The following is a 60948-nucleotide window of genomic DNA, read 5'->3' as shown; positions in this document are numbered from 1 at the left end:
TGGCGATATAAACATGAACTATGAATGGAATGCAGCCTAACCAGACTGAAGAAGTGATACGTCCTCAGACCGGCCACTTTCTGTATTTGGGTTTCTAAGACGGTTTCTGTGTAATGTTTACAGAAGCTTCCTAAGAGTGCTCTTTCAAAGTCCCAGCTGAGCTAATTTATGAGACCAGCGGCGGGCCATTGTTAATGTTTAATATTTGCGCTGACGTAAAACAGTGTCACGTCTGTTGTGCTGCGTTCGGTAACAGCGGTTCCCAGACGTTTAACAAGGCTCCCAAGACGTGACTCACAGACCCACAGCTTGGCAGGCCAGCTGAGAGTCCCGTTAGGACCTCATTCCCCCCAAAACGGATGTTTTTCCAACATGTACATATATGATTTCCACTTATGCGATAATCTGATCACAAGGAGGTTCATGCTTGGTCTGAACTCGTAGGCTATCATCGCATCAGCCGTGCAGAGAATCTCATGCGCGGCACAACATTAGGGCTGTGGCAAAGCTTGCCGTTCATTAAAGTATTTTTCCGAGACGAAACAAGATATTCATGCTATGGGACGGGCCTTATTAAGTTTTCCGCGGCTTCATAAATCTCCCAACATGGAGCTCCTTGTGTCTGGGAATGTAATAAGGCTGACACAGTGGATCTAATGTGCTACATCCATCACAAGCATTACCGTGAGCGCGCAGCATGGAGAAGACATCCCCAAACGTCACTTCTTAAGTTCGCCGTGTTATACACAACGCTTGCTTGTTTACGGAGTTGCTGGGACACCAACAGGACTGTGAAACAAACCAGAGGCCCAAAGAAAGAACCCCAATTAAAAACAGAATTAAGTACCGTGACAATATGTGTATATTTAGTTGGTATCTGTGGCTTCCTGTCTGGGGCTTCTAGTGTCTCTGGCTCTTTTGATCCAACCCTATAACCCTACTCCAATAACATATCCTGTATCCTCATTTGGTAGCATGGTGACAGTTTCCCAGATACCAGACCGTATTGGTTTCCCTTCATCTCGTGGCACAGGCCCAACCTCGGTGTCTAACGGATCCCTGCTGGAAGCAGCCGTCTCGACTTTAACTGTGCTCAAGTTGAGCAACTGACTAGTTCAGAGAATGAAGAAAATCGCTCTTTTGCACTCTGCTCCCAAACTCAGGCGACTGCACATGACTTTTTTTTTTCCCACCTTTGTTTGTTTTCCACAAAGCCTGGGTGTCATTCACCCACAGAATAGAGTGACTAATTGCTGACACAAGGATTCCATAAGTCTGAGTAACTTCACTTGACTAGTGTATACTTATGAAGGGTTTTCTCTCACACTTTCAAAATGAAACAATTATATGGTTAAATGTAGTTAGTTTTTGCTTGGAAGGAAGATAATTGTAAGTTTATGCTTGCTTTGAGTAAAAGAAAAAGTCACATGCGATTGGATAATTCAATGAAAGACAGCACTTGTCTTCACCACAAAGGCAGAGTCAATTGGTTCGCCCTTTTATGTCGGAAATGTATGCTTATAAGGACAGCGGAAGGCCCAAAAGGCAACTTCTGTTCATGTGTAGTGTACCATGTAGCTCTGAGGAATTTTCAACTCGGGCCTATTACAACATAAAGCTGCAGAACCAGTTCCGTGCGCCCAATTACTTCAAGGCCACAAGCTCGAGTCTCAACATTTTCCCCCTCGGGGATATTAGCCATCAGTCAGTCATGACACGTTACATTTGTCAAGACACGAAATTTGGGTTCGTCGAGAGAACTTTATGTGTTTTTAATTGATTTGCTGACATGGGGGGGGATGTGCTGCCATTCACAATGCACTTTTGGTTTAGTAGCCTCAGTGTGGTTCAGCTTGACAGGGAGCTTAAGCTCGCCAAAGCCTCTGGGGGGGTAGAGATAAGGAAAGGCAGCATAAAGGCGAATAAAGCTGCTTTGCACTTGGAGTGAGACAAAGTTGCACGCACGCTAAATGTGCCTCGATAAAGTGATTATATCTGTCTGGAACTAATAACACTAAAAAGTGTCATTCAGAAAACATCCACAAAACTCAACGATTTTGTGAATGCCCCGTTTCAAAGATGAGATCCTAACATGAGACCACTCCATGGATGAAGTGCGTAACTGATGGCTAATCCAACACAGCAGCATTTCCAAAACCAGGTCTCGACATCAGAGCCCAGTCTGAGATCTACTGAAGTGCTGTGCCCCATGGCCACTAATTCAATTGCAAGTCAAAAGGGACCAAGCGTCTCATCTTTCCTATAATGACTTTCCCTGTATAGTCTGTCTGGAACTTCAATTATCGCATGAAAGATAAGAAGTTAGTGAGATGCAAAAAAAATGAAAATGATATAGCAGACAATCGAATGTTCTGCATTGCTGGCATTGCAGTTGTGTCTCACTTTTGATTGGTGTTATTCTCAAATGGTAGACTTTGGGACCAGCTCTCGTGGTAGAGCTGTTGGTAACAGTGGGAATCCCCGTAGTATATTTTTACACCAAGCAACCATTTTTCCAAATTTAGAAAGATTGCGTTTTATCAATGGAACGTGGCATAGAGCGACAAAGTGAATTAATTAGGGTAACTTTCCATGCCACATTACACAGGCAACCACAAAGCCCGACTTCATTACATGGAGATTATTTTTATCTTAATTCTACCATAAAAGGAAACCACCATAATGTTCCCCCCCCATCTGATTCAGATTCCATAGCGGGGTCAGTGACCTGTTTTTGTTTCTAAAAAAGTGAGAATTACACATTAATATGTGGGACTTAATTGTGTTGCATTAAAAGACAGACAATGTAAGCAGGAGAAAAGAAAAATCACAATATATTATTTCATTTCCAAAACAAAAATCAACAGCAATCAATAAAAACAGTTTTCTTTCAAAAACGCAGGCAGCGTAAAATACAAATGCAAAACAATTTAACGTCAAGTTTAAAGCTAAAACAACAAACAACAGAGAATTAAAATGTGCCCACAGAGCAAACATGTGTTTCCCATTATGTCCTGTCAACAAGTCTCCCATCGCGTGTTAACAGGGTTTCGCCTCGGGCCTAAATTATCTACAAGACAATCAAATCGCTTTGGTTTTCAGTCATCATCGATACTTTGAATGTGGTGCTAATCTCTCGAGTGTACATGGAAATTCTACTATTGCAGGGAGTGATCCAGCTAAGGAACTTCCATCAGTCATAAACATTCCAGCAGAAATAATTAAAAACTGAACATTTATAGTAGGCGCTGCTCAGAATTTGGCATGGAAGCAAATTGCACTTGCTTTAACACTTAAATTTAGCACTTTAAATAGTTTATCTAGCTGAATCAATCAGCATGAAATGTCCAATTTTCTAAATGGCTGCTAAATCCTAATCTACTCCTTCACTTAGATCAGCTGATTGTGATTGGCCTTACACAGAGTTGAGGTTGGATTTTCCACAGATGAACGTGGAAATGTGCTGTTCTGCTAATGTTGCTTGTATTCACCCCATCTTCTGTAATTTTAGGCAAAGAAGTACTCTTAATGTGAGAATAAACTGCTAACCGGATACCTCCACAAGAAATACAATCTTGCAATCACAAAATAGCACCCTTTGCATATAAGTGACCTGCGTGATAAAACATTAAGACAAACAAATGTGTTAAGATGATTTCACTTTGGTGTGACATCAAGTGGCAATGGCTTGTGAGGTGTGTTCAATCCCAACATAAGGAAGTAGGTATCAAGGTGAAAAGTAACAAGTCTTGCAAACACATTGACTGTCGCTATTATGAGAAAAATAGGAAGCATGTGGGGAAAAAATATTCTGACAGCTGTGTTAATTTGTCAAAGTGAAAAGCACACTTTAAAATATTTCTTCGCAGAGTGTCAGTAGTCTCTGTAACCACTGTGTTTAGCTTATCATTATCCAAAGCAGTAGTATTCATCGGATTCCACCCTGAGTTTCAGTGGCGATTTGCTGAAAGCATCCCCATCAATAACCGTTTTATCCACAAAAGAGTCCAGATCTGTAGGTGAGGGGTCGTCTGGGAGGTCCTCCGCCAGAGTGTCCAAGTAACTACCCACGGACAGGCTGTCTAGCCCATCGCTGTTGCCGTCATTCAAGCTGTTGAAGCTGCCTCCGAGCGAGGTACCGTCCTGGCTGTCGGACAGGCTGTACAAGCTGCCCGTCAGACTGCCCTCTTGGCTGGCCACGCCTTTGTCTTCTATCATCCAGCGGACGGACTCGATGCCCTCGTTGATTGACATTAGCTGCAGCATCAGTTTCACGTCGATGGCTCTTAGATGTGCCTATGTGTTGGAGAAAAACAGCCCAGTTAGGTCACGGTAGTATTGAGTAAGTATGGTTGATACTGAGCTTAGCTTAGCATAAAGATCGTAAACAACTAGCCTCGCTCTGTCCAAAGGATCACCTCTAAAACTCAGGAACTTGTGTGAACACGCACTGCACTATTTCTTGGCATGGAGTAGTACCTTCACTATGCCATTCCAGTAAATTGTTAAACTAAGAGAAACTACCCAATTGCTGGCTGTAGTCTTAAATTAACCTTGAACATGGCTACTGCATGACAGTATGCCCTCCTTAGTAATGGAAGTTGATATAATACAAAACCAGCACCGTAATCATTGCTAACTAATGTTAGCATTTAGGTTCAAAGCTCATTGTAAACCTTGGAAGCAGCACGTGGTCCATTTAGTAGGTATTCTGGAGCTTTCCATCATTTCACATGGAGCTGGAAGTGCCCCGAAAAGAATGAATATTTGAAAATCTACAATTCTGCAACAACAAGACAGTCACTAACCACCGATGACGATCATGTGATAGGAAGTAAAGCTCCAGATGAGCTACTAAATCAACCGAGGGGGTGAGGTTTTTTTCTTATGAACTGTTAGCATTCTTATATCCTCCCATGGGCAGAACGTGGTATGCTTTGTTTAGACTGTCAGGCTTTGTTGTGAACAAAGAGACCTAACAATGTGGCACTGAAAAGGGACTTTTATTATCATGTAACAGCACAGCCAGGAAATAGATTGCATCCAGGATTGATATGACTTCTTTACACAGTATGGCCATTGATTACGCTTCCTGCCATCACAAACCATGCCATTGACTGGGGGTGGGGAAGTGGGCAGCCTATGGGGTCAATGAAAGGGATTCCCTGTGTCGACTGGATGGTTAACACTCACTCAGAAGGGAAAAATGGTAAGCAAACAGCTGCAACAGCTGCATTCAACATGCATTAAAGCAGATGCAGGCTAACAGGGCTGCTACATTACTCCAGACAGATGGGCCTGATACAAGAGCCTCTCTTTTGAGTGGGTTTTACAACCAGCCTTCATCAAGCTCGTATTGCTGCTGGTGTATTTGTTTTGCTTTACGTGCACACAGAAGACGAGCAGATGGAGTCATATTGGTGCTGCACATTTCAGTTAATTTGTCTCTTGGTCATGCCCCTCAAATATTGTAAAAAAAAGAAAAATGTGTGTCTAGCAGACTTCTGCACACCAAAACAGAGCAGTGTGATTGGATTAGTGATTAAGCTGTGAAGGTAGTGCCACACAAAAGGAACTGTCCGACAATAAGAGGCCACAATTGTTGCTTTACCCCCCCCCCCCCCCCCCCCTCATGTTTGCATGATTAATGAATGGCATGGCTGTCAGGTTAAAACATGAATTAAATCAAGGTGCAAGAAGAGCAACAATATAATAAATAAAGTCAAATGCCTGTTATTATGTGTACCAATCCCTGGGCAATAACATTGATTCTGGAAGGGCTATTATATTTGGAAATACAAAATGTGCCTCTTCTAGATCTCTGTCACGTAAGCCTATCAACAGCTACTTTCAGGCTGATTGGTCAGTCTGCCGGCCATGACACAGCTCTACTGCAAGTCTGCAAAACCCGGTCAACTGGGCCATCTGCTCAGAAATCCTAATACCTTCAGTGATCTTACTGAAAAGGGGGTTTTGCTGTCACTCTGGATCGACAAAGCTTCTGTCTAACAAGCATGGCATTTGAAAAATAATGCCAGGTGTAACTATGAAATCATTAAAAATGGTATTTCACAGGTAGAGCCTTTTAGGAGAGGGAGGGGGAGGGATGTACTCCCTGAGGTGAGTGGGGTTAATCAACAAAGGTCTCTGAGGACGTTAGTGTGCAGGTGTGAATGGCTCTCTCGCTCTGACCGGCTTCACTGTGCTTTTATAAGACAATGAGGTAATACAGCCAACAGTAGAACTTTGCATGTACCAACCGCATGTTGGTTTATGGGCCTGTTTTGCATCTGGAAGAGAGCGTTCTTGTGAGCCCAGTCTTGGTTGCAATAAATGTGATACAGTGCTGTGTTTTACTTAACTTTACCTGGCATTAAACGCAACAAAGTAAGCTAGCTTGTGTATACAGTGGCATTTATTTATTTTTAGCAGATATTAGCAGAAAAATACACTGCTTGGACATAACACTGTCAAGTATTAGTGAGCTAGCCAGTAATTACACGTATGTAAACTGTAAACATACAAGCTAGCCTACACTGTAGCGGCTCTAAATCGTAGTTTTATCGCATATGCTATATGGTGCGTAGCATTTATGGCAATTTACTTAAACATAAGGCTACTGCAACAAGTCCTGAAAAGTTTCTTAAACAGGATACAGGTAGAAAAAAAGGCTCTTACCATTTCTTGTTTTAGGAATAGCATTTTGCTCTCCAGTCTTTTCAAGTCCTCATTGTCGGCGCACAGTTTGCGGCTCATTAAATGCGGTGTCGCCGACTCTTGATGCTTTCCTCCGGCGAGAGAACGGACGAGGCTCTCCGGAACCTTCAGACCCATTTTTGTCTCTATATCCTTCAAATCAGGCAACACGTTGCTCTCCTCGTCCATCGCAGACAGTCAGAAAGGCTACGGGTTCTCACTGACTGTGTGGTTGCTAGGGGAGACGCGCGCGCGAGCTACATCCAAAGAGGAGTTGATTCGAAGTTGCAACAAGCGGCTGCTCCCCCACAACTTTATTCGACCGGCTCGTGGAGCGAAGTGTTGAGCCAAAAACACTTCACGCTGACTCCACCTCACAACAGACCTCCCCTCGAAGCGGCTGACCAGTAGTGAGACAGTTTAACGACAACGTGCTCTCCGTAGACCCGCCCCCACGGGAGCGTCATCTGAAACCGGACACCGCACAGGTGTAGTGAAAAAAACGGATTGCTGTCATAGGGAAATACCTTTTTATTTGTCTCACATTGGGGAGGTGGGTGTCCGACCACAAGGCACGAGCTTTATCAGCTAATTCTCCATTTATGTGTCTGCAAAGACTTTCAAATGCAACATGAATGCAGGTAAAATGAAAAGATACTGACATACCCCTAACAATGAGTTAAATAAATGGTAATAGATTGCAAATTACTGTTAGCATTCAATTTAATCATTTAAAAAAATGGCATGCATTCATATCCAGCAACATTCTGGCAAAAGTAGCCCATACTGTAAAACATTATGGTGGAGTAAAAACAATTAAAAAAAAAAGATACCCTCCACATTATGCGAGCACACATTTCAGTTAAGTCACATGATTCCACTTTTAATCTGTTCGGTCGTTATTTACATATCAGCAGGTCATTTGGATATATTTATCCTCTCCCTCTCCCTTAACACGAACATGTAGAGATCCAGAAATTGAACTATTGCACCCCCTTGTGGGCGTTAAGGCGCCATTACACAAACAGTGTATTTTACAATTGCAAACACATTTTCTTATGTTTTCAAAACCTGAAGATGTCAAGGATGAGACCTTTGCAAAACCACGCACTTCAAAAGTACTCCATCTTAATCTTAAGCATCACATACTTTTTTGTAAAGAAAACTTAACTAAACCAGCTTTGTTGTCGGGACATGAATGCAGCCAAAAGATTATTTCCTATAACGTTGTAGCATTCATGCTCTCCGAAGAGAACAGATCCTTGCCAATCTGTATTTCTGTGTCACTGTGAAAGTAGAGAGATGAGAGGCTGGAGTTTGAATACCGATCTTAGACTACAGATTGGCTTTTCACATCGTCGTAGCGCTGGTACTGGTCTCCGAGCAGAGGCTGGTGGCCCTCCTTGTTCGACTTGGCACGCACGGCACACGTGGTGGCCGCGAAAACGACCGCCACGAGCACGAGGGCAGAGACGATCCCCACGGTGATCATTTCAGCCAGAGTGAAAGCTTGAGCTGGAGGGGAGAGAATGGGATGATCATTACCTTTATTGTCTGGGTTTATTCAAAAGGAAGGATTCAAAGCAGAAAAAATAAATACCTGGCCATTCAGCATCGTAAGAATAACCGAGATTCTCAGGGGCGGTCATGAACATCTCAACGTTAGTCACTGGAGGCCAGAAAGGCACCATGTTGTAGCCCCTGTTGTGACCGATGGGGGCATTTTCTTCAGGATACAGACTTGAATCTGTCAAGAAATACACACAGTTAGACTAAAAGCTCACCATGCTAACTATAAAGCAGTGAGATGCAAAGTCAAATAAAAAAAAAATAGAAAAACCTGGACTGTGTCTCCTCAACCATTCATCAAATATAGCGTCGGTGTAGGTGTGGAGCAGGACGAAGATGGGGTCATTGGGGGAGAGGTGAGTCTGTCCTCCGGTCCCGTTCAGGAACAGATGGGCCAGGTTGTGGAGGCTCCTCACCACGGGGTCGTAGTTCCCCTTGGGGGCGCTGTAGCCTGCCGAAACATGAAAAAGCTCAAAACGCTGTATGTCTATGTAGCGACGGCGTGTTACGGAAATCTATTTTGTACTCTTTCACCTTCAATCGTGTTTCTGAAGCTCTCGGAGGAGGTGGAGTAATAGGGCGGCGTGTCGAAAGCGTTCACCTGCAGACAGTCTGCCACATCCTGGGGCTCGGGGAGACGCTGGACCATCGGCCTGTTCACATTTCCTGCGGGGTTCCTTCTGATGGGGGAAGTCTCGGTGTCTGGAAGGAGGCGGCAACGAGATAAGATAAACCAGCACTACAAAAAGTGAAGAGGCTCACAAGATTATATGCCAGGGAGAAGAGAAAAAAAACACTCTTACTGTTGCAGATGGTTCCCAGTGTGTCATAGTCTTCTACGCTCTCACATATGACCCTCCACTGGGCGAAGATGGAGTTAGTGCTGATGGAATTGATGTCGAAGCTGCTCCTGGCTCCCATCAGGTCGTCTGTGCAGATGTCACATGTGCTCCCACCGATGGCGAAGTTCCAGTAGGGCAGGGCGAAGGAGGGGTCCTGCAGCATGTCCTGGTTGAAATCAATGAAAGGATGTGGAGATCAAGGCACGGCGTCTGCTCGAGGCTTGGTTTTTTATTATGCTGCTGATGACTTTATTACGTTACAATCCCCGTCCCCTTAGGTAGCGTGTCAAAGTCGATTTTAAGTCTCATTTGGCAAACGGAGCCAACGCGGTTATCATTGTCACACACACTGCGATTTGCTTTAAAGACAGTTGATGGCAATATCGGTTTACCATGCTCCAATAAATCAGAAAATTGGTTCTTTAAAAGCCTTTTGTGTCAACAATTTAGAGACTAATGGGGAAATATATAATATGTCTAGAGAGAAGAAAGAGAATGCACATACAACCAGGGGGCAACAAACAAATATAAAGTCGTGATGGGTTTGGAAGTGATTTTGAAACCTTTTTGGAAAATTGTGCGATGTTCACCCTTGCATTTCCTAACCCTATCGTATTACATGGTCATATATCAGTAATTTAGATATGTGATATGTTGACATGCCACCTCACCTGCATGTCTCTCTCCAGCTGCAACAGGTGGAACCGGTGCCAGGTGACAAAACCGGGCCCCTCGTGCGAGAAGTCCACTCCCCCGAAGCTGGACTGGCCGGCGCCCAGGAACGTCTTGCTGACGGAGAAGTAGTGGGTCCACACGAAGTAGTTGTAGATGGTGACGTTCTCGAACTGCACGCTGGTCCCGTCGGGCCCGAAGATCTCGGCGTAGCGCCGCGTGGCGATCACCAGGTCGGGGTGCACCGTGCGCTTTGCCCGGTCCAGCGCGTCCACGAACGCACGCTTCTCGGCCGCGCTGAGCTGCATCACGTTTCTTCTTACTGGCGGATTAGAGGAGAGAGGGGAAGTGGATTAAGTCGGGCAGTCATGCGTTCACTGGGGATCAGTTTTTGACTGACCGAGTACAGAAAAATGGGCTTTACATGCACTTTCAAAGGCAGTTGGATTAATTATTGTTTGTAATAAAATGCCTCTTTCTAACTCAGGGGCGTGGCCACCGGGGTGGCACCGGCTACCCCTGGAATCTGATTAGCCACCCTCCCTGGCCAACCCCACCAGATCTGTCCATCAGTTTGTTTGATTAAAGTTTCGAAACTTGCACTTCCTTGGACTATGACACCACAAAATTGCAAGAAGACCTGTCTATTTGTGTCCAGTGTCCACTACATAGTTCTTACATGCTACACTTTTAAATACATAGTTCTTACTGTTCATTACAATCTATGACTGTAGGGAATTTAAACAAAAAATAATAATAATTTCAGGGTGCCACCCTTTTACAGTCCTTACCCCTTCCTGGCCCCCCGAATAAAAAATTCTAGACACGCCCCTGCTACTTTTATAATACATTTCATCATTGTTACCATATTTGGTCAAATAATCAGTTATTCCCAATAAAATAGTTTTTTGACAACAAAAAATATTTTGCTCTGTTTAATGTCCTAAATAAGTGCTGTAGTGTTGCTTAGCAACGGCGCTGAATCCCTAAAACGACACATTTGATGTGAACACGCGCACACTTACCAACAGAGACGCGCTCGTCGCAGCTGGGCCCCGTCCATCCGTGTCTGCAGCGGCCGCAGTTATAGCCGCTGAAGTTCCCGTTGCACTGACAGGTCCGGTTGAAGTAGCGGACGGGCCACCGCTCCCGGTCGTCGCGTCCGTCGTGCGGGTACTGAGGCCCGTGAGGACGCGCGTCCACCGCGACCGACACGCACTCCCCGCGCCCGGTGCTGGAGCCGCACGGGTCGTTGTCGAGTCCGGAGGGCGACGGGCAACACTGCCCGCTCCGGAGTCCCTCGGGGGTCACGCACTCTCGGGGGAACTGGGCGCTCACGACCACCGCGCCCAGGAGCACCAAGCAACAGCGCTGCCACATTATCCAAATATTTACGCGCGGCTGATTTGGAGTCAGTTTTGTCGACTGATGGTTTACTCCCAAACAGACACTTCAACTAAACCTTTTTGTAAAGATAACTGAATGAGCGTCAGTTCAACTGTCTGTGTGTAGACCTGTAATCATCCTCTTCCATGTACCAGGCCGCTGCTTCTGCTTCCCCCCCGAACCGCTCAACTGTGGGCCTTAAATACCAGATTAGCGCATGACCGGATTTTGCTCCCCATGTGATGCCATCAGACAAACATCATATCTCCTGCTGGGGATGGAGGCAGGGAAGGTAGTGTGTGTGATTCCTCGAGTATAATTAGTCTAAAAAAAAAAACTCACAGGACTTCTAAAACATTACGAAATGTATCACAAAATCAGGTTAAAAACACAAATTATGATGAATAGGAAGCCCTGAAAGATTAATATGTGGACGTGGACTAACGTTTCATGCCTTCATGAGCACTATATGAAAATGAATTTGTTGTGAAGTTGTAGCCTTTAATAAAATGTAGATGTTTTCTGGAATTCAAATGTGCTGCGAGCACGTAAAGGAATAAACTACTTTTTTTCTTTAAATCATGGACCATTTCACTTGTAGACTGTCACCTTTGTGAATCATAAGCAATAAAAAATTATGGTATTTTGAATACCGACCCATTGTTGTATAAAATGCTAGATCTAAATCTTGATAAGCCTCAGACTCAGAGGTTCGTGTGTTTGTTGGAGTGATTATATTTCTGGTCATTTGACTTCTCAAGAAGGCCTCTCTCTTTCTCTGCACCAACTCCTTCACCCTCACCCCCCTCACCCCCACCCCCACCCCAAGGCATCCGTGTTGTCAAGAGCATGTGAGACACGCAGGCATGAGGCCATTTCTTCTACAAAAGGCCACTTCTAGGAATGTATGATTCTTTTTGCGATTACTGTGCCGAGGTTGCATGAATCCACCTCGTCGTATTAAAAAAAAAAAAACCCTTTTATAACAGTATTTGTGGAGGGACTATTTGTAAGATTTATAAAAGCAGACATGTTTAAAACTTAAAATTGGTACTTGACAGATTCATCATTAAACTTTAAAACAAGTGGAAAAAGAAGATAACTATTGATGCAACGGAGGCCGACAGATTGTGACGTACACTTCCCATGATGCAAATCAAAAGCGTTGCACTGTATGCTGCAGAAAAAAATACCCAGGGTGCATTTCATCTGACTGACAGGAGGCATCCTCGTTTGCTATCCAGGGACTTTCAGTTCACGTTCTAAGTGGAACACGTCAGCGTTTCTCACTCATAACTACGACTCGGACGGTGTTACCAAGATGGAAACCGCCGATGGCGATAACTCCCACGTGACCTGAACGCAGCATTACACCTGTCATGCCTGGTAAACGCCCATATCTTTCAAAACGCCACTCATGCAATTTGAAATGATGTTATGTAGAGTTTTGGCCTCCAACGCGACGCAGTGATGATGTCATCGGGGTTCTGGAGGACATTCTGGAAGCGTTTGGCCATGACGGTGACACGAGTGATCATTTCAGGTGAATAAAAAAAAAAGTGTTGCGTGTCTTACCTCTCTCTGCTTTCCGGCACGTTGCTCGTTTTCCTTGCTTACCTTCACAATCATTTGAATTCTCCCCCCGATCAGCCCTCCAGCGGGTGAACAGTTTGTTGATTTGCCTCAGTGTTCGGCAGGTGAAGGAGCCTCGCTGGAAACAAAGAAAAAAAACAACGTTTGATTAGTTTAAATGAGCTGATGATACCGGTGGCCAACGCTAATTTATTTTCGGTCGTCTGCGTCAAACAACCTCGGGCCATTTTTCTTTTTCTTTTTGGATGAGGAGGGAAAATGATTGGCGGTTATTGTTGACAAAACCTACAGCTAACCCGGAGGAATTAGAATCTAGGGCAAGATCAGCGAGGAAGGATCTTTCCTAAAACCTCCAAAGCCGTACGCTCTTCCCATAATTCACTGCAAGCTTTAGACGGGGGCGCGGAGAGGACACTGGCTAGTGTGAACAACAGTTGTTTGGTTGCATTAATTGTTCTAATATTATCAGATCTCCTCAAGGGGATCAACACCCGCTAATTAGTAAACCCTCACAATTTCTCTCATCACATGGTTACGGAGAGGACAACAACAACAACAACAACAAAACGGTCAAAGCTTTCACTTCAAACAGCAGGAACATCAGTGAAGCAGCAGATAAGCAGCTATGGTGCATTTGGTGCGTTTACTCATACAAGGTAGTACTTTGAGTATATCCATTTTACATTAAAGAACACAATAAGATCATCCTTGTTTTGGCTTGTTACCCCTTACAAAGTGTCTAAGTTTAAATAAATGTAAAAGTATCCTATATTTCATGAACACACGATGCAGAAGCGAATAGAAATGTATGAAGCAAAACCTCATTTTTTCCCCTGATTTTCTACTTTGTTCAGTAAAAGTTCTCCTTCCATCAAACGATAAAAAGAATATTCACAGCAACTTTTTGTTTCGGAAAGATGCGATGAACCCCGATGCTGTAAGTATTAATAACTTGACATCCATATAAGCCCATAAGTGGGGGGGGTCTTCCTCCAACGTGATCTTACACACCGAAAAGGCAAAGCGTCTGAACCCAGTCACATGTGTTTCACGTTGGCTATCATTATTCCAGCCTGCATGTATTGCTTCATAATTGGGGCGTGACGCTGAGGATTACACAAAGCTAGCGCTAAGCTCATTCTCATGAAAAAGAAATACAGTCACATTCCTTATGTATGTGCCGTTCCCATGTTCCCCTAGAGAAGTACAGGAGACCCCCACTCCTGTGTCTCAAGGATGTTAGAACTATTTCAAGATGATTCATCTGGAGACTTTTCTTTTAAAAAGGCCCTAAATTAATGTTCTATGATTTATCATCATCATCGCAGACTTATGCGTATTTAATAATTCAAAGTGCTTTTGACCTAAGATGCACTGCAGGTTTTTTTTTTTTTACAGTCACATCATTTAGCGATTAAGTCTGTTTGTCATCTCCGAGGAAACTTCTGCACACTTCACTTTCAGCCATCGACGTGTCAAACGAGTGTGTACGAGCCGGTGCAAACCTACCGCACCCACACGATCCGCAGCTGTATCCAAACTCATTTCCTTTGTTTCCACATGAGATTGTAGCAATTAATTCAGGCTGTAAAAGTTAATTTTCAATTATCTTTAAAAGCGGGCGTGTTAGATTAGTTAAAAAGAGAAAACACAACAGTAATTAAACAGGTCAGGGGTCACGGTACGTGGTAATGTAATGGTTGAAATAGAAGCGGAAACACAACAAACTGGACTACAAAGATGCAACTTGTTTTTTTTGCTTATTTTGCTTATTGTTTAGAAAAGTAGTGGATTAGTCTGCCCACACATCCCGCCCCCCCTCTCCACCCGTGACCACCCCCCCTCATCCGACCTCCATTCCAGCTCCGCTCAGCCCGCCGCCGCTCTGTGTGTGCTCACGTCAGTGCACGTGTGTGAATAAACCTGCAGGGTGGGAGATCATGTGAGAAGATGTGACTCGGACTTAATGGTTATCCTTGCCTTTGGTAAAAATGGCACAGTGGGAGTCATTAGGAGGTAGCTATACGAGCGGTTCATATGACTGTCAGCCTCCGTCTCCCCCCTCCCCCTCCCTCCCCTCGAAGGCAAAGCCTGAAACTGCTTTTCATTCTCTTTTACTTTCTCACCACAGGCCGTCTTCCAATCATTCATTTCACCTCATCCCCTGCATTCCCCCCACATGTTCATTCCTTCTCCATAAATGACGAATAATATCAAGAAATGATTAAAATATTGATATATAGGGAAGATATTTTTCACAATGTTAAGGAAGGAGTGTGAAAACGCGGTTCCAGTTTGAGGAATAAGAGTCCTCAGCCAGCAGCAGTTGATTACGACTGTCACATTTTTTTTTTTTTTAATAAACACAAACCAAGATAGATAAATATTAACAGAGGTAATGTTTTTCTCCATCAGCTATAGTTGTGGGTTAGATTGCTAGGTCTGCTTCCTGTCATTGTTCCATTTTTACTGCAACAAATTAGCCAACTAGGCATGTAAAAAAAAAAAAAAAAAAAAAAAAAATGTATTCAATTAATATCTACCACGGATGATTTTTTTTTTATCCAATACTGATCTTATACTATATCTAATACTGTAAAATATAATTACTTCATGAAGAATGGCTTATGGAAACGTTATCATGCTGCAAATACTGTATGACTTTTGCAGAAAGTTCACTTCCTAATTGAGCCGGGAGTGAATGGAGGTCCATCCTGCGGGACGTCTGCTGGCAGAATGAAGCAGGCTTGTGACTAATGCTCTGGGGCTGTATGTAGTGGTGGAGGAGCGTGTGTGTGTGTGTGTGTGTGTGTGTGTGTGTGTGTGTGTGTGTGTGTACTCTAAAATGAAAACCTTGGGCCAAATACCAAATACCAAGACTATAATGCCGACATGGTGACACACAATGCTCGACAGCTCTGTTAACCCACAGTGAAAACATTTCTTACATGCATTAGTGGTGGACCGATATTTGTGCTGAGGAGAAATCAATTTGATTCCTTGAATGGGGAAAAAAAAAAGAAAGAAAGACTGCTGCAGGAGTAAAAATAAGCCGGGGGGATAAGGGAATGTATTTCTATTGCAAAACAGTGTAAGCCTATGTGCTGGGGAAAGACAACAGAGACTTTTCAACAATAAAACAATTATTTCTAGCATTGTGATAAGCATATTAACGGTCACAATCTTGTATTCCAAAATGAGTTGTCCTCAGGAGCAGGGAGGCAGTCCTGTTAGATGTGGAGAATATAACTAGTTATACACATTCTCAACAGGTAGAAAAACAATGAGTAAAAGGCTTTTTTTTTTCTTTTTTAGAAACCAACTTTACTTACTTGCGTTGCTACACTGTGGGTGTAATACAGTCTAAATACCAGCAGAGGGCAGTGACATGTTATGTAAAGACTTTGACAAGCATCCAAACTGTGTTTAAAGCAGTTCTGGGTGGGGATCCACATTATAGAAACAAAATACACAATATTAAAGCTATAAATAACCTTTACTTTAACAACTTGTAAAAACTTACTCAGACCTTCTTAACTAATCTGTCCCAAGCCAAAGTTTACAGGCAATACAATGCAAGGAAAAAACATAATTACAATTTTATAGCTTTCATATTTTTCGATGAAAATGAGCAGTTTTTGGTTGAAGGAAGGAAGGAAGGAAGGAAGAGGCAGGCAGAGGTAAAGGAAGTGCTTCCACCACAAGCTAGCGCTGGATTTTTAGGCTTTGCTTCCCATCAGTTTTACAGAAATACAGAATAAGCATTTTGTGTGTGAGTCAGAGAGGACTTCATTTGTTCCGCCAGTGAACTTCTCAGAATGTAATGCCAACTCTAAGTAGACTGACACGCTGATGAATAGCAGGAGTTAGCCCCTCAAATGAAGGCCTCGGCCAATATCGGGTTACTGTCTACTTAGCACATGCACCGGCATCTTAAATCTGCTGCTTTCCAATACCAAAGCACTTCAGGTGATTTACATGGCAATAATTCAAACAGCAGAGGTGCCGTGACCGGGCATCGGCAATAAAATAGGGAGATCTACCGCCCAGCCCGCTGCTACCACTTGATTGCTTTTTAACACTCATTAGTCTTGCGGGAAGCCTCTTGAAAGGGCATCATTTTTTGGTCAATCCTCCGCTCTACTTTGGAGTTTTTCCACTGACGTATGAAAACGGGGGGGAAGATATTGACAGGTAATGTAAAATGGGAAGAGGTGAGGGTAATTCAGTGGGCGCCGGCTATGTCACAGATCATCGCAGACAGCAGCGGTAATTAGCGAGGAACACAAGTCTCGCTCCAGGATGTAGCGGGGAAACAGCTGGGTTGGAAGGTTGCGCCAGGATCGGCCAATTAAAATGCTGCACAGAAGTGGATGATGACAGAGAGAGAGAGAGAGGTTAAAAAGGAGCCGGCTCATCATTACCGGAAAAACACTTTTAAATGAGCCTATGCTAAGGAAGGGAAAGGTTAGGGATTATGTGGGACTATCTGTGGTCAGACGAGGCACCATCGGTGGAAATTCGGAGTCAAATCCACCGAGTACAACTGCTATCTTCAGATTTGTTTTGAGTCAAGTGGTATAAACCAGTGATTCTGTGACACATCACATCAATCTGTCATGAATCAGTCACTTCTCTCAGGGGGCAACAAACTGTTCCTGCTACCGCTTAGCGCGGCGAAATAGCCATCTGGCTAGTTGGCTAGCATGGATACATAATTGAGTCGGTGTCTGTTTTTCCACCATCAAACAGATGTGAACTATTTAGTTTGAACATGTTTTTACATCAATGCAAAAATAATTAGTCTCATTTATGTGTACAATCGTTTTGTACAACTCCATCTATTAAAAGGCATAGAAACTGGACCGTGATTGAAGACCTTTATTGCTAACGTTTTTCCATATTCTGCTACCGATTACTTCCTTTGATCAAACACCCATTGCTTTCCTTAACTCGTGCATTGAGTTGCACGCCATACTCCCATCACCCTGTTCCAACTGTCTTTCAAATACTGATCCTGCTGAGACCCTCATTAGATGTCCCCTTATACATTACATCCCAAGACGGCTACATAAAGCCCACAGTCGCCACGAACAAAGGGCTTGAAAGAGAGAGAGATCAAAGACCTTGGACAAGGCTTTAGAAAGTCCTAGATTTGGATTCCCACGGCAACAGGAATTGGAGACAGGTGGCAATCACTGTGTGGACAATGTTCTTTGACAGACGTTTCTTAAGAGAGAAATATTTCCTCCAATATACAGTAGTGCTGTATCTGTGGAGTTATTCCAGTATGGAGCAATTCACTCCTCACTCCGTGGGCGGATGAGAGTCAGGCACTGATGTGGCAGACTCTTCCAGAGATGGGAGCACGTTCCCTGTCAGGGTGAGGCATGCGTGAACAATATAATAAATCAGAAATGAGCTCCTCGCTCCTCGTGATTATCGTCATCGTTGAGGACTGTTCGTGTCTATAAAAACATCATGCCCCCTTTTTTGCTACGTCACGTTTTGGGCCGATAAAAGAAAGTTGGTGACTGATAGCTTTTCACAAACTTACCCAGAATGCATTGGCAATGTTAATTTGTGCCCAAAAGTATGCAAATCTCATAGGTATGTGCTGGAGCTCTCAGAAGAAAATGTATTCAGCAGAATGTCTTTAATATAGCATCCAGCATTGACCTTTTGCTTCGGTTTGATAGACAATTTGATAACAATCCAATCTCCAAACACAAAAAAGAGCTAAGCTTCTCTGCGTTAATATGGCCATTTTGGTACGGGATATTCCTTATGAATACATAACACTCGTTAAACTTCTGAATACTCACAAAGGTGATGTAGACTACTTCCTAATGACACATAAGGTAAACACAAACAACTTATAGAGCCGATGCAAGATGAGAGCAAAATATTGCCAATCAAACTTGGCATAGTTTGGTGAATACTTGTGAAATTGGTCAAGGTAGTTAATTCTGATCTCCAAGACAGCATTCTGTATGTATTACCCTCCCTCATTTTTAAAACTATGCAGGAAATTATCCCTGAATCATCCGACAAAATTCCCAGAGAAAGCAAAAAAAAAAATGCAGAAATCTGCCTTCTGCTGCATATTTCTTCATTCTTTAACACAGATGTGATGAGGTTCACCTGCCGCCGTCTTCCCGTTCCACAGCCGGGCGGCAAAGTCATTTATTAGCACACCATTACGCCATGTAGCCAAATGTATTTCTTTTATTATGCTTGCCGCGGTGACAAAGGTTGAAATGTTCTTGCTAATTTAATGCCTATTGAGAAAGAAAATTGGATGTACTTCAGGGAGCCGTGATGAGTGTTGTGACGCCCGAGCTGCCAGTTTCTGCTCAAGATTAATTAAAATGAAATTTCTCTGGGACCTGTGACAGTCGCCCATCCACTGTACATATTTCTTCATAATTGGAATCGCGGTAAGTCTCTGGAGGAGGAAGGGGTTTTTCTGGGATGTTTCAGGGAAGCAGCAGGGATTTGCTGAGGTTGGCACCTGGGAAAGTCTGATTGTTCTTTTGGGGGGAAAAAAATACAAAATGTTGGAAATGATAGGAGAAAGAGAATATCTAATTTCTGCCAATAGGTGACATAAAAGACTATAGATGTGGCAGAATGGAGGACAGAGAAAGGCAAGTCCACTTATACTGCAGTAGTGGGGAGACTCATGCAACTCATGCAATACTAACGTGCGCTAACATGAATTGATGCCGCGTTACTCAATATGCTGCCGCAGCATGAGCAAATCACGAGTAAGAGCAACACCACTTTAAAAGTTGGGACAGGTGTGCTTCTTTCATTTCGACAGCAGAGAATCAATTCCAAGAGCAGCACTACAAAACGGTAGTTTCACCACGGGGGGCTTCGGCTAATTTGTCTTTCTGTCAGATTTATGTATTTCAGAAAACTGACTTTCATTAGTGGAACAGTGAACAGTACCTGCATTTCATCACAGCAACTCATAACATGACTCAGTACTGTGTAAGCCTCCCACATGCCTGCACTCCCAACAATGTCTGGGCTACTGATGAGTCGGCACACGGTGTCCTGGGGGATCTCCTCGCAAACCGGGATCAGGGCATCAGTGAGCTCCGAGACAGTCTGTGGCGGTACTTCATGGGTCGGATGCACTGATACATAACATCCCATAGGTGTGCAATTGGATTTAGTGCAGGGGAACCTGAGGGCCAGCCAATAGCATCAATGCCTTCGTTCAGGAACTGCCTACAAAATCTGGCCACATGAGGCCAGGCTAGTCCTGCACCAGGAGGTACCCAGGGCCCACTGCTCCAGGAGGAACCCAGGGCCCACCACTCCAGGAGGAACCCAGGGCCCACCGCTCCAGGAGGAATCCAGGGCCCACTGCTCCAGGAGGAATCCAGGGCTTAATGCTCCAGGAGGAACCCAGCGGCCACCGCACCAGGGGGAAACCAGGGCCAACTGCAGCAGCGTAAAGTCTGACAATCACTCTGAGGTTTCCATCCCAGTATACCTAACAGCAGTCAGACCGTTGCCATGGAGTTCTGTGTGACTCTCCAAGGAAATGCCTCCCCAAACCATCACTGACCCACCGCCAAACTGGTCATGCTGGATGATATTACAGGCAGCATAGGGTTCACCACAGCATCTCTAGACTGTTTAACGCCTGTGACTGAGCTGGGAGACAGCAAACCATCTTGAGACCTCACGTATGGATCCTGGAGGAGCTGGACTACCTGTACAACCGGATTGGGCTGCAGGTACCTCCTCATGCTACAAGGACACCAGAACACAACACTAGAGAAGAATGTTTGTGGCCACCACATATGAAATCATTCCCTTTTTTGGAGGTTGTCAATTGTGCTTCCTAAATAGTGAGATTGATAACCTGGAAGTTTAACCGACTTGGTATTATACTGTGATGATTAAGTGTTCCCTTAATTTTTTTGGAGCAATTTATTACAGCAATAATACTAAAGTGTGTAACAGCCCTGTGTTAAGTGTTGCATTACCAGTGGGACAAGAAAAAAAGTTTGATAAATGATCGCTTTTCAAGTTCTCCTTAATAGACTTTTTCAGAGAGGCTGTGGTGCAAACTACAGATATGGAAGCATTTAGGAGCCAGAGAGGGTCTAATGAAAGCCACTATCGTGTTGCATTATGGGAAATGCAGGATCCAGCTTATTTGTAAGCTTGAACAATGGAATAAATGCTCACACTTCCTGGGCTGTAGGCTACTGCATCAGTTTTGACCATGTTATTTTTAAAATCCATCTCTCGTAAATCCCCTAACAATAGAAACGTGTAAAACTACTTTATAGGTTTGGCCATAATTTCTTTCAGCATTGTCGTCACCAAAGTAATTGCTGACATCTGGGCGCATCGCTAAAATTAGGACCCTTGGACAGTCTGGGTAATAATTTTACTGCTTTCATCTTCCTCTTCCAAATCGGACTCTTTTTAGCAATGTTCTGAGATCCAAGCAATTAACTTGGTGAGTACAAAGTTATTATTACAGATAGGAATCACTGCCAAACCTTTGAAATTAATATTCAAGTCAAAGAGAACGAGCCTTTAAAAGCAGTCTTCTGATCAGCTTTTTGTGGTCGTTGATAAGAAGTTGTACCACACCAAATCCAAGCAAGTCAAGGAGAAAAATATAAGTAGAGCACAATCCATCTGTCTTTTCATCTATTCTGTAATCTTGAGTCAAAAGATCAAACTGTTTTCTCACCTTTCTGGGTAGACGGGAGCTTAAGCACTGTCACTGGATGGATTTGGGCTAGACCCGAGCTTGTTTCCAAAGTCTCGTTTCCCCCCCTTTTTTACTTGGTCAAAGCAAAAGTGTTCATGAGTTAAATGCAGGTTTCTGTGGGAATAAGGGCTCTTTAAAAATGACTGAAGGTGTACACACACTAACACACACTGAGAAAGAGAGAGAGAGAGAGACACCTCAGAGGAAACTGAGCCAAATAATAATGAAACAAGAGGGAGCTGAGGGGAATACAAACAAAGGAACGCAGACTGTGACAAAAGAAACACTCCAGATGAATTACATTCAGAGCTCATGTGATTTGGGCAAAAAGGAAATAATTTCAGTCCTCAGACAGTAAAATGAAATAGTAACTGGGATTCCTACTACTAATTAGGGACCTACATAGCTCATACATTTGTCATTGTTTCCCTTGCCGATTTCTTCTGAACCCACAGGATAGCGCTTACAAAGGAACAGGCTTAATTAAAGATGGGGTTTTTTTTTATGTGTTCAGGGAAAGTTTTTTTTTAAATCCTTGTAGCAATAGGCTATGGAAGGATTTGCTGCTACCGTGAAGCTGATAGTGCACCCTGAGGATCGCAATGCTTTTGCTTATTGTGAGGACTCATTGCTTTGTTAAGAAGGAGCTGCTTGGAATACTAAGGTGACTGACATCGGTATTCAAGGCCTTGTAGGTGCATGTACACAAATAGTGAAAACCCAACTAACCCCCAAATTCCTGGTCTGACTAGAAACGGCTAAATTATCAAGAGTCCTCGTTTTTGATTAATTCAATTATTTGCAAGAGTATCAAACTGAGACTGAGACATGACCTAGAACGCACTCAAGGTCTAGTCGGTGAACATCGCCCAAGGATAATTCACAATTTGAGTTCCGTCTTTTTGTTTGCACTGAGACAATTTGTCTCAACAGCAGAAGATTCTTGTCTCGCAGTAACTGCAGTCTGCAATATCCTTTACCCATTTCTGAAAACGCTCACAATTCCTCTATTTACGTAGTGTAGGGGAAAAAAACATGCAGATGGATATGAATAAATTATCTTATTTTTGTTGTTTTGGTTGGGATATTGAAGAGAACATATGTATGTCACATTTTGGCTGATATCACGGCAGGATCAGACTTTAAAAGAAGGAACTAAGAGAACTTTGGAGGCTGATATCCAAACCTGTGTGCCAGGCACACAGTAGGGTACGGGCATAGATTCATCCTCTATTTATATATCATGGTTCTGAGGGAAATACTGTAGCGTGCCGCAGCCACTCAGACATCAAGCAGAGCACCCTTGATGCTGAATCGAAGCAACAAGGAGACGGAACAGAGCAGGTCCACGTCTTCCGGGAGGGCGGCAGACTAAACAGACCCTGACACTGGAGCAACTTGGACTTCTTAAGAAGAGACTGCTCACCGTCTGCAACAATGTCTTGTTCTCATTTTACACTTTCAGAGAAATGTTTCACCCCTTATTTATACATACGTATAAATACATTGTGGAATATGCAAACAGACAGGAAGTACGTGGTAACATACGCAAGTGGTCACAAAGACCTAAAAACAGACAGGCAGGCACACCCACTGCCATTCGTGTAAGAGACAATACCCTGTCTGTTCTTCATATTTGGGCCGCTTACATAACCCACCATCATGAATTATGTAACGCACCCCATTATTAATTTTAAATGCATCTCTCTTTGAAGCAACTATAATTGGGCATTTATATGTTTTGTGCCTCGTCTCTGAGGTATCGACGCTCTCTGACGTGAGTTCAGTGGCAACGAAAACAAAAGTCTCCACAGCAGAGCCGGAGCATTTTCCCCCCTCATTGCTATGTGGCTCAAGAGGATAGGCTTGATGTCTCTGATTAAAACTAAAACAGAAGAGGCGTCGTCCTGTCATAGGGAATGAAAATGTGACAGGCTGACTTTGTTGGGGTTTTTTTTTTACAGCACTCAGAAAGTTTCACAGAAAAATTTCGCAAAAGAAAAAGCAGACTTAAGTGTGTTGACTAGGTGACAGCTGTCACGAGGCTTTGACAGCTGCTGTTAAGCTTTTGCGTATTTTGATAGCGCTACATTGAAGGCTTTTGCGTCACAGAGCAGGTGTGCTAATTTACGCAACAGTAAGGTTTTAGTCAATAACGCTCCCCCTGATTCTAGCTGTTCCGCTTTAACATCACGTTGCCGCCAAATTAGCCTGCGTGCCTCAAAATGTTTCCTGGAAAAACAAAAATGGAAACTTTTCCAGCAAAAACATTTGCAAAGATCACGGCCATTTTTGCAAAGCCATCACCTGAACCCCAAAGCTCCTCATTCAATGCTGCGTCCATTTAAAAATGTACTCAGCACAGAATGCTTCATTAAGCATTATAGTTAAAATATTGTTTGTCCATAATATTTAAAGCAGTAACAAAGAGAGGTCATTGCTACCAGGTTTTACAAATTTGATTATAAAATGTAATTTATTTTAATAGTACCTTGTGAAAAAAATAACAATGAGACTGCCTGTATAAAAGATGTTGTACATAGACCTAGAACAAAATGTCATTGGGGACTCGAGAGATCACGTCATAACAGCTGAAAACTTAAAAAGGAATTGGAAAACCTCTATTCTAGACATAAACTTTGCAAAATTGCACTTCAACAATTTATTTGGCAGACAGACTCTAAACAACCTTTGCAACCCAAAGTAACGGCAGGGCGAGTTTATTTATGAAGCACATTTCAGCAACAAAGCAATTTAAAGCCTGTTACAAAAAACATGAAAAGACAATGTGCAAAAGAAACATTATGAAAGGTAATTTAGTTTATAAAAATATATTTACATTTAAGATAATTTGAAACAGCTATTTACAAACCAAGAAAATAAAGCTAAAATAGAAGATTAACATTTCCAGGGCAAATTTTTCCAATTCATGCTGAGACAAGTCCTTTAATTCTTGATTTATTCTTAAAAGTTGTATCAGCGATTCTGGGCCGAAACATAAATGATCACATTCATCAGTTTTTACCTCACGATCCGCTAGCTGCCCGCCCCATAAGCAGGCCGTCAAAAAAACGTGTCTCTCTCTAGGCAACCTAGGCTCCGAGATCGCACACAAAAACAAATGGTACTACCAACACCTCAAAAGCAAAATAAACAGTGTTCCAACCAATCACAGACAAGGGGTGGGGGTGGCACGTTCATGAAAATGCGCGTCCATGATCATTTTCAAAACACGGGAGGGAGGGGCTAGCTGGCTCTGTTTGTTTTGGATCTCGCAACGGAAGTGAGGGCAACCAGAATCGCTGATACAACCTTTAAGGCGATAGTAAACTATGTAATAGTCTTAATGTGGCTGTTGAAATTCAGGTCCGAGTCCACCTAGACCTGGTTAGTGGCTTTCAACATTGCTGATTAAGTTGAATGCTGACTTTTAATCATTCCCCCTCTGGCTCCAAAAAACAACTATTTGTTTAATTGAAGAATTTTCTGGAACATCAACCCATTCATTTGGTGGTTATATTGGGCCACAGTCCTCTGGTGATATGGTTATCTAAATCTGTGTGTCATCTGCATAATTATGGTAACTTGTTTAGTTGTTTTTCTTAATTTGAACCAGTGGAAGCATGTGGTTGAACAGAAGAGGTCCCGGAATGGAGCCTTGGGGGATGTCATATTTCAGGTCAGATGCGTAGTAGAGACAAAGTAGTCAGTGTCCCTCAAGTAGTATTCAAACCAGTTTAGTACTGTGCCAGAATGTCCCATACAGTTTTCTGCCACTGCCTGTGCTGAAGTGGATGACGATGTAGACTTTAACAAAAGGAATCTCAATAATGTGGTGTGGTCGAAAACTGGGGTAGAAGGCAATAAAACAGCTGTTTAGTGCCAAGACTTTGGCTTAACAACAGGAGGGTTTTTAATATGGGCTTATAATAGTTCATGAATGAGGTGATTGTTCTTAAGTGTTGCTTGATGTCTGACGTTTTGCAGATCACGAGATTGGTCACGTGTGCGCGTGCACCTCTGTGTCTGTCCACCACTAATCTCACATTCTACTGCAGCAAACTGCATAATATTTTGACTTTGCTGTTATTTCTGTGCACTCAAGGACCTCTCATGTTTGTGGTGACTCACACCTTCTCAAAACACAATTGCCCGTTTTATTCCATTAACTGCCTGCTGACTCCTCACTCACTACTCTTGAATCAACTCCTTGCCCAGTAGGGGCCCCTAGTAATAAAAACGCCATGTGCATCTCCTAACCCCCCCATCTGCTACTATGCACCCACAGTGGCATAACAGATTGAGGTGGGTTTGGCTAATAGCTAACAGAATGGACAGTGTGTTTGGCTAATAGCTAACAGAATGGACAGTGTGTTTGGCTAATAGCTAACAGAATGGACAGTGTGTTTGAGTAACGGCTAATGGAACTACCAGTACACACACTGACACGTACGTCTTGCCAACTCTCTGCAGTTCACTTTATTGTTGTGAGCGGTATGTTTGACTAAAGGCTGCCAGCTAACGGAACTACCAGGGCAAACACTGCTGTATCTTTCCACAACCCATTGCTGCTACGCAGACAGGAAGCTAAGTGAGTTTAATTTGTTTTTTTGGCAATATTGTATGACTTGTTTTATAGACCGACTTTGAGCAGATTGCCTGCATTCATCCATTCTGCGCTTGTTTGAGTCTGAATGAAGTGTGTGTTTTTATGATGCCTTACAGTCAATTGGCGTCTAGACGGGGCCGATCCTAGATTGTATTCATTCACCCATAACACAGCATGGTCGTTGCAGACACACCTGATGGAGATGTGCAGTCTACTGAATGCACCTTTCAAGTTATTTTTGGCGATGATGTAAAAAGGTCTGCCTTGCATTTTTGTAAGACTTGATAGATTTCCTAATGACCCTGGAGATTCGTGTTTTTTTTGCAACTTCAGCTCTATTTTGGTGGTATTTCTCCATGAAGCTCTTTTCTTACCAGAGGCAGCCTTCACCTCAGTGGGTGCAATAGCATCAGTGACATTTCCAAACTTAGAATTAAAATGATCTACAGGCTCATTGACTGAGACCCAGGGGTGGGTGTGGAAGAGAAAGACTGAATAAATGTTCCACTGGTGTTTTCAGTGATTACTATAAATAGTTTCTTTGTTTAATAGGTAATTTTAAGATGAGCAAGTCCATAAAGTCATAAAAGTTCAAAGTGATCCTGATTTTTTTTTAATCACATAATCAAATGTATGATGATCTAACTGGATGGACAGTCATTCAATAACAGCCCTCAGCATTGGAGAGTTCAGACTCTTAATTATACAATCCTATGTCACGGTGCACTATGATTTCCCCAGTCCCCCCTACAGGGATCATGAAAGTTTCATCAGCGTTGGCACAAAGAGATCCTAAATACATTTTTCATCATTGTTCGCCATTCATCATTCATGGTAATCATGTGACGTCAGGAGCCTTGAAACTCAAAATGTATACCAACAGGAAGCCGGTGGCTCTCGCTGGCTGCTCAGCATTCCAGGAGGTGCTCCATGATTAACTGTTCACCACAAAGTGCAGTCTACGTGTAAGTAGCTGCAGCAACATTTAAAAAGGGAGGAAGCCAGGCTCTCTCCTCACACAGACTGACAGCGAGAGAAGACTCCTTTATCATACCATTGATCAGAAATGCGCCCGTTATTGTGAGATGCCCTTAGGCCTAATTAAATATTAAACCTCTTATTGGCTCCCACGAAGGTATTTGTAAATACATTTCATGCCAGAGAAAGCATCAAAGATTCCAAATTCCCCTCCCGACACAAAGTTGTGGCTATTGCCGCTCAACCATTTAGGTGCATTTAGTATGATGAAAGAGGCGGGAAATTGCTGGCGATGGCAAGGGGAATTGATAGTATATACATCTCCGTCTATCGGAGAGATGTTATATGTTCCAGACTTATATGAGGTTATAAAATGAGGTCATAAAACAATGCTACGTATACGGTCGCCTCACAGTTGTAATTCCGATCATCAGATAAAACGAAGTTGATGTTTTAATGAAGCTAGAAAACAGATACTGCCCGTTTACCGGCTGCACAAATTGCACATGGCTTTACTGCCTCGTGTCTGGGAGTAATCACAGCGGCGGGCAGAATGAGTGGAGAACGGCCTCGTTCCGTGTGAAGCTGACTCACGGGAGCACAGTCAGTCAGTCGGTCATAAACAATAGGTGACAGTACATTCGCCATGTCTGTCCTGGTAAGGTGCCTTAATTGATAGTCCTGCCTGGCTTGAGCAGATAAATCAGGAAGTCCATCATCAATAGAAGCGCCACCTATCAAGTCATAACCCCAGCCAAAATAAATGGAGGGGAGCGTGGTATAAAACATATATTGGCCTTCACTTGCCTGGTATATCCATAATTCACAGGCATAAATTACAGTGCCTCGGCGTCATTGCCGAGTCGGGCCTGTCCCTCGTCCTTTATGGGCAGCAGAAGGGAATCAGCTGGAGCACTGTCAGCACACACACAGCGTGGAGTTCACGTGACCGAACAGCAGATGGAGCCCCTCGCATTGGCTTCGCCCCGCGTTTCCGCCGGAAACATTACATCAGTGATTTATTTTCCCCCTCCAGCTCTGTATCATCACCATTACATGCCATTTATGTCATTAAGGTTGTGTGTTTGTGTGCCTCCGTCTGTGTGTGTGTGTGCTTTCGTTGTCTGCACAGCGAGACACACACACAGGCACACAAAGTAACACAAGACTGCCATGAGAATGATTACTTTCAAAATGAGGAGCTGCGGTAAATGTGGGTCACGCATGGTTGCATGTCAATTAGACGCATTTGTCAATTTCGTTTTAGTCTGTATTTGCCCATCAGATCCCCTTGGGTTACTTTCAACTTTTGACCCCTGTCCCGCTTTGATGGTGCAGTTTATCTGCGTCTGAGGGGATTAGACCCATAACATACTATATCATATCACTTTTCTTCTTCTTTTTTTTCTTTATTTTAAATGATGCACCAGCAATCTGGGCAGAGACAATTTGTGGACATGTGTTGCTTTCAAAGACCACAAAATCACTGTGCAGGTTACTCGACTTGTTAATTGGCACACCCTTAATCTGTATCTAAGCTGTATTTATAGCTCTGTATTTCATTCCAAGTTAGTTCAGAGCTGTGTTTACATAATTCTGTTCATACAGCACACTTTATCTTGGTATTCCCAAATTCTAAAAGGGGGAGTAGGAATTGATCAACACTGCACTGCAATAGTAGAAGAGCACTGGTGCTCCGATGGTTTGTTAGCCCGAGGTACACCGGAAGACGTGAGCAAAAAGGGAGATGACATTTAAGGAAAGAGGAGGAAAAAAAGTAGTAGTAGAAGAAGCAGTGTGGAAAGCTTGTGGCTTGGGCACCAAGGCGTGGATGGCACTTCTCCGTGCTGATTACTGCCACAGCAGAGAAAACCGAGGGGAACCCGTTGGCATTGGGAGCCTTCTTTAACAAAGCCTGGATAGAGTGGGCTTGCAGCTTGTCACATGCTTGGGAAATGTTGCGCCGCAAACAAACGAACAACTGGAGCTGCTGCGGCTGCTCATGTGACTCGGCCAGTCTGGAAGCTTACACACACACACACCTGCACGCACATCCAAACTCCCCATCCGAAATATCTGCGCACACAGCTTGCACGAGAATTTTCATTCCCTGTCACATTCAGACAGCCGTGCACACGCCCACGCAAAAGACATTCGCGCAGCAGTAGGGCCGGCCAGATTGCTGTGGCTGAAGACACGTGGTGGAATCATCAATCACGGAAGCCTCCCTCTGGTCGAATCAAGTTTGTCCTGGTGTGATCACAATGCGACGCCAGCCCGAGCACGGACATGCCAGGGCCTTTGCACGTCATCCGGAGGCATATCAATCACGTGGCAGATGGATGGACGGACGATGATTAGGACGAGGCTTTGGCTTCGTGGGGGCCATTTGGAACGCAGATCCCACTGGTGACTGATTCTTCTGTTATTCCATCCACGCTACAGCGGAATGGGAAACAGCTGGAGGGATGGAGCTCTCTTTGTCCAACCCGCATCTGTCCAACTCGGACAGAAGATTGGCTTTTTGCCTCAATAGCTCATATGGCAGAGTTATGGCACTTGATTATTAAAGCGACCTTGAGCAGTTCTGAAAGTTAAGAAAGAAAAGGAGGCCAACTCATGCGGTTGGACCTTGGAGTTTTTTGAGGATGAGGAAATCGGACTCAAAAATCACTGAAAATATGGCGAGTTGTGGAGTTTCCAATCACCTTTAGAATGTTGCACCAATTCAAACGACACATTCCCAGAAGTCTTGAACGACAAAGAAGCTGCATCTTCATTAAATTACAGATCCATCGCCTTCACACAGAGCAGATACTGCTGCTTTCCACAGGAATCACAGGGAACTTGCCAAACTCCCATCCCCTTATTTTTCCCACCCATGTTACCAATTCCCCTCTGCATTCTGCTATTTGTCAAGGTCAACTATTTCATCGGCGTGGAAAAAGAAATCTGGGCTATAACCATGTTTGAGCAGCAGGATTCGGAGGAAATTAGAAAGCTGAAGTGCAGCTCACGAGTGTAATTGGTCTCCTGGCATCTTCACACAGGGCTTGATTAACATGCCTTTGAAGCATTCCAGGCACATTTGCCCACAGAACAAAGACCCAGCAGATAATGATGATCAGAAATGTGTGTTATTGACAGACAAGGTATTCGAATGTCTCGGACATCAGTCTTTGATGTGAATTGATAGATACGCTCTGTCCCTTAAAGGTGCAGTTATCTTCAAAAAGCCAGGGTTTCAAAAAAAAAAAAAAAAAATGGTCGTATTTAGGGCGAGCAAGAGAAACATTAATATAAGGCTCTGTCAAACAAGGGCAGAGAGCCTTTAATGCCCCGTCTTTACTTAAACCAATCAGTGACTGTCTGGATTCTTTGAATACACACCAATGAGTGTTGATTGATAGACTGCAGCAGTTCTGCTAAGCTATGACACGCCTAATCATTTATTTATAGGCTTTACCAGTGAATTCTTGCCAGGGTCGAGAGAGGCGAGGGTCTACCACAGCACGTATTCACTAAAAAGCAAACAACAGTGCAACTGAAATCTTGGGTTGTTTGTTCAAGCGCATTTGATGTATGTTAATGGCAAGTGTTCAGTCGCCTGACATGCAAGTCACAAAAGCATGAAGAAAAAAAGAAAATAGAAAGACGGCACCCAAATTTTGATCATTGGAGATTTTGTCATATGCATTGACTTAAAGGTGCCCGATTCAACCAGGCATCAGCTATTTAGGTCTAGAAAATACAGCACAAATAAGTACCGTTTAATCCATTCTTCTCACTCCACTCAACAAGGATGGGTTCAGTCAACTGTGGAGCAAACTGGTCGTTGTATACATCTCTGCAAATAAGCTCACCTTTTCTATCCTTCCACTATCATCCATCTTGGTTCATCAATTTTTCATTGTACCAAATGTCGGATACCTTGGGTGGTGGATGCCCGACCCAAAGTGGCAGCAGGCAGAGCAGCAATAATTAGTTTACCTTCAGCCTGCTGTTGAGCTATTTAAAAAAAAAATGAAACAGACTCAGAGTAGTTTAATGGATTGTGCTAGATAGAGGAAAATCCACCCCTAAAATACAACTCACTGTGATCACACACTGATCAATCGATATAACAATAAACAAATCTAGGCCAAACGCACTAATCTGTGTATGATCACAAACACACCTTCACATAAAAAGGCTGGGTACTGATTTATCTTCACAAAGTCATTTTTTTTTTTTTTTTTTTTTTTTTTTAATGAAAGTCCAAGCAGAAGGAGGATATCTGCATTTGGTGTTCATCTTCAAGTTCAAACAAGACACGGATATGCAAATTCGGAGTCTGGCGTGGTGATACTGCGTTACATAACTGTGCTATTAAAATGCTGCGTTTAACTCAAAAGCTAATTGGAGGAGGATCTGAAGTAGCCACGTCAGCAGATCACGTCAGTCATTGGGAGAAAGAGATGCTAAAACCAACTCAACCTTGTCTACTTCAATGTTTCCTGTGCCGAGGCTGCGTTAGAGTTTGTTCTTTTTGAATGTGCAGATGTGAAGACATAATCATGTGGTATAGAAAGTAAAGATCAATCACTACCACGTCTCCTGATTGCCTTTCTCTTTTACTATATGGTGTATACTGGGCATCATTATGCTGGACCAAGATCTGGACCAAGATCAATTTCTAATGAGAATAAATAATAATCTTCACAGAGCATTGTAATTTTACCCAGACGGTCACAGCTAATCCAGTTAATACTTCAATATCTTCTCTCCCTGAACCAATCCAATCTATTGTTTACCATGCAGCATCATGTACACGACCCTGCTACTGTTGCCCTGCAGACCATTTCCCTGGTCTAACCAATGCAGCGCTACACACCTTGACCATATTTGGATCGACTTACAGCTGTGAATCAGCGTTCTCCGCAATGAACATGATAAAATCCAAGTACCTTTCACGGCTAACCAATGCAAACCTTGTTTTCTTTTACTAGTCACTGATTACATAGTACAAGGACCCATTTTATTCAAGGCAATCTATTTGTTAAGGTGTCCAAGTTAAAAGTGCCAGTTTAGACTTGAAGTTCAAACCTTTGCTGAAAGGTTTTCACCTCTTTGAATTTTAATTAAACAAAAACTCAATTCAAAAACGTTGAATGCCTGGCAGGTATCTGAATCAGCAACTAATCACTGCGAGTTTTTCCCACATTATGAGAGCGATTTACTGCATGTCAAAGTTGTGAAAATCTTCACTGTCTTTCAAAAACCCTCCTGAATCAGTCCAAGGCATAGAAACGAGGTTAACTCTTCTTTCAGTTTAAGCCAGTCCTGTTTTGATCCAAACTCTCTCACAGTATATATCCTTGGGAGTACATGTGCTCTTCCTCTGTGTGCATATTCAAACAGAAGGGAGAAGAAAAAGGGTAAACAATTCAAGAGACACTGTGTCTGAATTGGGAGCACTGTGGAGGGGAATTAATGTTACTGCTGGTGAAGTACATTATAGTCGCATACCAAATTAACAAAACAGAGATGAGCACACGCTGGGACTCATATTGCGCCGATCCTCCTTCAAAAAGGCTTCGTCCTTCAACCTTTTGGGATAACATTAAGTTAAAGAATGTACAATCACAATTACATCAGAATTAATGAACCTTTTATTTCTTGGCGGAGTCAGCACAAGTGCTTTGTCTTGCATTACTTTCCCGTTGCTTCCAATATTTTTCTAAATTAAAGTGTGGCTAAGCTGATTATGTCATGACAAAGTGCCGCTCCTGGCTGCAGGTCATTAGCTCCGCTGTCTCCGAGGTCACACATGGGGGTTTAAAAGTTTTTTTTGGTTTTTTTTTTGTTGTTATTCACAAGTTCAATAGATGACTTAATGTGTTGCCTCGGAGAAGGAATTCATTAGATAATGTCATCGCCACAGAGCAATCTGCTGCGCAAATTGAAATTAAATAATTTGCAACTAAAATCCTCTGATGCTCTTAGCAGTCTTAGGCTTAACATTCATACAATAGTGTAATATTATCCGTATAGCTGAAATATCCAGCTGCAGTGATTTCAACCAACTGCTCAATTTGCCAGACTTGATTTCCCTGACATTACTAGTTATTCTTAATCTCGGTAAGAGCTCAGATGGCTGCCAAAAATCAACATGCTAATTAGACTCTGCATATTTAATACCCGCCCTAATTATCAGCACCTGTGTGACCTATGCCAAGTCAGCAGGCGACATCTAGTACAAGATAATAAAAGGACAAATGCATCACAGGTGGAAAGGAATACGTTTAAAACAGTGTTTTGCAGTGGATCTGATGATCTTTATAGAAAATATAAATAAAATAGAGGGTTAGGTTCTATAAATATGCGGTTAAAGTCTGTCTCTAAAGTATCCTGTTCCGCAGCATGTGTTCATGGCCATATGGGCAGATAGAGAGGGGCTCTGCTTATCACCCAAAATATGTCCCAAAAGAAGAAGAAAAAAAGAGAAAGCAAAGGAACTGAATGAATCATCACATTCTGTTCTTCGTTGGTACAAATGAAGCCAGCGCTTTTGAAGTCACTTAGGAGTTGGAAATTCCCAAATGGTAAAAACTGTTTGAGTTGATGTTTTAACTGTTCAAACACGATTCTGAACAACTAAGATGAAGAGGAAGCAAATATCAGCAAACCGCACATAAAAAGGAATCCTCTCACATCCACTGATGTCTTTGAACAAACTCGCAAATTTGAAGAAAGCCTGTAATTTCGTCTACATAACGGGTACGGTTAAGATGTCCTCTAAAATAGTGGCAATCCGGTGGTGGTGTTATACCGTCTGCAAGAATAAATGCAGCCGGTGGCCCCGACTAGAGACACAGACAAGGACAGCATTTTGGACAGCCTTGCTCCACAACTTTGTCATATCCCCCCTCAATATTTCATAGGGTCAATATTTTGCTTTTTGTTTTATGGTCAATAATGCATCAACATATCAAACAATATGTTAGTCTAACGCAGCCCATCCAACACCATTTCCAGCTGGAAACATTGTCAGTTCTTGGGTTTTATGCCAGAGATCAAAGCTTTGCCAGGATTCTGTTTTCACCCGACTGCATAAAAGATCAAGGCTTATAATGAGGCAACCTGAAAGGTGATAGTTCAGAGGATGAAAGTATTGGCTGCTTTGGTTATGTCAAAGAGATGTGTATTCGGAAATTCAACCGCTGCAGGCTTCCAGTGCGATAACAATTGCGATAATTGTATAATTTGCACTTGATCTCTGCTCAAATTCATTACGTTGAGTAATATCTATCTAAGTTATCTGATGGAATATCCTGTATGTGAAAAAAAGGCAACGATTGGATGATGGTATCTTTAAAAAACTAATAAAAAAATGCACGATGAGACAGTCTGTTGAAGTGCAAAGTCATTAACATTTGCAGAGTGCTCCACTCTTGGCATCGGTTTAAAAGCTCCCACTAAGGTTACATCCTGAACACTGCCAAATAAACTGTCTGCTTGTGTACGGAGTCCCAAAGTGTTCAATGTTAAATAAACAAATGAAGGAAAAAAAGGAAAGGGGAACACAAAACTATTATTTTCATTCATTCACTTCATTTTTATGCATTTTAGACATTTTTATTTAAACATTTTATTTTGTTACATTTTACAATATTTGATTTCATAATGTTTCTTTTTACTTTCATGTTTTCATTTCAACTTATTTGTATGTTAGTTTTGGAATAAATCCAAGTTCACAAGGCAACCTAACCTGATAGTGGGCAAGGTACGAAGCCTGTGAAGCTTTGTTAAGATACATGAAGAGAGGCAGGTTGATTGATTCAGACTTACTTTGGCATCTTGTAGCTCTAGCTGGCAGCTGCAGGTGAAGGCCTGATGAATAAAAAGTGATGTGAATAAGTAGCTTTAAATGTAGCTTCAGCCAAAAAAAAAAAAAAAAAAAAAAAAATACTGTTAAAATAGTGAATGAAAATAAATAACATTTTGAAAAATGGCATTTTGAAATAAGCCAGCTTTGGGCAAAATGCAACTATGAAAAATGAATATAAAATAAACATTTTGAAAATGGGCCTTTTGAAGTGAGAATGTCTATAATGCAACAACAATTATCTTATAAAACATACTCTTGATAAAACAGCCTTTATGAAATGCTGTAAGAATAACAAAATAACATGTCATATTAATGGGCTTAGTTTCAGTAAGTAAGTAAGTAGTAGTTTGTTTATTTTTTTCTGTATAAATGTGTGTAATTATTTCATAATCTCTTATTCACTTATTCAATAATAAACGGTTCAGGGCACCAAGTCAAGAAGGCATAAAACATGAAAGCATAGAGAAAAAAAAACGAAACTTTGAAAAGATAATCACAGAGCCTCTTGAATTTGAATCATACAATATGCTCGTGAAAAGGTTGACCCAGCCAGCAATCAACCAATGTAGTTATTATCATTGACCCCTGTTAGAAGGAAAGGGCATCGTAATCAGGCAGGCGCCACGCAGCGATTTAATTCCAGTGTAGCATCAATACTGTGAACTATAGAAAAACTGAAATTAATCTATTGGTCACATCGTCTGTCCCACTGAGCACAGCAAGACAGCTCGCCCCCAGGGGGCACATTAGTGCTTCATTTTCACATAACTGTCTGTGGCTGGCTTGTTGAAAGACATGATCGGACATGCACATGTTCTGCTAAGCACCATCAAACTGTCATTCATATGTCAGAAACGCCCAAAGCATTGGGAAGCTGTCTTGTTAGCTATTGATCGCCGCGTAAGTCCCCAATATACTCCAGTCAAAATTACATAAACAGCTGTTTTTGCTGTTGCCCCTCGGGCCATTATGTGAAAGATAATCATTCAAAGTGTGATAATAGACACATTGAAGTTGATTTTAACAGATGTGTGAAAAGTTGCACGTGAAATGCTGATTTTATGATGAAAATAAAGCACATTGAAAGGTATCTCCGGTCCGTCTCACATTTATCTTGGAGCATAAGGTCATTCAGTCGTTAATTTGACCTCGCTGTGTTTGCGAACAATGATTAAAAATTACAAAATTATTCATGTGGTTTCAAACACAGCGGGGATCTAATTTGACTCTAATAACGCTCACATCCCTATGACTAATTCTGTGAAGGGCATGGCAACAAACTCAAAATATATGTTACTTTCGAGAGTCTGAGCATCCGCATTGCCTTTTTCAAGGTGTCTGAGAAGAATAGCTCAATTGAGGTGGGCCATATGGAGGAGGCGTTACAGCCCAGACCAACGATAGACTACGGACCTCTTCTAGGTTGACATTTGCCTCATATGCTTTAATTTATTGCTAAATAGACATTTATTCCTTTTTATATAACATGTTTTGGATGCGATCACAAACTAGGAAGCGCAAAGTGATGGCAGTAATGACTCCTAGGTCAAGCATGATGATTGGCTACCAATGAGCTCAATGGTGTGCATTGCATCTCTATCACAATGATACGATTATGCAAATAATGCCTTCAAAAATGCTCTGAAAAAGCGGAAGAAAATGTGTCAAAAGAATGAAATGTGGCACACACGATCATCTGGGAAAGTCTGTTCCAAACAAAAACACCACAACGCTCGTGTGTACTGACGCGCTTTTAAGCTTTCCCTCTGAACTCGGTACATCTTGAGCATATTTATTCCCTGCATATTTTTCACTTCCTTTCCCAGCACAGAATTATTTTTAAGGAAACTTTGACTTCACGATGCTAACTTGTAAAGTTATCTGGCACAACTGCATGGTTTCGGAGAGATATACTCACTACATGAAGGACGGAGAGGAGGATGTGTGAGATCACAGCCTCGGATACCAGAGGTTTCAATGCGGAGCTTTTATTGTGAAAGTTTTACCCTGGAATTTAATGTGCTTGACCACCTGTCTGTCATTTAGCATTACAAACAACCAGCTAGCTACCTCTCTCAAACGAGTATATTCGTCAGACGTGAAACATTAGTTCATTGTAACGCTGATTACCTCCAGCACTATTTGCCAGCAACAGTTATTATTATTTATAAAGTGTTAATTACATTTCGACGTGTTGATAGGCCGATTTTGACACCCTCGGACGGAGCTGTGGAAGCAGCGCTCGACAAGAAAGCAAAGCCTCTTTCCTAAACTGTAACTACAAATAACTTCCATGTGTTTTCACTCGAACAATCACTTGAAGTGCCGTGTCAACCAAAGTCAAACGTGACGAAATGGTGTCGAATTTTACTCAGCTATAGTCAAATTATTTTAACAATTAATGACACTCACCATGGAACAGAAAGCCTACGCCGGCGTATGAGGAGGAAAAAGTGAATATTTAAATAAGCCTGCTGCCTCAAGAAGCCTGTTCAATCCGCATTCTCCTCTGTCATCTGTTCTCACTCCATTTATATCAACGGCTATAGAGCGCTGTGATATGACAACATTTTCTTCTCATTTGGCAAATAAACCGAGTCAGTAAACATGCCTCTCCTTCCTGTTCAGCGGCTTTGAAGATGTGCCACTTCTCCTCTGTAGCTCATTAGCATCGCAGATTCAACCATGCTTACCAGGTTTTTTATATGTTAGATTTTATATGTATGACCTCAAATTCAAATACCAATAAAATAAAATTCAAATAAGCGATAATAAGATTCAAGGAGCATTTTTCAACTTTTGGGTAGCTAGTGGAAAAGTATTTACCAGAAAACACACTCCTTTCATAAGAGATGATCACAAAAAGACACAGAAAAAGCCAACAAGGGATGAGGCAGAATGGTGAATAACAGCTCGGTGAAAATGTTATGACTCTTTTCAGTTACAATAAAAAGGGTTTAGGGATACTGAACATCAGGCAAAGCTCACTTCATACGGATAAATCTGTTGACATAATTTTGTAATTATGTCTAGCTGGTGGATACTTAAGGTTATGACAATAAAAATGTTGGTCTATTCATACTGTATTGCCACTTTGTGTGTGGTTTCAGCTGCTGTCGTGGCTCCCAAACGTGAATTCCCTTCAAGCATCAAAGGAGATAGAGAGCCAACTATTTGATAAGCACAAAGAGACATCTTAACCACTTGTCAGTCAGCCATAGTAGCGGCGGGATCAGAAGACAGGCAGGCCGATGAAACAAACAACCAACACTCCTCCATCTAACCTATCTCGGAATAAATGGACAAAAGCAGCCAGGGAGGCAATAAGCCGGCTCCGCTCGCACACACCGGCCCCGCCAGCCAATTCAGCATCAAGACGCCCAAATGATATTTCGCATGTGGAGGCTTGGGCCCGGCGAAGTGTAAATAAGCATTTCCACGCTCGGCGTTGGGTGTATAACATGGTGTCAGGTAGCCACAATCAATGTAGAGAGGCAGAGGGAGCAATCAGCCAACCTTCGCCTCGCTGAGATGGAGGGCCACCGCCGCACACATAAACAACCAATCACAGCGGGACAGTGATTGATGTCTCATCCGGCTTTGAAATCTATCATCCCGGCCAAGTGGCTGTCGAGTCGACGCCTGACAGATTGTTAAACACAGCTTAATATGCATCACCCTGGCAAATAGTTCATTAATTCTTTATTATGTGGGCCAGGGTTGTGCAAGCCAATGTTCAAACCCGCATTTTAATACACTAAGTGCTTCTGGTGTCCAGAGTGAGACACTGCTAAGGAATGCTGCATTCCATGGTTCAATCATGTTGGAAAATAATTAGTGCAGAATGGAAAAAAATAGAAAAAGATGCACCTTGATGCTAAAAACCTTAAAACAAAAATTATGAAAATGGAAGGACAAAAGCATTGTTATTCTATAGAATAGAGGAATAAGAAACAAAAGAAGGAGTTGTGCTGTTATATGCCAGGATCCCTTGCCTCAACACTTCATTAGCAAAATTCCAAGTACAACTTTGCCTGTGAGTGTGCTAAAGCAACAGTTTATTCTTAAATCTGTGAAATAACATCGCAACTCGCGAGTGTTACTTATGCTACCTCACCTCACCCTTTAAAGTTTACCGAGAGTCTGCGAAAAATACAGGCAGCCGTTGTCTTCTTGCCAACGTTTATAAAGTCCCCATGCGATTTCTTGGCAGCTTACCATTGCCCAGTTTCATGAAGACCTTTTTTTTGTTGCAAATATGTACAGAGGGGCTTGCCGACATAATTATTTAATGTACTTTGGCATTCTGGCATAAGCTTTTTAAACTCTTGCGGTTGTGCCCTTGCAGACCGCATTCTGCTCAAACTGTGACTTATGGAAGGTGAATCCTTGCCAAAAAGGTCTGAATGATGAATGCCAATGCGACACGAGTCGCATTCGTTACGAGCAGCGAGTAAAGCCACCCAAGGGGCAAGCTGCATCGCTTAGCTCTTCCACCCACATGGAGCTCTCTGTTTATCATCCACCATCTTGACAAGTTGTTCCTCATCCCCGCACTTAAGTGTCCTCCTCGACCGCTTGTTCCCTCCCTCTGTTGGCTGGGGAAGTCACAGAAAAAAAGGGGGAGGCGAGGTGCCTTCGTGGCGAGGGTTATTTTTCTTCGCCGATCCACCGTCTGATAAGTGTGTTTGCTCTTTTGTGTCTGGGGCTACTCTTAATCAAGAAGAGGTGGGACATAGTAAGAATTTAGAGGGGCTGCTGATAAGGAAAGCATCTGTTTAACACTTTTTCTTACAGGCAGGGTTACAGACCAAAAGGCAATCTGGCCACTGGAACGACAGATAAAAAGGGTAGCGCATTAATGCAGATGTATTCCGAACACCGCAGACAATACCAAAGCTATTCAGTGAAATTACGCCTTTGCTTGGATTCCAGTTGGTGACGACATTGATAGGATTATTATTTTTTTTGATAGCGGTCTCTCTGATACTGTAATACACTGACTACATTGTCAATGTTGGCACAATTTCCTCGGCGCTATACTACAGATAATTACATCTAGTCATGTAATGGACGTATCAAATAGAGCAAATCTATATAGCCGATATGCGAGGGAAATGTAGCAAATAAAAAAAGGAGGACAATCATCCCTTTTCAAGTGCAGCATCTGTGACAAGTGGGGAGCGGACACTAATTTAGCATTTCAAAGCCCTTCCACCGTTCACATCCAACTGCATACCTGTAATCGCCTCGCACAAATATATTTTTAGCCTCTCGGATTCTGCCGCCCCCGCTGGCTGCTCCCCCTGGGAAATAACCATTCCCGGTGCTGACATCCATGGTGTGTTCTCTATAGATCAAACAGGCCTGGTCCTGAATTGCCAAGGCCCTGAGGGTCCACGCTGCCAAACACATGAACTGTCTTTGTTAATGCCTGCTGGTCAACTATCAATAACTCCTGAAGGGGTTTTTGCTCCTCGAGGACACGCCACACTGAGAAGGCATCACACAGTGGATAAAGTTACGAGGGGAAAAGGAATGCTAAGCTTCATCTCCAGCAAGTGAGAGCGTGAGTGGCTTGAAGTCGTGCTCCGCCTCTGCCGGGAGATCAGATTTAGGCTTCCTCCCTCATTTTTGAAGCTTTTCGTCTTTTTCCTACCCACTCTCATCCTTTAAAAACCCCAATTAAGAGGAAAGTATTTGTGTGTGGGCTTCTACTCAGTTCAAACAAAGCCCTAATCATAGAGCATCACTGGCATTGTGGAGAAAAAAAAAGGAAGCAGCGCCTGGCAGAGGGGGTAAAGCATTGGCCTGGATTCTGAGGGAAAAACTTTGTTCCACTTTCTCTCCACTTTTCACTGGTCTAACAGTACTTTGTGTTTGTTGCTCCAAAATCAGAGATCAGCACATTTGTTTAATGTGGAAATTAACTTTCATCCTGTCATGCTAAATTTAACACAGCACAAAGCAAACCATCGTTTTTTTTCCCTTTCTCATTTTAGGAAACGGAGAAAAAAACAGAAACAGACATATTCAATTCTCTTTTCAAGCTGTTTTCAGGGGTGATTTCTGCCACATCGGTCCATCAAGGAAGCCAACTCAAGCTGTAGAAATGAGGGAAATACACCGGCTGTTTCATTTAGCAATCAGAGGCGTCTCCTCGTTCATCACACCTGGAGCAAGCTTCCCATTAGGAGCTACTCCGTAATATTCCTCACCGCAAAAATACTGAATATTTCATCTGTTTGTGTGTGCAGGAATGTTTGTGATCGATGTGTACAAATGGGGAAGAACAGAACATCCCAGGTTAGCAGAGCAATATTTGATTATGATGGAGGGGTGACCTTTGACAATTTTGCTTACGTGAAGTGTGTTTAAGGTGTTTCATCGCCTCGAGTGAAGAGAAGCCAGTGTTTGCGTTATGATTTTTCTATCCAGCTATGCAGCTTTACTCCCCTCAGCCATTCTGATCTCTCAGTAGACGGTAGAGTAACAATGTATCCCCATGGGTTTAATTATGAATAGGCATTGAGAAGGGTATAGAAAGAGGGCGTCGTTATGCATTTTGACGAGTGGCGATGCATTTCATACTGTCAATCAGGACAGAGATAAGGGAGATTTCCTTTTTCCTTCCAAGTAACAAAAAGGAAACTCGACTTGACTGATTTATGAGGCTTCTAAAATGTCATTTAGAAATACAGCCGCTTTTATATATATAACAAGAAAAAGCCCACAAAAATAAATAAATAAATGTTTTTCCCCTTCATTCATATTCACAGGCACAAATTGTCAGCGTGGCCTTAATAAATTTGATAACATGCCTTTTCACTATCCCATGTGAATGGCGCGTACGATTACAATGAGAGATGAAACGCTGTTTGTATAACAACACCTTTATTATTCATACATTTCATTTTGAAGTGGCCCCCCTCATTAATCTAGGCTAATTATGGCTGTAACACTTCGGAGACTGGATAGCAGGAACATGCTTGGAGAGAGGATCGCTCGCTCAAAGACACTCAAAGCAAACTACAGAGGCAGTGTAATTCACAGAAGCTGCCCTAGATAACACGGAAGCGTGTTTGTGCTCGTGGATGGATCTTATATACGCCGTTTACTCCACGTTATGGTGCATTCTGAAGGCATTTCAGGTGCAAATGTGTCACTTCACATGTATATCAGTGACAACTCGTCTTTAAGCCACGGTAATGATGTCACTCACATGAGAGCACTAGAGACGTGATTAAATATCACAACAAGCATCGAGAGCAATACTTTGCTTCAATAGGCTTTATGCGTTTTTCACAATTGGTGATAACAATGAATTAACTAAGAAACGGTCGCTCATAAAGTTCTTGAGAAAGACAAAAATCTGTTTATGTTGTAATAAATACAGCATGAGACAGATTAGAGCAGCTGTCGTATTTAGCATTATACTCTATCGGCTGTGACTCCGAACCAGGGGGGTATCCCACGGGGTGTTTCTGCAGTTGCCAGGGGCTACGTGGAACGATTGCGTAATAACTTGGCTAATGTGAGGAAAAAGATGGAGATGACGCTTTGATGAGAAAACCATTCCCACGTATTGACGCAGCTAACACCTGAACACAATGTGTTTTGATTGAGAACGCGCGGAAAAGATCGTCAGCAGTGACATCCAAAGTGTTTAAAGTTATAAATGAATGGATGAAAGAGCTAAAAGTCATGGATTCATTGCTAAATTACAAGTCGGATTGATGTTTTCCGTCATGTCAGATGTTGTCTGTCAGTTTGACATTATCAAAGATCAATTAAGCAAATATGGACAAACCTAGACTGGGCAGCAATAGCAAAACAACGAAGCAAAAATGTTGTGGGGTTGAGCCAGTCAGCGGTGACTTGACAGGCCTTCTGTACTTCATGCTGTTGGGAATTCACAATTGGCCACAGAGGTGAGAATGACCTAACTCAGCATGCTCCCACAGAAATGCACAGGAAAGCCACGCTCGCGAAAGTTGTGAGCAAGCAAAAGGACAAAGTCGAAATAATGTCCACGGAAAAAGGAGACTTTGTTAGCGACCACGTCCTTTCTCTTGCTCTTCTGCCTTTGAAACATGGTTGGCTGTAAACGTCCAAATTGTGGTTTCTTTGGTAATTTGGTTTGAGGTTCATTCACATAAGCTGACATTATGATACTGAATAATAATAAACTGTACTAGAAGGAATATGCACACTATAAAGTCACAGTAAGCTTAAACATAGCTAATTGTAATGGATAAATGGATGAAAGCAGCATATCACTCTAAGTAGCAGCACAAATGTACTTGACCAAACCAACATAGACACATTTTAATTGTATGAAAACATTTTTTTTTCTTCCCATCACTGCCCTACATTCCAATGGTTGCCATCAAAACACTAAATTCTGAGCTTTTCCAATGATTTGCGATTATGCTACGACACCGTCACTCCCTAAATGTCCACTTCTTTGGGTCAAACACTGAAGACTACATTGTCAATATCTGCATTACTATAATTAGACCGGTCTTAAAAAATGTGCCAGTCGGAGTTCACCTCAAGAGACAATATGTACTTCGCTAACTTCAGTAAAAAACATTAAAGTCCCAGTGAGACCTGCTGGCAGACTGCTACTTGCTCTTTGAAAGTAAGTTAGAAAATTTAATCAGGTTGTTTGTGATCCAGTTTGCACATTAACTATTGACATCCCGAGCCTTTCGCTGTTACATGGCGTGGTAAGACTAATTACATTATATTATAATACTAATTACATTCCTAAGGGTCACAGAAAATTGTTTGCTGTCATTTCCATACTAAACTAACATCCAAGGGGCAGGGTGTGCATAATTAGCTTCCACACAGAGATGTGTGCGTCTTGGATTACACTCTACTTTCTCCGCGCCTCGTTTTTTTTCCCATCCACATTGATTGCAATAATGCAAGCTGGTAACTGCGTGTGCTTCTTAAATAAGCATATCAGCCATACAGAAAGACGTTGCACTCGTTCATTTATAGAGTGTAAACAGGGTGGCTTTCATATCGAGAGTGGAGGGCTTTATTATTCTGGTTCTGCTGTATGACACTTCTGGGTTGTGTCCCAGTGGAGAACCCTCGCTGAAACTGGGTCGAATGTTAAATCGGCTGTTGGATCAAGAACGGAGCAGGAATGCCTCACAAGGAGGCTTGATATTCTTGAGAAAGAAAGAGGAAATGAACTGAAAAAGGTACGACGGAAATAGCATATTCTCGTCATTTAATGATACTTTCATCATAAGAGTGAGGCTGGCTTTGACATTCAGAAGCAGATTTGTTAATGTGAAAATGAACATAAGTACTGCTTGTTAGTCAAGCATTAAATAATTAAATACAAATTTTGCAGTGCGATGCATTAGTATGCCCTTTGAGCTCAATGTTGTTAAGATATTTAAGTATAGCACCGCCGCGATGAGCTTTAGTGCTCTTTTGAAATAGTGTAATTTCAAGGAAGTTATCGCCATAGTTACTTAGTGGAGTCATTTGCATCTTCCCAGGATTTTCATGCTTTTGGAGATCAGCGCAGGATGAACTTGACGATAATATTCAAATATATGTGCACATAATTATAGAATGCTTAGTGCAAGTCACCTCCAGATGTAACACCTCCGAGGCTCCGTCTCAACAGTGTCATGATGTAAATTGGTCCCCGATGCTGTGTCTCTCTTGCCTCCTGGTGCACGTTAGTCCGGGCTCTGATATGGAGCAGGAGTCTGCTGCTGAATCTTTTCACCCAAAACCGGTGGATTTTACCATGCGGCTCACGGAAAGCACTTTTTTTTTCTGTTTTCCATCTCAAATGTATCAAAACATGAGAGTTTTGGAGTTGAGACTGTAGACGGTAGAGTGACAAGTTCCTCATCAAACGCAGCAGGGGAAGGCAGTCATTAGAAAGCAACTCTGACAGGCTTCAGGATGTTCCAATAATTTTACATTATACAACATTTGGTGATGAGTGTTACCCTCGGTTACACGCGGTGGTAGTTGAAGCTGATTTCTAAGGGGTTAGGTGGGGGGTGGGCTAATTTGTCTGCTTACACATTAATTTGTGAATAATATATTTGAAGATAATGGGAGGTTTGCTAACGCAATCCTTGCAAATAACGTGCAAAAATATACTAAAAGAATCGAGACTCATGCCGTGAATATTTTTCGACACCGTTTCTCAGGGAACAGAGAGCGGTAGAACCCCGGAGGCTAGAACAGGCTGTGTCGCTATCATGTATTGGAATGACAACAGTGTTGATTAAGTTTCCCCCTGAATCTTGGTTGCAGAGCAGATAGTTCCCTCTGAGTTTAGGTACAACACAGCATTTTCCAAAGGGTTTACAAAATCGATACACACACAATTAGATATTACATCTCACTGATGCTCCACTGCAGCAGAGTCTGACGGTCTTAACCGTGCAGTCCTGGTTCTGGTTCTCCCTTTCTGTTGAGCCTGCATGGTTTGGCCTGGACCCGGCGGTTACGAATAACTCCATAGAAATAGAAAACAAGTCTAGTTTCATAACCAGTTAAAAGTCCCTTACAATGTATTTAAAAAGGTTCATTAATGCAGCTTTCTGTTGCCAAAAACAACTCGGATCCAACTTTCTTGCATCCTCAAGGGCCTTGCGATTATGTCCACATCCCACGTGTACATACAAACCAAAATGCAATTCTTTTGTCTGCATTAGGCCAAACATCCAGATAAGTGTGGCCAAGGTTGAGACTACAGTACATTGCCACTGGTGATTAATTACACAGCGAGAGATACTGAGCACTGTCCAGAAAAAAAGTATCCAGAACCACCAGTCAGAGACAAATAGGAGAGTCAAGTAATTCCAGGAAGTGACAGAACAAACGTATTATCCGGGTCTTATCTTAGCAGGGAAAACTGTATTTGGAGCGCTCGCTCAGGAGATAGAGCAAATTGCTGCATTGGTCCACGGTGCTGAAGCACAAATCCATACAGCAGAGACTATCTGATGGGGTTTCGGAGGCAGTACAAGGAGGTTAGTCACACTGATCAGTCACTCAGGGGACAGTCACTTCATAGGATAATGGTATTGAAAGTGTGACACGGCACTACAGGAATTACATACAAAAGAGGGTATTACTTGAATATTGCTCTTAAAAGAAGTCCTTTCTCTCGAGCACTTGTTATGAAGTGAACGCCGGGAGTTCAATGTCATAATTGGACGGACTTACTTTACACAGTGCTACAAACGCTGGCATTCATGGTGCATTCAGGGTTTGGAGACATTATTCTTGACAACATCCTTCATTTTGTACCAAGTCTAGAATAACACCACCTGTTTTCAACAGAATAGTAATTAGGCCACACACTATGCGACTCTGCTGATGGAAAATAATAATAATAATAGGCAAATTCCACTGAGGAATCCAACCGCTTTCTTGTGCTGCATACATTTTTTGCCCATTCAAACTCCACAAAGGAGGGGAAGTTGACATCCACAATCAAGCAAGCAAATTTGGAAATCCTCACGCAGCATCCGAGTGATTGAAAACAAGAGCGTGCACTTTTCATATTCTTACTTTTATCCATTTCACTTTTGGGAGGCTGAAGTAGTTTTTGACACTTGCTTCCCATAAACAACAGCTCGGGGGGGAAGAATAGCATTTTTCCCTGCGTATCAGAGAGGCTGATTCGCACATAAAGAAAACATGTCTTCAGTTGTCAAGCTGCTTTGTGAGCCTTCCAAAAAGGGGCTGCAGACAAATATACTTCACAATAGGGGGAGGGAAAAAAAACAAAAACGCTACAGTGGGCTTTCACACACCCCTTTCTCTCTGCCTTTTCTCTGACTCATAAACCGTGAGCTCGAACAGCACGGACCATTTTGTTCACTCCAACTCAGATGCAACTTTTATATCTGCTCCCCCCCCCTCTTTCTCCTCCAATTGTGATGCTCGGAAATTCCGGCCAGAATGAGAGAGGGCATACAGCGTGCACCAGCGTACGTCTCCAAATAACCAATAGGCAAACAGACGGATGGCATGCATCATTACTGGGAGTTAATGGAGCAGTAAAGATTCTGCATATATGCAGGCTCCTCGACTCCGTGGCCAAATTGTTTCAGGCTTGTTGGTGGTAAGCATGTGTGTGTGTGCGTGTGAAGATAAATTCATTTTCACTTAGAAACTAAGGAAGTTTATTCTCCGGATGAGTAGTCGAGGGCAAATGCTCATACCATGTGCAAGAAGTCCAAAAACATCAAGAGTTGGATCATCTTTGAGAAGGCCACCAGCTGTTCCCGCCTGTCTTTAACAATGCATCAGCCTGATGGCAATTTCCACTCCATCACGGAGCGGAATTTCCAAAATATGTGCTGCCAAACTATTTGATATTTATCGTGGAATTGGCTGCGCTGTTAGCTTCTGTTCTGAAACGCAACGGCAGCCAAGACCCTGCATTACTCATGCACCCGCAGTATGGTAGACTTTGGCCTATTCATTTTGTTCCAGGATATGAGTAATGGCTCCGCCGTGGCCACCGGGGCATTTACCTTCTGATTTGTTGATCATGTAGAAAACGAAAAGTTCAAATTCTCCAAGTCTATGCTCACTCCGTCTCGCATTAGTAATATTAATGGGGGCATTGGAACGGCGTGAATACAACATTTCCATTAATAAAGATATCCAAGTTAAGTGTCGTTTCAAATTTAATTGTTAGAAAACTGATGGTGCAAGGAGGCATTTTTTTTCATAAATTCAGAGCATTATGAACCCTCATGCTCAGGTGACCCTAAATTAGCAGATTTCTGCTGTCTGTCACACTTCTTCCCCCCTCATCTACATTAGTCAAGTGAAGACAGCTGCTCCCTCTCATCCTCTCTCTCTCTCGCCATTTAATCAATGCAGACTTACACCCAGTCCTCCAGGAGCCGACGACAAATGATTAGCAATCATTTTGTTTAGGCTGCTGCCGAGGGGAATCTAACTCTCGGGGTTAATGTCCTATATGACACGAGGTAAGCTGAGGAGGAGGGATCTCCCCGCTCATCTGCTGATCAGCACTTTGGCGCGTCCCTCTTCCGGTGATTGATATTAAAGTAAGGTGCTGCCGAGGTGGGAGGTTCACTGTAATTGTGGGCAAATTATTTTGAGAGGAAAGTTACTCCCTTTCTCTGATGCATATCAATGAGAGTGCCGAGAGCTCCACCTCATCAATCAGCGCAGGAAGCCAAATCGTTCAGGTTTGTGCTGTCAGGTTTTTGGCCATCAAAGATGCACGTTTCTCCACGTTTGATATCCAATTTCTAGGGAAGGGAGAATCAGAAAATAATGCTCTGCTGGTGCCACGCAAGTCCAATTTGCTAATGAGTTTTTGCCGTTTAACTTAGCTATTGAACTGAAATGATTTAATTAACTGGAGCTCATACGGCCGACTCAAAATCGTCAAGAAAGTCAATTTAAAATTAGTTCCGAGGTCAAGGTATTCGCTCTCATGATTTTGTCCCACTACCTGCTGTTATTGGTGGGAAATTAGTCTTCATAATGAGTTGAGGGACAACAATCCAATAGGTCGGTTAAAACGCCGGCTGCTCTTTTGTGTCGAAGCAAACTGCTCTTCACACATCGCTTCAAATGGCCCCACATTGGTGTATTGTGATATTTGTCGTCAAAAGGAGGCCCTGGGACACATTTACAGTTTAATTGGCACTGAGGTGAAATTATTTTAAAATCACATTTTGCACAAAATTGCGATAAAAACCAACCAAATAAGTTGTATTAGTGTCTCAATTTGTCAACACAAAAACCTTGCCAACCACATAATTATTCATGCTTGGTTTTTCTATTTTGCTGCTTCTTCACGAGACGCTGACCCTGCTCTAATTTAATGTAAAAAAAAAAAAACACTGAGACAAGAAGGGAAAAAGTCAATAATTATAATGGAAAGCCCCTGAGAGATGTTGGAGACCATTAATAATGGGTATAATTTCCCCACTGGCTACTCTATTGTGTGATGTTTGACAGATTATTTTCCCATGTTGGCTGAAATGAAACGGCACAAGTATGAACAGTAATATTTTGAGACCAGAAGAAACACGTCTCTGCAAGTTGGTTAAGGGTGACAGATTGCTTCTTGTCTGGCCGATTCTATATGGCAGCTTTGAAAATTCTACGTCTGCCTTACTGCTTTAGTACACCTGGTTCCAATCAGGGATGGATGAAGGCTTTTAAAGACAGCTTGTTGGCAGTTTCTACCAGACAGTTACGCTTAATACTCCGTTTGTATGATACGCTGCCATTTGAAACCAGGGAGTGGAGAAAAATCAACTTTTGCGAAGGTTAGCTTAACATCTTTGAGCCTTGAACAGTGAGCAGACCTACACTTTCTAAATAACGCAGGAAATAAAAAAAAAAAAGCAGGTATGTCAGCAAGAAAAGGACCAACTCCGTAGAGGCCAGGTGGGAGCGTTGGAGAGGAGGGGGCAGATGCTAAGAAAAGAGATGGCGGTGGAAACTGTTAATGAATGGCTATTGGAAACTCTGGGTGTAGGCTGCGTTGAAATGCTTACTCGCTCATGATTAATGACTACTAGGCTGCCGTAATAGGTACCACTGGGACTTCAGACACCAGCACCTTTTTATAGAATAGCCCCAAAAGAAAAAGATGAAGTCCCCATTACAGTGCTTCTTCAAGGCATAAAGAAAGGGTTCTCCACGTGGCCCAGGGAGCGACATTCATATCATAATGTCGCTTTTCTGCACACAGCAAAAGTGTTTTGTCAAATCAACTGAAAAATGAAACGCTTGGATTTTTCATTGCTCAGCAACTCCGAGTTGTTGCAAGTATGGACAGTTGCATTTTTCTCACTCTTTGTTGATGAATGTCTTTGTAATTATTTATGCAGTGATTGTGAGAAAAACATCTAAAACAGGCTTTTTGGATTATATACTTTTAGAGTGAAAAAAAGGTTTGTATAAAAGACAATAATTCAAAAGGATGTCGCACTAAAATCAATATGACAGTATGTTTCAATGAATGTTAATTAGAAAGGTGTGCATGGACACGCAATAGAAGCCTTTACACATCTAATAAAGCCTGGCCCTGTCCTCTCTCACGTGCATGAGCGGTTTCACACACTGATTCAGAAACTAACACTTGCATGTGTATGACCGCAAAGCATGTGCAGTGGCCAATAAATTATTCATACGTCTTTTGTTCTACACATTACCTAACCCTCGGAGTAAGGAACAGAGTGCATCTCAGGTTTCCGTTCCAATCCATTTGACTTTAAAACAACTTTGACCGCGTGTGTCGCACCGCACACTGCCGGGGCCGCGGAGTAACACCAGATCTCAGCTGCTTTAGCCAAATTAACATTTATCTTTGCACTCCGAAAAAAAAAACAACAACACTTTTTATGAAATGCATAAATCCACAAAATTAATCTTACTGTGTTCCACATGCAGTCAGGCACAGCGATTCAGAAATTAATTAATCACCCCAACACAATTGCCTTGTTTGCATTTTTCCAAGGTTATTTTGAACCAATTACATGTAAGCAAGGTTGGTTAAGGAGGGAATATTTGTTCGTGGTGAAGAAATAACCACAAGCTGTTTGTTTTTGTTGCTTTTGTTAGCTCAAGAGCTGGAACCGGGGACTTTTAAGGTGAATTGTTAAGTTTGTAATGCAGTTAAGATTCCAATTTAGTTTCAATTTGTCTCATCTGCATGGTTACTGAAATGTAAATGTTGTTCTTCGTCTTTACGCATGATAATTCAGTTTTAAAAAAAACCAAACATTTACTGTCAACAATTGTTGTCTCATCAGTAAAATGCATTTTAGCAGTTAAGGCACCACACTGAGCAGAGACATTCTTACAGCACAGTTGGAGAAAGGAACACAAATGATGAAAGTAAATAATGTTGTGAACACAAGGTATAATTCGGTAGAAATTATGTTTTTTATTCATGTGGCCATGTTTCATCCTGGACAGACTAACCATTTTCTCCCTGTGATCATGTGAAAAGGTTTGTTAATGGTTATGTCGGGGCCTAACCCTAACCCATATAATGTTGCTCACTGTAAAATATGACACACCCGGAATTACATTTTTCTTTTAAACACACGAAGCAGACAAAAACTCCACAGGGTCCTTTTTACAGAGAGGATATTACTGCGTTATTTCAACTCGGGTCCAGTTTTCATAGCTGTGACTGTTATTTTTATTTATTTTTTTACTTATAACACAGGTAACGTCTGTAATCTAGCTGATACATGAAAGACAAGTTTACAATCGGATAAACAAACAGATCATGTGAAACACTTTGGTTGTAGAACTTGAAGGTAAAAACATAAATTCCATTAATGATCCAGCATTTTAGAGGAAAATGGTACACATCCAATCACAGAGATTAGGAGAGTTGGCAGGCAAAACACATATTTTTATAAAGCATGTTTTGTAGAGAAATGCCAATGCAGATACAACTTCCCTTTGGAAATCAATAGAATATCTTGTAACTTAGAGTTTGCACCATTATATATAGGTTTTATCATTCATGTCATCTGCATATTGGAGCGGGATTTCTATTTGATGCGTTAAATTGATTCACAAATTGGGTTTAAACATGAAATGTAAAGCCCAGCCTGTGAATGTTCCCGCTTTTTCGAAGCGCAACATATTCTGTCAGACGTGACAACGCGACATTATCTGGACATGGTCGCCCGGCTACATCCGCTCTACCCCAGTTTATTCTATATGACATAATCCCTCTTTGTTCCCTTTCAACACAGAAAGCCAACCCGTTCACAAGCCTCTTTGAAAAAGTCTCTTTTCATGCGGTCCGTACAGGAGGGCATAAAAAGATTCGTCTCCGAGATTAATTGAAGGGGGACCTTTACAAGAAATAAGAGAGGGACAGTGTGATTGTCCCAAACCTTAGCCAGATAATAGTGTCTTGGCTGCAGGGATCCCTCTGGAGGTGTCTCTAAGCCTCAAACAATAGAAGAAAAATAACCTTGCTGTAGCCCATGCTGACACTGGGCCCACCCAGCAAAGATTGGTACCATTGTGCCACACAGGCAATCTTAATTAGTTTTGACGTCACTATCCTGCCGATTGATCCAGGTCTGAGCTTTATCTCCCGAGATCACAATTTGTGTAGAGAACTTGCGGTTTGAGGTTTTCAGACCATGACCAATCAACGCTTCCTGGGAATTCTACCTCTCTGGTAAATGGCTAAGCTGTATCCAACCCCTCCGTGTGTCTGGGGGGTCAAAAGTGAATTCATACATTTGATTGATCATACAAATCAGATCTCCACACAGCTCCCCGAAGCAGTAACATCAACTCTTAATGAGTTTAAACACCATGGATTCAGCTGACAACGTTAAGCATGCAAATCGCAGGAGTGGTAAATCTGAATTTGCGTCCGAATTCAATTGTAATGACCACGCAGGTCACAACATGTCTATTTCAATCTATTTCATTCTCAATTCAACAACTTTTTCCAAGCAACGTCCACGGTCTCAGATTTCAAGGTGGATGAAAGGAATCAGCGCCGTAAGTCACGCCGGCATGTGCTGCCACACCTGTGTTATTCCATCTTCACCGAAGCCATTCCTCACCACTCTAAGGTCCTGTCATACATTCTTTATGATGGCCCGATAACCAGGCACGGGATTGGCCGGGAATTCAGCTTGGAGGGGAAAGGGGGAGGGGGGTGGAGGAGGGGGAGACAAATGCAATGCTGTCAATATATCACGGGAGACAGGGACATATTTGATGATCGAGGCCTGACTGAGACAGGTTTAAGCAGCAGCATCAGCAACCTGTTTGTGTCTGCCGTGATCCTGACGGATAAGCAATCTGCCTGCGACATCACCTCCACCCTGACAGAATGCGACACGGCTTTGACTAGACATGAAAAGATGGCTCTCTCAAAGTGGATTGGGAACAAGCAGGAATCAATTCAAAAAAGCTGTGTTCAAAAGGAAACTATTTGCTGAGACCGTGTTTCCTAAAAGTGTGTAATGTGTACCCCCGCCTTTCTTTCTACAAGCCAGGAGGTGTTTCCATATTTACATAACAGGATGCTATACATCATGTCACTCTTAAGGTTTCATAAAAAAGGCATAATATCAGCCATCAGGACAGGGAGGAGGCGTCAGCAGACGTCCTCGGGGACGGTAAGTGCACGCCTTATGAACCCCTCTCTGTCACGCCCACATGGGTTAGTCCAACGTACTCTCTCTTCCTGTTTAGCAAGCTAAAGACGGCATCCGCAGCCGAGCTAATGGCAGCTGTATGCTAATGGCCTCCTCTGAGTCAGCAAACGCAGCCGAGTTCGTGGCCGGCCGCCACGTCTTGCGATCTCCCGCGTGAGTCTTCCTCTACAACAAGTGGAGGAGGAATCATCACGGAGGGAGATAGCCCAACCAAAGATGGATTTCGCTTTGTTTGAAGGAATTTTGTGTTTCATTTTTGCACGCGCTTGCAGGAGCGTATGCTGCAAATTGACAGGGAGGATTATTCGACTGCCAGATCTGGGAAGTTTAGAAGGAAATTCAAGTGCTTTTCGGTTTCTAAAGAAACTTTTGCACAGATGTATAACTGTGTTACTGTAATTAAAACACAAGCAGCTTAAGTAAGACTGGATTTTCTGTGACTAACACTCGTCACAGCGTAATGTAGCATCTAGCAGTGCTTTGAGTCCCTTTTGTTGCTATTCAACACAAATTCATATTGAAAGTAATGCAGCAATTTGTTGCTACAATAAACAGGTTTACACTTGAATTAAAACAAGCTTAAACATTTAGAAAAGTGATATTTCAATCTGCTCTGTCCGTAGTCTCATGAGATACCTCAGCTAATATTTATCGGTTACAAACAAGCTAAAACAAAACCTGTCTTTGCGCTAGCTATTTGTTTATTTAAAAGCAGCTTGTAAAGTATCATACAGTCATCTCTCGGCTCCGACTCCCGTCTCACAAATCAAGTTGCTAATCGGACCGCAAACAACCAACAGTGCTCTGAAAGGAGTCTTGACCTGGATTTCAGGTGGTTACACCGGAACCCCCAAAATCTAGCCCCTTTGCCCCCAGAGGCTTATCTCTCATCCAACCAATCAGAGAGACATCAGCAGACGGATGAGCACAGACGACAGGATGACGGACCGTTACTGACTGATGTCTCTCTTAGACATATTTGACATTTAAAAAAAAAACTCCATTCAAGACATTGTTCCCTGTACATGAGTCCTGCACCAAATTCACCAACTGATTTCTGGTGCAAACAGTAACAGATGCCGTGATAATGCATTAAACATTTTCCACGGGCCGAGACCTGATTGCACACATTATGTGGGGAAACGGACTCCTGTAGCAGAGGAAGAGATGGAGTGGCTCTCACCTGAGGATGAAATGAGGTACCTGCATATACTGTACTCATTTTCTATTACAGACTCACCCACTTAAATGTACTATCTCACTTTGTCTCCGACAACCTCGCACACACACATATACACACACACACACATACACACACAGCTGCTGCATTTCTGCCTCGTGCTCCTCATCATATAGTTTGTACAAATGTAGGGAAACAACTGCTGCATGGTAAACTCATTAATCCACAGTCCACACATTCAGCTGGTCCCTTGAACAGTCGGCGTGCCACACGCATCTACATGTACACACGTGCACGCTGTGATATGTAAATGCGGACAGATGCTCTTGCATGGCATTTGCAAGTCATTCCTGAAAATTAATAACTATGTGAAAATGGCACTGACTCCTGTCAGTGGATGCCTGGGATAGTTTTGTGGCGGCATGCCAAGGGGAGGGTAAAGTTGCTCTTAATGGCTTCCAGGAGTCACCCACATAGTGAATGAGGAAATGACAGATCTGAGGGGGTTTTTTTTCTATTAAAAACAAGTGCCTGCCGGCTCCCTGGCATTTCTCCGCGGGCTCCCAGCCCGTCAGGGAATCCGACCCTTGAGCTCCATTCCTGTGCTGACAAGGAGATGACATCATGTCAATCAACAGCTGGTGCGGTGATTTCCCTCTGAAGTTCAGTGGTGGGATCCTCAAGATGCCACAGCAATCCCTCAGAATCTCGGGTACCGAGAACGTGGCACAATCATGGTGGATCCGTTTGCTCTGTTAGGAGGGTTTTTACTGTGAGGAGGTTTCCTAAAGAGCTGATTTTCCACACTATGACACTTCTATCCTTCATTTCCACATCAGAGAAGACTGATGTCACCCAGTGCCTTGATTCTGCAAGATTAGCCTTATGCCATGATACAAGTAGCCCAGATCTGCGTGGGCTCGAGCCATTGTCATACTTTGTTGTCAAAGTATGTAAACACCCAACTACAGTGCAGACGTGATAAACAAAAGATTTACTCTCGTCTTGTTTTTTTTTGTGCGAATAAACCGATTAGTTCAGCAGAGATAATGTCATTGTTATCGAGCTCCTTCATGTTTATGCTAATTACAAATCCATAAATCTTTACAAACGGATTTAGCTAGTGATGGAATTAATCGCCAGCTATTCTGCTGGCTTTCATTCCTCCCTAGGTTGGTTGACGTCTTATGGATTTAATGTCGCTAATGACGGATTTGGTTGGCAGAGTTTGTGAAAGAGAAATGCAGAAGATAACTTTATTTTTTTGGGGGGGGAGGGAGAACTAAATTGAATGCATCTATTTTTCATCATCGCTGACACCCTGCAGTTGTTTTTGCATGTAAAAGGGGTTGCATTATTCAATCATGAAGCAGCTAAATATAAACAGATTAAATTTTGAATGTTTGTCAAAGCAGTTCACAGAGGGAACTGTCAGAGTAACCCAGTTTGAAAATGTCTCTCTCGTGCAATCATTTCATCTCATTACACAATAGGACTGTGATAAAAAGGGTCACCGACTCTTCACTAAATCCTTTTTTATTATTTTGAAATCATCCCGGATTGAAAGCAAGTGTTTCAAATATTACGTGTCCTCCTTCACACTTAAGAGGTAATTAAGTAAATTAAGTCATTCTTTAAAAACGACCCATTCAGGCAAGGGGGTGAGGTAATGTAGCGGTTTTACTTTTAGAGCAAAATAATGGCCATTCAAAGAGAGTTCATGTCTAAATGGTAGTTTCATGGATTTCTTTCACTCGTGAGCTTTTAGTGCTCAATATCAAAAGCCACAGGGCAGCTTTCATGCATCACCTCGCCTCTTTACTTTGGATATCATCATCCAACATCCAGCACTGAGGGCGGCGCGGTGGCGTAGTGGTTAGTCGCCCCGCAGCCCAAAGGCATGCAGGTTAGGTTAATTGATGACTCCAAATTGCCTGTAGGTGTGCATGTGAGCGTGCCCGTCTCTGTCTCTAAGTGTCAGCCTTGTTATAGACCGGCAGCCTGTCCAGGGTGCACCGTGACGTCGCCCTATGTCAGCTGGGATTGGCTCCGGTGACCCTGACTGGGATAAGCTGTTACAGATAATGGATGGAGACTACTGCATGGTTTTCCTTAAAAAGAAAAAAAAAGGCCATTAAGTTTGCCGTGCTTGGATCAAACTCCCAGAGGGTGCACATCTGACCAATGGAGGAAAAAATAGCTAATTTGAGAATCGTATATATTTCTTCCTTCCTTTCCTTCGCCTCGGTAATAGATTTTTTTCTCGTAGCTCTGACAACACTCTGGTGACCTTGACGGCGAGCAGCTACTCCTAGAGGTTAAGTTCTCCATCCTTCTCTCTGAGCCATCGCTATATCAAGTACTTTTTAACAACACGGCTCATTGTGTGTTCTGATTTGCCTGATAATAACCATGGAGGCAGGGGTAAAGGAGTGTTTATTGTGATGGAAATTTGAGTCGAAGGAAGGAGACCTCTGGAGATGGTAGATGTCTTATGCATAAATATTTATTGATCCTCAATGATCATCGTGAGAATCAAGGTTTGAGCAGTTATGAACTGAACAGTTCAACCCCAAGACTGTCCTTCTGGGAAAGCATAAAGGCCTAAGTTATCTTGAGGAAGCTGCCACGGCGTCTGTATTATGTCTTGGTTAAAGGTAACAACTTTGTGTTCGGCCATGAGAGACGTTCTAGGGTCTTGTTGTGACCTTGCCTCGCCTAGAGAAGCAGACTCCTAATAACACGGATTAAATGCGAACCTATTCATAAGATGACATATATTAATGTAGAGAATATTCCCTTACATATATAATAGACCAGGCGAGGTGCAGCTTGTTCACGGTGAGGATTCGTCACTAGTGGAGTGTTGACACGACGCCTTGTACTGAGATGAGCACACAAACCGTGTGATAGTTCTAAGCCATTGTCATAACACTGCTCTTTTCTGCTAATGCAAGCATTTCCTATTCATAACTATGCACAAGTCGCTAGCAACGTATGCATTATTAAAAGCTAAAAACGCTTTATTTTTTGCTGTATTTCAGAATAAAAGTTGCTATCCCAACTAGAATCTCTTCATTTTTTTTACTGTATGTATTTTTGTAAGACTGGCTACATAATACACAGAAGCGTGCATCGCTTTGCAAGAGAGGATTAACGGAATCACAAATGTTGCATCATTCACACAGTTGCTCTTTGATGAAAGGCTTTGGAGTGTGATCATGATATCTAATCACATAAGCAGTCCCCTGGGATTACAGCTCATTCAAACTTTTTTATTCCCCTAACATAAGTAAAAGCCAACACAGAGAGAATAAATCCAGTTTTACTTAAATAGATGGCAGTTTACAGCAACAACTGCCCTCTAATCTCCATTTACTCTTGTTGCCGAATCCAAATGGGATAGCGTTTATCTGGCATCGGAGTGGGCTGTTGGTCTCATCTCAGGCTCACAATAAGGGGGAGGACAAACAGGCTGATGACCTGACAGGTAGGAGAGCAGATTGTAAAAGACAAATGAGATCAGGATGGAGGGTGGATGATGGCCACGCTCAGTCAAGGTTTCCAGCCACCATTAAGGGCTGCCATGAGGTAAGGAAAAAAACACGGGAAAACACTCATTAGGACTCGTGCGGACAGCCACGCATTTAAAAATGAAAAAAAGATCATTAAAAAGTTATGATTCTTTATACTGCTCTAGAACACTTTTGGTAGTTGGAACATGCTATTACAGCCATGCTAAGCCGTGTGCATGATTATAATGCAAAGCCTCCAGCGTTCATGCTGAGTAATACTGGCTTAACAATTAGTCATGTCAAAGAATTAGCCACGTACGTCACCCGTTTTTCCTCATTTCGCTTTCAGAGAGCAGTCCATTATTGAATTAGCTCCATTTGAGCGTGCTTTACTCCACGTTTCTGCAGCAGGGAACACGACAGTCAGACCGAATAATACCGCCAAAAAGTCCTCTTCATCCCCCGGCAACAAACACATTCTGTGCCTGACGAATACATACAGTAACGAGGACATGTCTGCCTATTATGACAATGCAAGTTTTACAAGCCTCCACTAATGTGTCACTCATTAGCGGGGCAGCTGGGGGAAAAAAATGCCCAACTTTATGTAGGGCATCAGCACAAGTTCCTATTTCTCCACCAAAAACTGACTACGCAGTGCCGTTTTCACACTCTTGTAAAAATGTCCATGGGGATTTTTATATAATAAAAAGGTAAGCATTCAATATATATATATACACACACACACGGAGACTCTGTCTTAAATCATTTGTCCTTGTCAGCACGCCTGATGAAAGTCACACACTACACAGAGATGTCATGTACACTGCCAGATGGTCAGATAGATAGACAAGTCAATATTTTCACTGGCCGAGTAACATCGCTGCACAACTGCAATTTCAGCAGATCCTGCATCACGTTTAATTAAGGGGGCATTACGGTCAAAGCATGTTGGGTTACACATGTCGAGGTATTGATTTGGCATCAAGGGGAAACGCTGAAATGCCCGACCATATACCAGTCACGCTCTGTGCTGATAACGCGCCGCACTTGCCTTTCCATTAGCGGCTTGTGTATATATATCGTCACCGCTAAATGGTGGCGGACGACGAGGCCGTATAGCGCAGAATGGAAGAGCAATAAACTTTTCATTAAGACGCTCCTCGTAAATCCTCTTATTTTAGTGCGCAAAAATCAGATTTGTAGTACAATCAATGGTGTAACAGAATTACTCCAACTGTTATATATGTTGCCTATTAGGTTCAGTTTTAACTCACAATAAAACTGGGCTATTTGCCTGAATTAATCTCGCACCTCTATTAAGTCTGCCGAGGCGAGTCGGAGTTTGTATCGGCAAGCAACGAATGCTTGAAGCTCAATGTTGCTCTCTGATAATCTCTCATATATAACACCCATGTCAGTTCCTGGTGTATAAAATATGATGGCCTCCTTTCACCTCTCTGGACACCGGGAAGTACAGTAAGCCACCTGTGAACAGTAATTTGTCTTTATCATCAACCTTCTGTAACAGACGCACCGGGTGCATTCGTGTGGAGCCTGGCACGGGGAAGAACCCAGCAGCCAAGTATTACCGTGCATGAAGATGGATTGTCAAATGACAGCAGAAACAAAAAGCAACATCTATCTTTTTATGAATAACCTTGCCTGCTTCAAATTGGTGTGCACTCCGGGGACAGTTTCGACATATACGCGCGTGTGTGTGTGTGTGTGTGAGAGTGCCTATAGACACACAACTCTATTTGTAGCCACGAGGGTCTTCATGCTTAGCTCTTTGTTCTTCATAACGAGAGCTATTGTCGCGAAAAGAAAACGTGGTAAATTCAAAGATCCATCCATCTTCGTGAGTCATTTTTAACAAACAATTCACAGACAGATGTGAGACTCCCATTGATTAAGATATGGTGAAACTTTTTCCTTGAAATGGTGTAATCACAAATCCATCGCGATCCGCCGTGTATCAATTAGCCGACTACAGACAGAAAGAATATATAATCAGGGTCTCTTTTACTCAAAAATCCCATTTTGGTCAGTGCGTCGCTTTGAAATATGAAGAGTGTATTGTATATAGCAGCTTCATCCTCTCATCCACAGGCTCGAATAGTTACTCAAGTAGTCTTCCACGACAGGAAAAGGAGAACAAAACACCCTCATGTAATACCACAAGCATTTCACCCTAAACCACTTACCCCTGACTGCCTTTGAAGTGGAAAATGGCTAACCACACATCCATGAGTATCCTAATGACACACATGGGATGCAGGTAACCATTAGGGCATCTTTTAAGGCTTGGTATTGCATAGCCAGAGCTATCTCCATAGCAACACATCAGGGTCCAAAGAAAGGTCATGATCCACACATTATCATTCTCTTAGGACGTTTGAGTGAGGGAAAAAAAAAATGCACAACCAATCCCAATTGTCTTGGGCCAGTCAGACCAACTGGGGACTCGCCCTAACCTCCACCACTCTCTGGGAAAACAGATCCAGGGGAGATGCAAGGCTTGGGGCACTGCACACACCACCCGTCATCCGAGTGGCGATTGCGACGACCAGAGCCGCCGATATTCCCGTCTTCTCTGCACAGGGAACAAAACAATCAGTTTCTAGGAGAGAGCCTAATCAAATGGGAAAGCCAAACCCGAATCCAACAAGTGTTGGAGCCCAAAGAAGACATGCGTCTCAGCACCTGGATCGACGGGGAGACCGATAGATTCAAGGGCCCTCGGCCGCATGCCATCAGTCCCTTTTATGGCAGACAATCGTCAATGTGATAAAAGGGAGAACGATATGAAGAAAATGGATTGTCTGTTGCGCGCCACACAATGTTTTGGCTCCTTGTTTGCTGGTGTGGTGATGGAATCCTGGATGTATCGAGTGGAGCCAATCCCGTGTTGCCCGAGTGGATCACAGGGTAAGCTCTTAATTACTCCGAGGGACAGTTCACTGGCATTATGAGCCGTGTAAACACACACACACACACACACACACACACACACACACACACACACACACACACACACACACAATCAGGACCCACTGAGCTAAGAGGAT

At 42.6% G+C, this 60948-nt stretch overlaps 2 protein-coding genes across 2 annotated transcripts; both read right to left on the bottom strand.

Moving 5' to 3' along the window:
* Positions 1-2809: 2809 nt before the first annotated feature.
* lurap1l (leucine rich adaptor protein 1 like) lies at positions 2810-7039 on the bottom strand. The gene is made up of 2 exons (XM_084003232.1): positions 6679-7039; positions 2810-4296 (listed from the first exon to the last, which is right to left on the bottom strand). Exons 1-2 carry the CDS (start codon positions 6883-6885, stop codon positions 3910-3912), a joined length of 594 nt encoding a protein of 197 aa, XP_083859358.1. The 5' UTR covers positions 6886-7039; the 3' UTR covers positions 2810-3909.
* Positions 7040-7770: 731 nt separating this feature from the next.
* LOC311009183 (5,6-dihydroxyindole-2-carboxylic acid oxidase-like) lies at positions 7771-11335 on the bottom strand. Its single transcript, XM_084003198.1, has 7 exons — positions 10805-11335; positions 9779-10101; positions 9069-9273; positions 8800-8967; positions 8537-8716; positions 8297-8443; positions 7771-8211 (listed from the first exon to the last, which is right to left on the bottom strand). The coding sequence occupies exons 1-7, from the start codon at positions 11157-11159 to the stop codon at positions 8027-8029; spliced, it is 1563 nt and encodes a 520-aa protein (XP_083859324.1). The 5' UTR covers positions 11160-11335; the 3' UTR covers positions 7771-8026.
* Positions 11336-60948: the final 49613 nt, after the last annotated feature.

This window comes from Eutrigla gurnardus, assembly GCF_963514095.1.
Source record: "Eutrigla gurnardus genome assembly, chromosome: 23".
Classification (NCBI taxonomy): domain Eukaryota; kingdom Metazoa; phylum Chordata; class Actinopteri; order Perciformes; family Triglidae; genus Eutrigla; species Eutrigla gurnardus.
Note: the sequence above shows the minus strand (reverse complement) of the source record. Positions and strands in the feature narration are given on the sequence as shown.

Coding starts and splice junctions, on each gene's coding strand:
- lurap1l (XM_084003232.1), bottom strand. CDS start 6,885: ATGGACGAGGAGAGCAACGTGTTGCCTGATTTGAAGGATATAGAGACA. Junction 4,297..6,678: donor TATTCCTAAAACAAGAAATG/GTAAGAGCCTTT, acceptor TCCAACACATAG/GCACATCTAAGAGCCATCGA.
- LOC311009183 (XM_084003198.1), bottom strand. CDS start 11,159: ATGTGGCAGCGCTGTTGCTTGGTGCTCCTGGGCGCGGTGGTCGTGAGC. Junction 10,102..10,804: donor CGACGAGCGCGTCTCTGTTG/GTAAGTGTGCGC, acceptor CTAATCCGCCAG/TAAGAAGAAACGTGATGCAG. Junction 9,274..9,778: donor AGCTGGAGAGAGACATGCAG/GTGAGGTGGCAT, acceptor GATTTCAACCAG/GACATGCTGCAGGACCCCTC.